This window comes from Strix uralensis, chromosome 19, assembly GCF_047716275.1.
Source record: "Strix uralensis isolate ZFMK-TIS-50842 chromosome 19, bStrUra1, whole genome shotgun sequence".
NCBI lineage: Eukaryota > Metazoa > Chordata > Aves > Strigiformes > Strigidae > Strix > Strix uralensis.
Window position 1 is genome coordinate 7,913,925 of NC_133990.1, and position 70,511 is coordinate 7,984,435.

At 51.5% G+C, this 70,511-nt stretch overlaps 1 protein-coding gene across 1 annotated transcript; it reads right to left on the reverse strand.

Moving 5' to 3' along the window:
• Nucleotides 1–1,284: 1,284 nt before the first annotated feature.
• On the reverse strand, nucleotides 1,285–16,402 carry ELAC2 (elaC ribonuclease Z 2). Its single transcript, XM_074889070.1, has 24 exons — nucleotides 16,130–16,402; nucleotides 15,994–16,044; nucleotides 15,840–15,910; nucleotides 15,015–15,079; nucleotides 14,275–14,332; nucleotides 13,688–13,756; nucleotides 13,008–13,163; nucleotides 12,446–12,504; nucleotides 11,684–11,742; nucleotides 11,523–11,595; nucleotides 10,395–10,507; nucleotides 9,662–9,760; nucleotides 9,313–9,451; nucleotides 9,149–9,234; nucleotides 7,987–8,096; nucleotides 7,090–7,186; nucleotides 6,506–6,644; nucleotides 5,809–5,847; nucleotides 5,536–5,645; nucleotides 4,983–5,082; nucleotides 4,782–4,902; nucleotides 4,503–4,581; nucleotides 3,592–3,736; nucleotides 1,285–2,142 (listed from the first exon to the last, which is right to left on the reverse strand). The coding sequence occupies exons 1-24, from the start codon at nucleotides 16,387–16,389 to the stop codon at nucleotides 1,900–1,902; spliced, it is 2,541 nt and encodes an 846-aa protein (XP_074745171.1). The 5' UTR covers nucleotides 16,390–16,402; the 3' UTR covers nucleotides 1,285–1,899.
• Nucleotides 16,403–70,511: the final 54,109 nt, after the last annotated feature.

The window sequence follows — 70,511 nt, forward strand, 5'->3', positions numbered from 1 at the left end:
CCGACGGCTCCGGCTCCGCCATACGGCCGGCACCGGCGGGTGTTTGCGGGGAGGAGCCGCCGTTGCCCGGGGGACGCGGCCCCGGTGTCCTGCCGGGAAGCTGAGGGCGGGCCGCAGCTCGCCCGGGAGGCGCGGCCGCCCCGGGGGCGGGGGGGGGGTGTCGCCGGCTCCCCGCCTCGCAGCCCGGTTTTTCCTCACACCGGCACAGCTCGGGAGCCCCTGAAGCAGCTGCCCCCGGAGCGGGGGAGCTCAGGGGCACGGGCAGGGCCCTTCCACCGCCCCGATCGGGTTCCTCCACACCCGCACCTGCATCAGCCAGCGGGAGCTGGAGCTTTGAGCAACGCCCGCCTAACGCTGCTGTATTTGCATTTTACCAATACCTTTATGTGAGAAGAGGTTCATTATTTTGTAAATGAAAGACCCTTCTTTGATTCTATGAAAAGCAGCACGGGGAGCCCAGTTTGTCTGACCCCAGCGGTAACGGTGCCCTCCCCGGGCACCCCGACGTGATCCTACTTACACCAGCCTAAGAACAAGCATCGTTTAGTCTTTCCCCAGGCCCCTGCTATTCTTAAGAGCCCCGCAGACGTTTTTGTAGTACCCAGCTGTGTCAATTACGCAGTTTCTGCTTTAGACAAACATAATATTAAAGCACAGCTAATCACCGAGAGGTGCTTTGTTGCCAGTTTGTGTCTTAAATTTTCCATCACCTTAAAATGAAGTCTTAAATCTTTAATATGTGCTGGTATCATTTGCTGAACAGCGCTTGGGGGCCTGGTGCCTTTGAGCTGCCTCTGAAAATGAGCTCCTTAATTGAAACAGGGCAAAGCTCCCCCTCCTGCTTCCAAACACAGGCAGTTACAGCACTGGTCAGGGAAGAAACAAAGCTGACCCACAGAAAGCCTCGAAAACACTCCTCTTAACCCCAGACCTGCCCCACAGCCACCTGCTTGCCAGCTTTCTTCTCCCCTGCATCCAGAACTGGACTCTGCTCAAAGAAACTCTCAGTTGTCTGTTCTGGAGCCATCCAAAAGTCCACCCCCCAGTTGTTACCAGCTTGAACTGACAAATGAAGCTCCTGGCTGTAGTGCAGAGGCAGGTATGATTTTGCTGGCACAAACCAGAGCCAGAACAGGCATGATGTTCCCCCAATGGAGCAAGATCTTGGTCTTTACACCAATGCTGTAATGTAAAACAGCCAACCAAGGTCATTCTCTAGAGCAATTCAGGTATTTATTTTCTCTCACTAAGTCCTCATTAGCAATTTAGACAAAACAGAGCCTCTTGTATGATGATGAGTGGTTTATTCAGATTCTAAATAAAGGATTTGGAAATCTGATCTTACAAAAAAAAAAAAAATCAGCTGAGGAAACCAAAATAAAATGGGAACACAGCAGCACTTGCATCCCTAATGTAACCTAAAACTGAATTGGGTCCCATTTGATTGTGAAATTTCCTCCTATGATCTGGGTTCTGATATCTAGTTACACTCCTTATAACCCAGAGACTTGCCCACCTTATTCTGGAGAATCTATGGCCCCTTAAGGGCTTCTCAAACCTGATCTCTTGCAAAGGTCACAACTGCTGCTGTTACATTATCAATAGCTTGTAGCATAAAACCAAAGATTAAAACAGTTCAGAGAACTTTTGGCTAAAAGAAAAATGACAGATGGACTGGTGAGACCCAGGAACAGGAGCTGTATGGGCAGACACTGTTGCCACAAGGACTTGCACTGCTAACACATGCTTGGTAGCTTCAGCCCTCAGAGACCCACTGATGACCAAGCACATCCTGAGGCCAGCCCCCTTCCCCACGGTGCCCATGGCACTGTGTGCTCCTGAGGCCTGCAGAGAGCAAGGCACCTCTTACAGAGCAGAGCGTTCTCAACCTTTCTTCTTTCAGTTTATTGTTTTAAGCTTCTTGTTTGGTAGTTCCTGATGGTTCTTGGCTTGTTTCCGTTTCTGGCATGGCGCTTCCTTGTTCTCACCACCAGCCAGTTTGTCCAAGACTATAGCAGCCTCCTTCAGAAGCCGCATCTCCCGTTTTTCCTTCCGCTCCTCCATTTCTACTATGTCATCTGCAAACAAAGCCTTCAGAGGGGGGATCAGCTTTGGGATGGCTGGAAAGTCACCAAAACGTACCTGAAATACATCAAGCACAGGAGCACCTCTGTGAGAACTGCTTTTTGTTCTCCCTCCTCCCCAGCGTCTTTTGCCTGATCAGATGGCAGGGCACTGCCTCTTCCTCGGCACAGCACCCAGCACAGAGGAGCCCAAACCTCGCTGACGATTTTCAGCTGCACTGACACTAGTGGGCAGGTTGTAATTTTCAACCCCACAGCAGTCAGTCCACAGATTCCATATGCCAAGTTATTTACATCTTCTTCACAAGAAATGATGTGGACACTGTACAAGTTTTGATAGATTGGTGAGCTATTCTCGCTGCTACGACTGCTTTCAACCCAATGGCAGCAGCTTTTGGCTCCTGGATGTCTTCTGCAGAAAGCCATTAAAGCAGCACACCAATTGAGAAGCAAGTGGAAGCAAAATTATGTTTTCAGCTGGGAGTAGCACACAGAATAGAGGTGAAATGAGGCGAGTACCCAGTATGTTAAGGGTGGACTCCTGTTCTCAAAAGCCATCAGCACCTGTCTCACTCTGTGCCACCCTTTCCCCACGTTGGTTGCGCTGAACCTGATGTTACATCCCATCGCAATTTTAGTAACTGCTGTTACACTGTGCTTGTTGTTAATCACTGCTTTGTACGTTAGAGTGTGGAGGATGGCTAAAGAAGTTACACTAATGCAGAGATTTCCCTCTGTATATATTCCTTCGCGTACATAACATCGCTTTAAATCACAGTCAGCTAATACAGACTAACCAAACACAAAATTTCCCTCAAATTATAATTGGATTATGGTATAGGCATATGCTTTTAAAGGCATATGCCTTCATGCTTATAGGCATAAAGGCAAGAGGCAACCACACTGCCACTCTGTGGATGAGATAAATTGACTTTAGTCATGGAGTAGGCTGCGGTGGTGCAACCCGCCCCCCACCGCCACCCTTAGGCCCTGGGTACTTTGTGCCATTCCCCCGGGTCACGGGCCAACCCAGGATGAACAAGGAAAGGTCGTAGGCTCTGGTCCAGGCACTCCCTTAACACTCCTGATTCCTACCTCCCCTGTCACTTGGAAACAGACTGCGTGCCAATTCCAAATGGATGGGGACCAGAGAATTAAGGCACCCCCTCAACCCACTTGGTTTCTGCCCCACACCCACCCACCCCCTTATCACTTAAGAACAACAGGAACACTCGATACTTCCCAACAGCCTAGTACAGCCCTACTTAGGTTGTGGCCCAAAGGGGATGATACCAGAACTCCAAGATTAGCAAGTTCTGGGCTTGCACAATTGATAGAGAACACCAGAATATTCCCCAGCAGTAAAAGCAGCTGTTTCAGAGGACACTACTCTTCAGAAGGAGATGGTGTATCAATACATTAAAAGTGGAGAATTTAATTCATGAGCAGCCCCCCCAAAGTAACACTGAAACCTTTCCCACAGTCTGGCTCAGGCCTCCCAACTTACCCTCATATGATCGAATGCAATTCCAACCTTCTCACTGAAGTCTTCGCTGAACAGCGGGATCTTGGCGTATCTCTGACTGAAGTGATTGAGCATGATGAACTCTGCATTCATCTTCATCCCAGTCTGAATTGCCTGGGAGGTTGTGCTGCAAAGGGAACAGGAACACGTCACTGCGTGCCCTGGTCACGCACAGGTGGCTAGTACTGGCCCTCCCACGGAGCAGGGCAGGCTGCCATGCAGCTACAGTCACACCAACAGCCAACACCCTGCTGAGCACAAGGTGTCCTTGCTCTTCGCCGGCACACCCAGGCACCTCTTCCTCTGGCAACCTGCACCGGTGGCAAGACTCTGACTTTCAAACAACTCTGAGCCCAGGAAAGCAGCTGTAATTACTTGGAGCTCTGCATTTAAGAGCTCCACAGACTGGGGACCAGGGGCTTGTTCAAATAGTCGTCCCAGGGGTACCAGCAAGTCCAGCTCTCTTGCACTGGAATTCACACGTCATTCTGAGAAGCTGCTCTCAGGTCTCCCCACTTTTGCTGGGGGCAGCACTCGCTATCACTGGCTGCACCACTCAGTTTGAATTGCACGGTGAGCTGCAGGGGTAAGGCGACTCTTCTACCTCCTGAGCTTAGTGCTAAAATGCGAGGGCCTTTCCTTTGGACTAGTTTATTTGTAGAGTTACTCCTGTCTACTTAAAAGCTTTCCCCCTTCCCTCTGGGGATGTTCAGAGGAGCTGTGAGGGTTACAGAGCTGGTGCAATGAGCAACACACCACTGTTAGTGCTGAAGAGCTCTACGTACACCAGAACCACCTACAGGACTTGGGCCCTTCATCACCAGCTCCAAGGACAAACCCCAGCTCAGCATCTTTGCCTTCCTAACAGTGCCAGACAGCAGAGCACATCCCACCTGTGGGTCTTCTCTATAGCTTCTTTTTCCATTCCATCTTCCAACGTTGCTTCATGGATCAGCAGGTTAGCATTTTTACCTGGGTAAATAATCATAAACTCAATCTTCAGCTGAATATAGACTAGTTCAACTGCCTTACATGAACTCTCATTTCCACCCCTTGGCCCCTCGTTGTGTTGCAGGCACAGCACCAAGGCTTTGGGGTTGCCTGCTTTGGATACTAACAGTTGGAGACCTCTCTCCAAGAGGTTCTTCAAGCAGAGGGTTTTTGCCACCTACCCATTTGTACTAAGGCCATGCAGGGCATTGTGTCACCAGAATAGACTACTTTCCAGCCAGATTTGTGGACCATTGAACATGCAAAAGCATTTTTACAGTGCTGGACTTCACAAGTCTGAAACTGAACAAGGATACAAGTGTTAGACCTCAGGTCCCCTCTTGCCCCTCATTGCAACTGACCCTGCCAGCTCGTGAGCTTACCTCAGCCAGGTCGTAGCTCTCTAACAGAGAGCTGACAAACCATTTGGCTTTAGGTTTGGTGTTCTCACAGCCTTTCACAAGAGACTGGGAAGCAATCATTCTGTGAAGGAGGGGAGAAGAGAGAACTAAGGACAGGCACAAAGTAAAACCTGATCTTATCTTTAAGAAGCCTATTTCCCCTTCTCAGTTCAGCACCTTACAAACAAGATATTTTTGTGCACCCATCTGTTTTTCCCCTTGCTTTCACTATCCAGCACCCAGTAGCTCATCTAACCACTTCATCCCCACTGTCAGATACTCTTCCAGGAATCTTTTTTCACTTGTCCAACTTCCCTTTCCTAAGGAAAAGGAAAGCCTGCATGTAAGCCTCTATTAAATAGCACAACTGAGTAACAAACCCCATTCTCCCCTTTGCAAACTGCACAATCCCAGTTCTACACACAGTGGGAAGGAGTCACCTTCAACAACGGGATGGGGGTTATGGATGACAGTAGTTTGTCTTGAATAAGGACCCAGAAAGGACATTTTTCCCCATACCACACAGAACACTCACTTGATGTCTCCAAGAATCTCTTCACAGTGGTTGTGGTACTCATGTAACCAAGGCATGATCTGTTCAGGTGCTACCAGAAACAGAGGGCTGAAAGCCTGACCAAGGGCTGCCTGGAAAAGCAAAGGCAGGGGGAGATAAAATCAGTACTACGTATACACCAAACCAGAGAGAAAAAATACATAGGGAAATGATGGTGGTTTTCCACTGCTCAGAAGTTCCCCTCCCCTCACTCCAAGGCAAGTTCAGGAGCAGTGAAACAACAGTGCTACTTACAAAAGCTCTCCGCCTCTGCATCAGGATGTTCAACAACCCCTGCAAAGGGAATAAACAAGATGGCAAGTTGTAGTCAGGAATATTTGGGGTGTAAGTGGCAACAGTGCTACCACAGCCCAGCAAGCTGCAGTTTTTGGAAAACCCACAGTCAGAAATACATGATAACTGCTTTTCCAATAACTGCAACTTGCTGAGCTGCAGTCACACTGTGACTGCTTATGCCCCAAGCTGGTGGCCAGTAGCCCACAACACAAGCCCCTCAGCTCTTCCCAGTGCTGCTGTGTTTGCTCCCAGGAGGGTGAAGAGCAAAAAGTCTCTACCCAACACCTCAGACCCAGTATGGTTTCCAGACACAAGACAGCAGACCAGCAAACAGCCTGTCCTGATCAGGCCCAATCCAGAATAGACCAACTGTCCTTCTGCGACCATTTATTGTGAAGCACTGAAGGAAACTGGATTGGACACTGCTGAAAAATTACAACTCTGGATGATCGCAGCAAGTCTGCAGGGATCCCTAACAGGAAGGGAGAGTGGATTAGAAACACAGACAGATTCAGTCGTGCCTGGGGAATGCAGAGGGGAAGTGCAGCCCTAACAGCAGGGCAGCCTACATTCATCAGCTGCAGCTACATCTGAATCCCAAACAGCAGAGTGTGCCTGCACAGAACCCCTTCTCCTTCCAACACACTTAACCTACCGAATGATGATCAGTATGCATGTGAGACACAAACACAGCTACTATGTTACACAGCACTTGGTCAACTTGCTCTCCGTAGTGACGACAGAGCTGTCCAAACGTTCCTTCTCCACAGTCCAAGAGCAGGGATCGGGTAGAACTGGCAAGACAAGTGACAAAGACATTTAGCAGCCGCTGTATGAGTTCTGACTAGGGCCCATTCAGGGAGGGGGATCTTTTGGGTTGAAAGGCAGAAAGCTCTCAGTGCTCTACACCTGTAAATGCTACTCTAGTTCTACTAGCCAAGGCTTTAGAAAGATGGTTTTGTCTGCACAGCTCATTCTGGTCTCGTGTTGATGCTGAACAGACCCTTTGGGCAAATGGTAAAATGAAGGAAGACATTAAATGTATGGCTTTGGAGGTGGCTCTCACATCTTGCCCACCTACAGAGAGACAAGTGCCTGAACCTGATGTCCTACAGACCCCCACACAACAGGGGCACCCTCCCTGCATCACCAAACACACACCCTGATCAAAACAGCACTTGGGCAACACCCTCTTGAGACACTCAGCCCTTCCAAGCAGAATGCATGACAGGGATTTACCTGGTATTTACCAGTGTGGAACTGACATTTCGGATTTTCATTGGAATTGCAGATCCCGTTCCCAAGAACACAACTTCAGGATAAGCACACACATTTCCTGGAAAAAACAGACAACAAGGATTTGTGTTATCCACATACTGCCCCGTCAGACACTATTTAGTTCAACGGTCTAATAACTCCAGAGCCTACACATCCAGCACGTTAATTTTTGCCTCCTTCAGCCTCTGGTTCTCCTACAGCAGCAAGGTTTACATGGGACAACAGAAGACAAAACAAGCACCACTAACAAAACACATCACAACGCATAACGTAACTGCATATCCAACGCAGGCAAACAAGGACTCTGCTGATCACCCGTGACAGAGCTGGCAGTTCAAGAGGGACCTGACTCCTGTTCTACGGTGCCCTGGCTCTCCCTGCAATCAGGGTCCAGCCAGTGACCGAGCGGTGCTGTGTTGTACTGTGAAAGCCTCATTGCCAACAGGACCACCGAAATCCAGAGGAGAGTGCCCCACAGGGAGCTGGTTCTAGACTTCTCCCAGACACAGGAACTCACACTGTGACTGCTATGACAGCATTCAACATGACCAGAGCTCTGGTCAACTCAAGAGAATTATCACACGGGTGCTTTGTCTCTAACTGCCCCCAACAGTGCTCAATCCCCAAACCTAGCAGCTTTAGAAAACCAGAAGCACAAGACTGTGTAAATCCAACTGAAACGAGCTAACTCAGTTTGTGCTAAGCCTGTCCTCTGCACAGCTCCAGGAGGTCTGAAGAGCACCTCTCAGGGAGCAGAAAAACTGCACGTTCACAGCTTTGTCTGGGCTCTAAAGCAGTGGGTCACCAAGACCTCTTACTTCCCATCACACTGATCCAAGATAAGTTGCTGATCCTTACCTGGTACAACAGACAGGCTCTCTTTGCACTCCTTCACACGAGTCTGGAAGTCAGGGAGATCCAAGGCTTCACTAACAAATGCATCGTGATCACAGACAGTCACAGCATCTCTGAAAGAACAAACCATGTATCAGGATGGGGCAGGGCATGAACTGAAAAGAGCTTTTCAGAGCAAAGCGCCAAATTACTGTGCCAAAACAGCCTTACAACAAAACGTCAAATGCTCCTTCCAAGTTCCATTTTGAGGGGTGGTGGAAGATACATCCAAGAGTGGGGTGTGTGCCAAAAAGGCCTGGCTGGGCTAAGCCACACCACAGAAATAATCATTCCACCACACTGGAGGAGGTCCTGGAATAGCACTAAGCTCCCCTGCACTGCCCAGACCCAGAGAGCTGCCAGACACCAGAAGGCACTGAAAGGCAGCACGGAGGCTCCTGGAAGAGGACCGCCCACCCAAGAGGGCACCAGGCACCACTCAGAAGCATAAGGGACCTGTGTCCTGGTCCTGCATCAGAGCACGTGCAGTACCACAGGCCTTCAGACACCTAAAGCAGAGAAACTTAGACTCTTCTTGACATCTGGGTCCTCCTATTCTGCCCAACAGAGCCAGAAATTTGAGCCATGGCAGCTGGCATCCCCTCGCACCACACGGTCCCCTGTCCTTAAGATCCTCAATGAGCAGCTTCACCTACTTGCCCACAAAGCAAGCACCAGGGGAGAAGTCTGCAACTGCTTAACCACCTGGGGCTTTCAGCTCTGATACCATTTGAAGACCCAGGAAGCCTGATAAGACTTTCACCTGGTTCCCCACAAAGTCTTTCCCTGACACAGCCACAGCCAGGTGCACAGCATATGGGGTCCAAGCAAAGGCAGAGGAGCACTTGAGGCTACAAATCCGGGGGAAAGAAACAACACTCCAAACCACTGGCCAGGTGGTGTTTTCAGTGGCTCACTCATCCCTGTTCAACACCTTGTCTGAGACTTTCAGGGACAGGGACACACTCCTCAAGACACAGCTGATAGCTTGGCAGCTCAACCAGCACAGCCAGCAGTAAGAACCTGCAAGGGATGCTGAAACACCATCCTGCCTCAGCATAGACTCACACCGAAAAGCTGCTTCAAGCCAACACCAAAAACGGGTAAGTCAAAGATTCCCACTGACCTCTGCCACTCCTGTTGTGGTCTGAAGTGGTATTTCAGGAGGCACTCTCCTCGCACAATGGGCACGCTACTCACAGCCTCTTCTTCCTACAGGGAGAAAAGTGACATTAAACACATTCTTTGCTCAGGGTCATGAGGCATACAGGCAAGCAGGGCCTGGCCTACCTTGCTTTGGTAGGTGGTAAGCAGAGGGAAGATCTCTGGGTGGATGAGGTTCAGCTGAGTTTGGATCTTGTAGCTGCGTGGGTTGTGCACTGCAGAGGAGTTTTCATTGAGCACCAAGTGCTGAGTTCCAGGTCCAAATCTGTAAAAGGACAATAAAACACACAACAGCTTCAGCCCTACATTAGAGTTGGGCATATATGCACACCTGAGCCATTAGCTAAAATCTCATCTGAGCCAGCAGTCCTGCTGCCAGTCAACAGCTATTTCTACTCTGGGAAAAACATTTGCACCATAAGAACATGCTGCTGCCCAACAGTTACGGGAAACCAAGTAACAGAAGATCACATACCTTTCCAGCCACTGCTGGTAGCGGCTGTCTCGAAGCACTGACTCTGGAGTCATGTGAATAACCAAGGCCACCTGGTTCTCAGGAAGTCCCTCCTGGTACCTGGGGCACATTCAAATACAGAAAGAATACCTGCACTTCAATCCTCCATCACCTTGGCAGCCCCTCCCCTCTCCCATCTTGGTGCTACAGAGATGCCCCCGCGGAAGCAGGCAGAGCACAGCCCAGCAGCTCTAAGCTCCACATCGCAGCAGGCACAAGGCTCCCCAAGGCTCAAGCCCAACATTTGCTGACACCTTCACCCTCCCTGCCAGGGCAGTTACTCTTCTCCAAAAGCAACAACATCTGCAGAGCCTTCCAGAAGCCTAACACGCTTCTGCACAACCCTACAGAGACATTACACACAGCCCAGGCTTCCAGCACACAGGAAAGCAGCAGTCTCTACGTTGCTTCCCAGCAAGACACCAGTGCACATTTCCTTCTCTGAAGGCCTCTGAAGGAAGACAGGTCTGTGACAGTTACAGAACCCCACGGGTCCTGCACAGGCCTGCCTCTCCTAAAAGGCACAAAAGGCACCACCAGTCCTTTCCTGCATCTCTAGCTCCTTAACAGTTCCAAACAGCTCAGACATTAGCCCCAAGAACCAACACATCTAGAATAGAACAAGAACTTCTCTTTGGCAAAGCTCAGCACAGACATCTTCCCCCAAACACTCCAGGTCACCCAGTCCTGCTACCTTCGGAAAGTCTCATTTTCACAGACAGCATCCACAAAGCCCTCGTGAGGACACTCCAGCACAATGAACACCGGGCCAGGATCAGCGGGGGTGCACAGTTCTTCAGGAGAGAGCTGCAGACAGATACACAAAGATCACACCGCAGTCAAGCCATACACACAGCCCTTCTTGCCTCACAATGTCCGGCTCATCAGTCAGCCCCCAGCAGGCAGCCCCAGGCAGGCTCTCACACTGCTCAGCAAACCCCGGCAGTGCAGTTCTCATTCCCTTTCTGCTCTCATTACACAAGTTTGCATTTTGCTGTGTAACAACAAATCCCAACCCTGGACTCAGAGCAAACCACAACCTAATGTAAGGAAGGGAATTTTAGCAGCTTCTAGGTTTCCACAGCAGATTCAGATGGTACCAAAAGCATGCTTAAGAAAAAAAGGCTTTGTGAAATTCTTATGACATATAAGATAGGTCAGTCCTATCTCCCAGGTTAGGAACTTCACTTACAGATCATCTGGGACATGGCCAGAGCTGGGTCTGCCTCTCACTTCAGACTAGTGTTTGAGAGATTAAGACCCTACACATAGGAACCATTGAACTTCTTTTGGTCTAAGAAGTGCCAACAGAGTAAGGAAGGAGTGATAGCTATACAGACATTCAAACCCCAGATTGCATGGGATTAACTCCACTAGTTCACTCCTAGACCCCTATCAGCTTTGGGAAGATGAGGAAGCTCTGACAAACATACAGCCATACTCACTAATTAATTAATTTCAGAGTGTATTTCCCTAATCATACCCCTGCAACAGCCCCAGACATGCCCCCCGCAGGAGCCACAGTCAGCGACAACTTGGGGCTGGAATGGGGACCAGTCACTAACCAAAAGCAGCCACTCAAAGTTCAAAACCAGCAAAACCCATGCCAACCTCTTAGCAGGGATGAGAAGGAATAGGCAGAAAACGACCATCCACCCTTGTCTCAAGAATAGGTGTAAAAAAAAAAAAAAACCAACCAAAAACCAAACCATGTCCCAGTACCTATTGGCAAAACATTCTGCACAAGGTAATTGTCACCCTGGGAGCCCACTGAAGGAGGGAGGATGGCAAAGCCACAGCAGGAAGCACAGATACATCTTACCTCTTTGCCTTCAAAAGTGACACTCTCCCCATTTTTGAGAGCTGTAATGATGGGAAGAATGGCTGGAGTTCCCCTGAAAACAAGGCCATAGAAATATTTATCTTGCCAACATCAACATGCCTGGTGTTGCCCCATCCCCCAGGCTGGGATCTTGTACTCACACTGGCAGGCCCATCTCCTGTGCTTTAGCTGCTAGGAATTTTCCCTTCTTTGGGTGAATCTGAAAAAGAGTTAAATACAACAGAATTACCAATCAAATAAAGAGGGCCAGGAAACAAGATCCACATACTTCCAGTTTAAGTGTTTCCCCACAAGCTGAGGGATTTTTTCTTTTCTTTTCAGTTCCACAGTCATTAGTCTAATTTACCACCAAAAAGCTTCTACTAGACTTTCTAGTTTCCAAGACCACACTGCTTCTTCTTGCTCCCTTCCTTAGCCAAGTAAGCAGGACAGACTTCCTTACTGTAAGCATTAAGCAAGAATGGAACCTGTATACTCTTAATTGGCTGCTCTACAAAGAACGCTTCTAAAAAAATGTCTCTAGTTTTTACACATGCCTACCCATGCTACTTACTCTGACCTTTGAAAAGTAGAATCACAAAATAGCTTTAATCTCCTGCTTGAAAATGCTATCTCCAATTAAATCTATTTAGCAAGATCAAATGTCCTAATGACATTACGAAGCATTTCTTTACAGAGGGGGTGGTCAAACACTGGGACAGACTCCCTAGAGAGGTGGTTGATGCCCCAAGCCTGTCAGTGTTTAACAGGCATTTGGACAATGCCTAATGCTTTAACTTTTGGTCAGCTATGAAGTGGTCAGGCAGTTGGTCTGGATGACTGTTGTAGGTCCCTTTGAACTGAAATACTCTATTCTATATTCTGTTCTACACTGATTTAGAGATCTTTGTGTCCAAGCTTACTTTACAAAGGAAAGCCATCACCAGATTGGTATGTCTGCTTGCACACTTCCGTTCCTCACCTGTAAAAGCAAACAGAACTACTCAGAATCATCACTGACTACCATTTTTTTTAAAGCCAAAACACATCAAAGTTTGCTAAAGAATTAACAGGAACAACATCAGCCAGCCAACTCGGAGCCCTGCAGCAAAATGTTACAAGCACCTAAAGCCAGAGAGCTCACCGATTCAGCTACAAGAAACCAAATAAAGCTCAAGACTAAAAAATAATCAACCCCAACATCCACTCGTAATTAAATTACAAAGGCTGAAGTACCCACTCCAGCCAAGGGCAAACAACTACAGGGACTATCACACCCCAAGTAGGGATCACAATCAATTTCTAGGCCTTATTAGTTCTGCGTCAACTTGTAAAGTACCAAAACTCATTATGCTTCATATAATCCTTCACCTGAGCTTCTCTTCAGACCTCACCTCCAGAGAGCAAATGGCTCAGAGGATAAATTCATATCCTTAATTTCACGTTACTTCATTAAGGTTAAAAAGATCATTCCATTTTTTTCACCTGTTTTCTTCGGGCTTTCCTTTTTCTTGCCTCCCTCCAAGTTTTGCTGTGCAGCTCCTGGGGATCCTGGCCCTGTGTCCCCTTTAGGGCTATTTCCACCTTGGGTTGATGCTCCAGGACTCTGAGGCAATATACTTTCAGTAGCTAGTGGTTCTCCTGTCCCAAATCCAATAAAACCAGACAAGATCACTCAAACAAAAGGGACAGATAAGAAAAACATGAGTAGCATTCCCTCTTCCATGACAGTCATGTTTAAACTGCTTCAGAACAGAACTCTTCCCCCTAGTCTGACTTGTGCTTGCACACTCTGGTCATCTATTTCAGAAGCCATCTGTCATCCAAGTCCTTCAGATTCTCTCAAAACTGCTAAACTCTGTCAAGCCTGTGCCTGTACTCTAAGTATCACAGTTTCCAGCAGTAAGAAAACTCAGCTGGCTAAGAAAGCCAAATCCAGTGATGTTTCACATGTCATTCTATACACCCACACCTAAAGGAACAAACCAAGGCCCTGACTCAGCAGGTCTCATTTCTTTGAAAGAGATCCTTCTTGTGAGAAAAACATGCAAATTAATAAGTCTCTCCTTGCTCAGGCTTGCAAACAGAAGCTGCTCCTTTAATCACCTTAAGCATGGTTACTGAGCAAGTGCTTCCCCTCTCTGACTACAGCGCCACGTGCTCACCTGTAAGAGGTATTTGGTAGACTGTCATCGTCTCGTCCTTATACTCAGGCTCTGTGTGCAATTGCACAGCTGGAAAGACATCAGAAACTGGCATTAACAAGTTCATAAGGGGAGATTCACACTCTACAAGAATTTAAGTCAGGAAAATAACTATTTTCATTCTGAAACAAAATCTGCTGAATGTCTCCCTTGCCCTTCTCTACCCAACTGAAAGATCAATGAATAAGTTCTTAAAAGCCCATCATCCACAAAAAGTAGTCCAGGATACACAGTAAGCAAGTTCACTGACAGACTCTGGAAGCAAACTGCCTTTACAGTGCTTTAAAATCAAATGCTGTCTGCCAGTCAGTCAGACTGGCAGCGGCCAACCAGAAACAGAGCTGGAAACACAGGTTATCTTCCAACCAGTTCTTGTGATGGATTTGGACAGTGTATCAGATCAAAACAAATGTTTAAAGCTTTCCTTGAGTGGATCTAATCCAGACATATTTACTCTGAAGTTCTTACTGTTCAATGCAGCCTTGGCTACAGCTGAAACAAATAGAAGTTACAAGTTCATATTCGCTCCACATCACTGACCTACTTACCTAAATCCATCCTTTTTAGGGGCCCAGGAAAGAGTCGAATCGCTTTCAAGTAATTTTGCTGTAAAAGAAATCGTGTATCAGGAGGCCAAGCCCAAGCAGTGCCAATTACAAGTACCACTTTCAGGAGTTACAGTTGCTTTCAGTGAAGTCAAAGACACAAGGCCCAGTCAGGCAAAAACTGAGCAGCACACAGCCAGCCAAGAAAGACTGACTGGGCAGGTGTCCCACCTTCAGTGGGCATTACTCATTTAGAAAGAGAAAGGAAAGGAAAGAACCACTCTCCCCATCCCTTCCATCAATATAATTAGTCAGCAGATATTGCAAGGAAATAAAATAATGCTGAGGATTGGAAGTTTTCAGCCTAGACATGGCATTAGGCTGGCAAAGATCACATTAAGCATCAAAGGACAAAGATCAGAGACCAAGTTTCTATTAAAAGACAACGGGGGGGACCAAACAGGAGAACAAAGGACACCCTTTTTCTGAAACACAATTTAACAGAATATTAGCTGACAAGACAGTTTTAAGGCACAGCATCAGACTTCTGTCCTGTGTGTAACTGAAGAGATTTGCTTTTTAACGCCACCCCTTCTGGCAGAACCTTCAAGCTGGCACTAATTCAGACCAGCATTTTACACCTGTACCATGATTCACTCCTTTGATGCCAGCTCTCCCAATTCCAAGGTAAGCTTTAACGTTTGAAGGGTTCACTCTCCCTTCTGAAAGCTTTCCCTACTTACCAGCTTTGGTGGCCCTAGGAAGAAACATCTTTGAAGCCCCATAGCCTTTAACGTGAGAATCATACCTGAAAGAAAGCAGAGAAATAGCTTTATTACAGCTCCACTAACCGCTGGTAGATGACACAAGAAAGATCCCTCTCAGCGCCCAGGAGTGCTGGGCCTCTCCACGAAGGCCAGAACACAACTCGGATCCAAATTCAGTTTTACCTCAGCTTTGTGGCAGTTTCAACAAGTCACTCATCTACGCAGATATGGAAAATATCTACAAATCTTGAGTGTCACCATTAGGGGCAAGTTACCTGAACATATTGCTAAACTCCTCCTTTCTTGAAGATTTCCAGAATTTTAATGGAGAAGATCCTAAGCAATCTGTTCTAATCTCACCCTGCTTTGAGGACAAAAGTGGGCCTGAAGCCTTTGTAGGTCCCTTTGAACTCAAATTAGTCTGACTCATGAACAGCTCCCTGCTGGCAATGCAACACTGGTAATGCCTTCTACTCTACCTAGATTTGGGGAAGACAGCGCCACGCGTGCTGGGCAGGCAGTGCCTCTTCCACCACGTGTCTGCACGCACTGTCACAGAGACCACACTGCAGCTGGAAGCACCTCAGAGCCCCACGTGCAACCCAGCTGCTTTGACAGCGCTTCTCCGCTCTTTAGCGCTTTTCCTCTCTCTACCACTATGTAAAAGATCCCACGCAGCACCCATCAGGCAGCTTGCAAAGCAACCACCTGTGGTCTAGACAGCGGCTGGACCACGCGAGAGGCACCAGTGTGTCAGGCTGCCACTGGGGCACCCAGCCACCCCCCCCCCGCCCCGCTCACCTGGCAGCCCACCGACGTTGGCCCAGGCCACCCGGCTGAGGAAGATGCTGTCCAGGTGGGAGATCTTCAGCCTGAGGGGCGAGACGGGGGCGGGGTGAGGGTGAGCAAGGACCGATGCAGCCCCGGCGCAGCCGCCCGGATTGCCCCCACTTACTTGTGCTCCTGCATGGCCCGCTGCGTGCCCTCGCCGCAGTTGAAGAGATACCTGAGGGGAAGGGGCGTCAGGGCAGGCCTGGACGGGGCGCCCCGGCCCCAGCCCAGGCGGGGCGTCCCCGCGGCCTCACACTCACCGGTTGAACTCGGAGAAGACGTAGACGGCGGCGCCCGCGTCGCGGCTCCCGGCCGCCACCACCTGCACGTAGACGGTGTTGGGCCCCGCCAGGGCCGTGCCCGCGCTCCGCCGCCGCTCGCGGGCCCACACGTGCCGCGGCACGTCCTTGGGCCGCCGCGCCGGCCGCGCCGCCGAGGAGCCCTCGGCCATGGCCCTGCCCGCCAGCAGCCGCCGTGCGAGGCCGGGACCCGGCGGCAGCGCCCGCACCAAGGCCCACATCCACGCGCGACCTCCCCCACCCCCGCCGCCAATCGGCGTGCAGCGGCCTCAGCGGCTGCCCTCGCCACGTGATGCGGGCGAGCCAATGAGAAGCGAGAGTTTCCGCAGCCGACCCGCCCCTGAGGCGCCTCCGTCAGGCCCGGCTCGGCCACCGTCCGCCTTCACGTGACGGGGTTTACCCAATCGGAACTTCCCTGCCTGCAGGCACGCTGAGGGGCGGTGCCCAGCGGCGCCGCGCGGGTGCCCGGCGACCGCCGTGCCTGGCAACCGCTGTCCCTAGCAACCGCCATGCCCAGCAACCTCCGTGCCCGGCAACCTGCCCTTCTCCCCGGCCTCGCCCGGGCCCTCCCGCGGTGCCACTGCAGCCCCAGGCCCGTGTCGGGCCTGCAGGGCAGTGCCACAGCCCGGCCTGAACCCGCTGCAGCTCCTACCGCAGCGATCTGCCGTGCCGGGGCCCTGCCAGGGCTGCCGGGATGCAGCCAGGGCCTGCGGGGTTGTGCCAGGCCCGGGCCAGGCCGAGCAAGGCCGTGAGGGAGCGGGCCTAGTGAGGCCTGGTGGGTCTGCAGTACGTGTGAAGAGGAGGCCATCGAGAACCGGAGCAGGGCTCTTCACAGTGTGTCAGGAGGTACCAGCCAGGTGGGAGAAAGCTTCATCCCCGTGAGGACGGAGAGGGGCTGGGTCAGGTGCCCGGCAGGACTGCGCAGTCCTTCTCCTCGGAGGTTGTCAAGAGCAGGCTGGATGAAGCTCTGAGCACCCTGGTTTCACCTCGGAGCTGAGCCAGCTTTGAGCAGGAGGTTGGACCTCCCAAAGTCCCTCTGAACCCAGATCACCCTGTGATTCTCCAGGCTCTTCTTCACCATTTCTCCATTGCTCACAAGCTCCTCTTCCATGTGAGCCTTGTTCAGGGCCGGTTTACAAATACTAGACCATCCAGGCCACAGCTCTGTTTATTTCTGAGCTCTCTAAATCCACTCTGAGTTCTCTCGGGCTTTCTGTTTGCTTCAAAAAGAACCACTAAATTTTACTGTAACCAGAGTACCTCAACATAAACAATCCTAACCATCAATATTCCTTTTCTTCTCTACTTCCAAAGGGAAACCTTATCTTACTCAGTGCTTTGCTTTCCAAACACTGTCTCCCTTTATTCTTAGTGCCAATGCTCTTCCCTTTCTTTTCCAGCGATCCAAGCAAGCACTCTGAGTGGGGACCTGTCCAAACCTCCAGATCTTGCCATGGCTGTTTACATCTGTTCTGTCCGTCCTTCTTCAAATCTATAAATCACTTACCATTTCTCCTTCTTCTGACTCCCATCTCTTCACACAAGAGCTCAAATGAGCATGGTATTTTTTTCTGCTTTTCCCCACTCTGGATGAAATAAAAGGTTTGTTCCTCTGAATGACAAACTCTTTGTTCATGCATGTTTTACACATTACAGTCCTGCAGCCTAAAGCTCACTCGCAGCACTTTGCTCTGCTCCCTGTAGCCACATAGGAAGCGAAACATTAAGTTAGATCTTAAATTGCTTCCTAATAAAAGTTGAAGTTTCCTAAAGCTCTGTCTGTGCATTCCTGCCTCACTGCTTCATCATTTCCTCCCTGTATCAATGATTTTCTGCTCAGGTGAATAACTGGGAAATATGAAAATACCTTATTTTGTGCTTATTGGATTTTTTTTACACCTTTGGGAGCACAAAAGCTTTTTTAGGGCTCTGACCAGCTGGCATGGGGTTTCCAGCCAATATTTCTTTAGTTGGTAAAACAACTAAGATGGTGTGTGGTATTTTTCATCAAATGAATACTGGCAATTTTGTCCAACCTTGCTGGCTTGGTTTTGTGTGCACAGGCCAGTATTCAGAACTGTGACTTCACTAAAATTCTGTAAAGTGACAAAACTGTCTGTAATATCTCAACAGTCTTATGAAGATTTCACAGGAAGTAAATAAAAAGCTCTGAATCTGATCTGAGGTTCATGCTAACAAAAGCACATGACTGTGTTGCCGTTCAGCTGCAATGTCTGGGCAGCTCATCCTGGGGAGGAATTTCAAAGGTTGGTTCATGGCTCAGGAGGAAATGTCTTTTATTTCACAGTTTTGTCCTTGTTCTGTGTGAGAGCGGTCCTAGTGTAACATTTGTTATCGGAGAAGTAGGAACATCCCAGAGTTTAGTCCCTGTAGTTCTTATAAAGTGAATGACTCATGCATTTCGCCAGCTTAATTCATATTCCCTTGGAAAACTATATTTTGTCTTATAGGTAGGGTGCTTGGTTAAGCTGGGAAAGATCTTGGTTTCAGTTTTTCAGCATGACCTTGTAAAAGTTTAAACTAGTTTTCTCTCAGAAATTCTGGATGTTAAAGCCATCCTTTGCTTCTCAGAGTCATCTGGAGTAACAGTTGTGGTCTATTGGTGCACGTTTTGGGTGCACAGCGACAGTGAGCTTTGCCTGGGTTGCGATGAGGACCAGGAATCACTCAGAGACATTAATGCTGCAGACAACATCTCTGTATTTCTCAAAATCACTTACGTAGCACTACAGGAACTGACTGAAAATGGCTCATGCCCTTCGCATGCAGGAGGTCCCGTTCGGAAATGGGGCTCGGGCCCATGCCAGGCAGGCCATCTGACTGTGCCCTGTGCGGTGGCCGTGGAGGGTGTCAGGAGCACACCCCACAGCACGCTGCTCTTCAACACCGTTGTAGCAACAAGCAGCATCTGCCAGAGGTGCCTGGTAACAGGCCAAGCACCTGCTCTCTGGTCTAACTGTGGCTACAGAGATCAAAACCTGCCTCCTGACCAGGGAAAGCCCAAGCTGGTTTGCAGCTCCTATCCGTGTCTTCTTTCGGCGCTCCTCGTGCCCATGTGCTCTGTACGAGGCACGTGGCCTGTCCTGGTGTCGGCCTTTGCCCTCTCCTGCTGTGTGCGGTGCCAGTGCTGACACGGGCTGCCTGGAAGCGGCTGTCAGTGGGCTGGGAAGCCACAGTCAGTCTGAACTCCTGCCAGGCCAGGGAGGGGTGTGAAGCAGAGTACTGCTCTGGGAGCGAGCAGGTCTCCTGGAACAGGTCTCCCGACCCTTTGATAATAAATGCTGAATTACAGTCTAATTTCCCCTGAATGCCTCATCTTTCCAGCTTGTGAAGATCACATGCAATGATCAGCCCCAGCTCGGAGAGTCATTATAAAATCAGCACTGCCTCAGGGTTGCAAGGAAATGCACCCCATCTGGCCCATTAATACTTCAATAACATACAGTAATGCAGAGTTTGGTTAACTAATTCAGCTGAAGTGATAACATCAGTCATGCCACAAGAGAGATTTAAAAGTAATATCCCAACAGATACCATGAACAGACAAGGGAGGAAGTTTATCTCCGAGACTTTCCCAAGATGATACTGATGCTTCAATTTGCTTGCTGACAGAGACTGTATATTGTACTGATTATCCATTATCCCCTATAGTCTGGTGTTTTATTAGAAGAGCAGGTTTACATGTAGATTAAAGACGGATGGGACAATATGAAGAGTTTAGGTGGGTCAGTGGCCCACTCAGGGTTCTTGTGAAATTTGTTGCTCGTAAAGATAACCAGTCTGGCCAAGATAAGAAGCAAAATTAGTGGGAAATAGACCTTGAGGGCAAAGCAATAACCACAGTATGCTGGTCTCAGGCAAAGGGATTCTCCCAGAGACACCAGGGAGAAGGAGAGGGCACTCTGAGGGACAGGTCTGTCCTGCATCATGAAGCTGTGACACTGCAAGAGACCGTACATGGCTGCCCGGAGATGGAGATGTCACCCTGCGACAGGAGGCACTGGGAGAGGAGAGGTGCTCTTGGGCATGCAGCTGGAAGAGTTCGTAGACAGGCCTCAGTGCATAAGCCCTCTGCATGAACTGTACAGTGTTGCAGAGCATGTTCAGGTCCCAGACTTTGCCCTTAAGGTGCTTCAAGGCCAGGCCCAGCACAGGAGAGACTCTGCCACCCAGAAGTATCACGTCAGCAGTTGGATGGGCTTTACTGTAGGGCACAGCATGACCCTGGGGCATTGGTACTCCAGGACGAGGCTGTCCCAGACCCCCTTTCCCACTGCCCTTTGGGCCAGGCACAGTCCTGCCCACTCTGCCAGCACCTCAGAGTCAAGGCCAGCTCATGTACACTGCACAAAATCGAATCCCAAATGGACGAGTGTCTGGAACATCCTGCCCACACTGAAAGCACAGCAGGGGTGATCTGCTCCACAGCTGAGGGGGGGTCTGACACAGTGAAGAGCTGGTGTAGACTGGGGTAGAGTGTCCTTGGCAGGATGTGGTCAGGGCCAAGAACTGAGGCCATTCGGGGTCGCAGATGGAGACTTTTTCACTAGCGGTGCTCCAGTGAATTTATCCTGTGTGCTTCCTGCCACGATCAGTGCAGAAGTCAGCATGGGTCTGACACTCCTGAGGTGGCGGTGGGCCAAGCAGGGAGTTTGCTCTAAATGTTGCATTTCTTCTTCTGCACTGGATGTCAGAGTAATGTTAATGAGAGCCTGGGGATAGGTTGGCATTTTGCAGCACCAGATTACAAAGAATCGTTTTCTTCTTTCTCTGTGGAGTCAGGTTCGGATGAGCAGGAGACTCAGCAAAAGGCATCCAGATCTTGTTCTGCTCTTGCTGCTCCTTGACTGCCCCACAGCAGCATGCACCATCCCTTTTAGCCATGAACGCATGGCCATGGCTGAACTCAGCCCTAATGAGCAGTGGAGGAGATGATGTGCAGAAAAGCAGTGTCATCAGTGAGCTCTGGATACACCTGTGCAGGCAGGGGTGCACACAGGTGTTGGTTTGGCTGGCCAGTACTCCAAGCCCTCTTGGATATGGTGTTACTTCATCCCATTCCCTTCCCTCCTCCATCACGACACAAACTGTCCAGCCATCAGCACCCACACCAGTGCATTCAGCCTGCCGTTCCACTGTGGAGCTCGCAGCTGTTCAGAAACTTGTGGTTTCACAACAGCTCAGCACGTCCTTGAAACAGGTAGGGCATCATAATGTCCTACAAAAAAGGCACAATTTCCTAGTCTAGCGGAGCTGAGCAAGGGAGTCCATAGAGGTATCCTCCTTCATGCCAGTTTGGATCATCTACTTACTATCTCTTCTTTAAAAGGGTGTGATTTTCCCCTAGAATAGCCTTAGCCAGCCCAAGGTGAGCCCGTGCTTTTACCTCCTATTTGTCCTCACACATTAGTTACCTGCAGGTAAAGGAGTTCTCCTTTTTCAGCAATGAAAGCCAGGCCATAGCAGCCTGTAACATATAAGGACGAGGAGTTTGCCAGCTGCCTGTCAAGGCTGTGGTGATGCTGGCCAATAAAACAGAGTGCTTAAGCCAGAAACTGCAGAAGGCCGTGGCTCAACATCAGTGAGCAAGCCAGGGCGTAGGGCTGCGGTGAGCGTGGTGCATGCCCAACACCTGGAGGGTCAACTGTGCCAAGGGCAGGGACGCTTCCCTGCCACGCCAGGGCTGGGACCACATCTTGCCTGGTGTCATGAGCATTGATGGGTGGATGATGCTGATGGGAGAGCAATGGAGAAAATTGGAAATGCTCTGGGAATCCATGTGAATGTCCCTCAGCCTTTCCTGCCTTCCATGCTTGTATTTGATGAGACAATTAATGATCTGGTCAGAGGATGCTTGTTTGGTGTCTTATGTCTCAGGGTCTGTCCTCCAGAAAGGTGATCCAGTACCCAATCTCCTCTCTACTAGCTGGTGTCCATCCTCCAGTCCCTAATGTGCACCTCGGAGGGGTGTTCAAAGCACTAAGATCATTCTCCTGGGCTGTTCCATGCTCACGCTGCTGAGAGCAGAAGTGTGGATACAAGGTTCCTTATCCTCTGTGCTTTTTCCATGCCCCTGCCCTCACCGTCACGGGCAGGACCTTGCCTGCAGGGCAGCTGCAAAGCAAAAGCATCCTTGGTGCTTCTTGGTTTGTGCTACTCATCTGTGTGCTCTGTTCACATCTTGCATAGACAGAGACAGAGCAGGAAGGCCAGTGTGCATCATACGGGTCTTACCAAAATGAAGGTCAAGAAGCAACTTGATTATTCATATTTGCATCTTCAAAGAGAGAAAAACCCAAGCGCTAATGAGCCTTCGCATTAGCCATGACCCAGCAGAGAGCAGGAGCATCTGGCTACCTCTATCCTAATGATTATAAATAAAACCTGGAGCAAGGGCATGCAGGGAAACAAGCCATCGTATGGAGGCCTCTGGGCACTAGCTGTGCTCTCTGCCTGAGCCAACACCGGGATACATGGAGTCTGAGCTTGATGCAGCTCTTCCCCCAGTCTCTCTGGGAGAGAAGAAGCACTGCACTGCAGGATATTAGCTTGCTGAAGTTATGGTGATGCTCAGCAGGGCTCTTCAGCCAACAGCAAACTCTGCCTGGGCTATAACCGGGGGACTACAGAAGTATTTGCAAAAAGGAAATAAATCCACAGAGAAAAGACACAGACCAAGACACATACTCTTGCTGTAGTTTACAACACATGGAGTTAACCTGAGTGGTAGCAGCATCCTGCCATGTCTCCCACTTTCATTGGGGAAGCCCACCCTGGTTATCCCCGGTACCATGCAATAAGGACAAGGCCGGAGCCTCCCCACAGAAACGCTCTTCTCTGCCTACGTCCTGAGAAAGAGCCAATGCGCTGGGAAGAGAAGAGACTTTCCATGTGACAGTGAACAAAAGAGGGATGACACTAGAGCCACAGTGTCACAAGCACCATCCTCGGAGCAAGCTGTCTACCCACACAATTTTATATATCTCCCTGGAGGGGCTGATATTATTCAATTATCCCTAAATCTTCTCCTCTAACATCCCTTGACAGGGATTACATGTGAGCAAAGGTTCCTGAGTGAACCTTGCTCCCCATAAGACTTCTCAGACTCCCTTCCAAATAACAAGTGTAAAAATCCCAAAATCACCAGGTGCATTGTGGTGAGTCTGTAAAGTCATCTGCAGAGGGCATGGGACAGCAGGGTCTCACAGAGGGTCCCCTCTTGTTCCTCATTGCAACATGCAGGATCAAAAGCTCAAAGGATTTCTCTTAAATCCTGCTGAATTCAGCTCTACAGAACCATGGTGGTGGAATTTGCCAGCAAACCTGTTGTTTCTGAGTGATATAGTCACTGCAGTTATCAATGACATGAAGTAACCAAGAACAGACATCCAAGGAATCCAGGAAGATAAATCAATTTGACAATGTTGATTTTGCCATAAATACAGGATTTGAATGGAGGTAATTGATAGGATTACCCCAGGAGGTGAACTTTCATGTGGCTTATCCCTCAGATTAGTGGCATTTTGCTGAAAAAGCCTTGTTTCTCACCAACAAATAATGACAATACTTGACAGAGGAGTGGGGAAATTCTTACAAAGAGGCACAGGACATCACAGGGACTGCCTTGGTCAGTAAAACCTTCAAAGAAACAGAAAATAAATAGGCAAAAATACAGGCAGATAATGAGGAAAGAAAAAGAAATTCCTTGGGCCACAGAAATACTTGAATTTAGAATGATTTCAGAGAGCAAACAACAAGGTGTAACCCGGGGAGCTTCATTAAAAAAGAGTTTACATTTCTTATCTGTAATCTCACACAGCCCCCCTGGTCCCGTTTCTGCCAGAAGAGCAGATGTATGGACATGTCCGACCCCCTGCAGAGGCAAATCTCTCTCCCAGTTACCCCGGTCGGGGGGATATTGCTTTCTGCTCTTTCAATAAAAGGAAGGCAAACACTCTGCACCCAGCTGCAGGAGCTCTTGATTATTTTCAATTCTGGCTGTCAAAGTATAAATTAAATCAGTTCCCTTTGTTTCGAGAAGGAATAGGGTCCTTATCCCTGCAATTTACTTTGTTCTGTGTTCATGGCACACGAAAACCCAGACAGCATCATGTAGCTGAATTTGTCACTGGGTTTAAGTGAGTTAAGTGAGCAGGAATACAAACAGCTTCCCCTTCCACAGGGCAGTTGAAATGTATAAATTGAGGCTTTTCCCACCTGCCATGAACTGCAAACTGCGTTGCCTTAGACCTGGGAGAGGGGGACAGCATGTAGCATTGGGAAAACAACCGTGGAGGCGTGTTGCATATCACGGTCATGTCCGTTAATCCAAGGATGTGCTCTGGAAATGCCCTGTGCTTTCTGGTTTTCCAGGTCAAAACTTCATTAAACTGGGACTGAAGTGAACACTGTACACTACAGTGTAGAGTAAAAGCCTTCAGAGGGGCAGGTAGTAGAAATCAGGTTGAGACCAGGAAGTTTGCTGTAGAAACTATGCTAAAGGAAATCCAAATACCTGGAAATACAACAGCACAGGCAGGGCATGCAGGCAGCCTCAGCTTTAGCCTCACCAGACCCTCCTCCTCCTCCAGCCCCTTGCTGTCCAGTTCATCACTCCTGGGCTGCCCTTCGGCTCCATGAGCCCGGGTCCAGCCCTTCCTTCATTAGCTTTTCCCTTGACAGCTACAGGATGTGGCAAATTGCAAGCATACAGAAAACAGCCTGTGTCTCTGATTTAGGAGGATTTATTGCTGTGCTCTGCTTTTCTCAAGACACCTCTGTAGTTATTACTGTACAAGCCAGGAGGTTGGTGTTGTCCTACCAGAGGATTGATCTGGGTCTGATCACACTGTGCAGAGCCAACACTGTGCCTACGTGACTGGCTTCCATCCCCAAACTGAAGCCACTCTGAGGAGCGCTTCAGGGTCAGACAGCAGGTAAGGCTCAGTCTGCTTCTGAGACCAAAGGAGGGCTAGAGGCAGCATGGAGAAACCTCCCACCCACATGGGCAGGGAGGCTGCCTGATCCACTCAAGGACATGAGCTTCAACAAGGCCAAGTGCCAGGTCCTGCACTTGGGCCACAACAACCCCCTGCATGGCTACAGGCTTGGGGAGGGGTGGCTGTAGAGCTGTGTGGAAGAGAAGGATCTGGGTGTTCTCATTGACAAGCAGCTGAACATGAGCCAGCAGTGTTCCCCGGGTGACCAAGAAAGCCAACGGCATCCTGCCTTGTGTTAGAAATAGCGTGACCAGCAGAAGCAGGGAGGTGATAGTCCCCCTGTGCTCTGCACTGGTGAGGCCACACCTGGAGTGTTGTGTCCAGTTTTGGGCACCTCAATACGAGAGAGATCTTGAGGGGCTGGAGCGAGTGCAGAGGAGGGCAACGAGGCTGGGGAAGGGCCTGGAGAATAAATCCTGTGAGGAGCGATGGAAGGAGCTGGGACTGTTCAGTGTGAGGAGGAGAAGGCTGAGGGGAGACCTCATCACTCTCTACAGCTCCCTGAAAGGACATTGTGGAGAGGTTGGTGCTGGTCTCTCCTCACAGGGAATTAGCAATAGAACAAGAGGGAATGGCTTTAAACTGCAACAGGGGAGGTTCAGACTGGACATCAGAAAAAAAATGTTTCCCAGAAAGAGTGGTCAGAGAGTAGAATAGGCTGCCCAGGGAGGGGGTGGAGTCACCATCCCTGGGTGTGTTTAAGGGTCGTTTGGATGAGATGTTGGGGATGTGGTGTAGGGGAGAACTTTGTAGAGTAGGGCTGATGGTTGGACTCGATGATTCCAAGGGCCTTTTCCAACCTGAATGATTCTGTGATTCTATGACAGGCAGGAGGCTTCACAGCACGGCAAGGTCTCACAGACCAGGCTGATGTCCAGCACTGCCATCATCACCTGCGTGCTTCTGGGAAGCAGACTACAAGCAGCTTTGGGAGACTGACTTAAGACCTGATGTGTGTGCCCTTAGCTTAAATGCCAAGAGTCAAGAAAGCCCCAGCCGTGCCCCCAGAGCTTTCTCCAAAATCGGGACAAACTCTGAACACTAGGGACCTCTCCACCTGCTGCCCCATCACCCAGCGGGGACTGTGGGGATGCGCGGTGAGGAGGTGGCCACCAACGCCTCCTACAAACCATCCCCGAGCCGGCTTTCCGCCCCTTCCTTGGCGGTGCGTGGCGGGGGAGCCTGACGGGGCGGGCCAGAGCTGCCCGTGCTGCGGGGGGGGGGGGGGGCTGGAGGAGCGTCACCTCCCGCAGCCCCCGGCCGGGGAGAGCCCTCGGCCGCTCCGCCGGCTGCTCGCCCCCACCCGGGGAGCGCGGGGGTGCCGGTCCTCGCCGAGCTCTGCCGTCCAGCGCGAAGGGCGAGGATCGATGCGGCGGGCGGGGCGGTGCCACGGCCCCCGCCCGCTCCCGCCCCGCCGCCGGTGCCCGGGCCCCGGGGCCGCACCGGCCCGTGCCCCGCGGCGGCAGCCCCGGCCGGGCCCTGCAGCAGCCCGGGCTCGGCCCTAGGTGGCACCGCGCTCCCGCAGGCACCGCCGAGCCGCCGCCTCCCGCCGGGGCGGAGGCGGGAAGGTACCCGGCAGCGGCGGGGGGGGGGGGGAGGACGGGGCAGCCCCTGCGAGTCCCCGCGGCCGCCCGAGCCCCCACGCGTCCCCTCCACCCATCCCGTGCTGCCCCGCTGCTCTCCACGCTGCTCAGTGGCACCTCACGCTGCCCTGCTGCCCCCGCCCCGTGCTGCCAGGCTGCCCCGTGTGCGGCTCCGCTCTCCCCGGGCTGCCCCGCTGCCCCCCCCCGGGCTGCCCCGTGCTCCCTGTTCCCCCGGGCTACCCCAGTGCTCCCCGTGCTGCCCCGCTTCCCTCCTCGCTGCCCCCCTCCTCGCTGCCCTGCTCCCCCCGGGCTGCCCCATGACCCTGCCCGGTGTTTGCTGCTGCTACCGGCTCAGCCCCATCCGGAGCCCCCGGACGCTCCCTCCCAGCCCACAGCACTGTGCTCCCACCCTCTGGCTGCCCCGTCACCCTCCCTCTCCTGCGCTGCTGCCCTCGGTGCCACTCGGGCACCCCTAGAGCAGATCCTCACGCAGGGCCAGGCTGCCAGAGGGCCCCTGCCCGGGGTCCAGAGCCCCCTCCAGCAGCTGCGCAGGCGGGACCTCAGCCCCATGGGGTGCCTCATCCCCTTCCCCGGAGCAGGCCCCCTCCATTGCGGCCCTTGCACTGCAATCCAGAGATCCGGGACATAGGCGCTGCCTTGCCGAGGTTGGCACAACACCCAGGACCAGCTCCACCTCCCACCCCCACCCCTGGGCCAGCTCCGCTCCAGCCACAGCTGGGACACCCCAGGACCCCGAGTTGCCACTGGGTTTTTGCCAGCTCGCCCATCCCAGGACCTGCTATGGGGCTTGAAGCTGGGCAGTCCCTGAGCAGTTAAAGCAGGCCGTGGAGCATCCATGAAAAGCATCCTCCTTTTCCTCCCCCGAGGGACTGATCCCCCCAGGAGGAGCCTCCACTCTGAGTCTGCCTCGCTCCAGCCCCCACTCCTCATCCCACCCGCTCGCATGGCTTGTGTGCTGCAGGAGCAGATCCCCCCAGCAGCCAATGCCCAGGACCTGTAGGGACGACCCACCATCATCCCTATCACCTCCTCTAAACGATCAGACTTTGGTATTTACGCTGGGATTTCACTAGCAGCTGAGAGCTGTGCAGAGAGAGTGGGACAGGCCAGAGCAGGTCTGTCCTGACCACGCTTTTCTCCAGCCAGTGCAGCAGAACCAGCCCCCCTTTGCTCCCAGATGGGGTTGGTGCTGCTGGACCCCTGTGTGAAGGGGGATGCTGGGATCCCACCTCTGCTCGGAGCGGTCCCTATGTACCAAACCTCTTCCCCTCACTCCCTGTCGTCCCATGAAATGTGCTGGGGAGAAGACACACTTCAGCAGGCGGTTGATGGTTCACTGCTTGACACAGAGCTTGTTTAACTCCATCCCCCTCCTCGTTTATTTATGGGCCTTCATCGCCAGCATGTCTTCACCCTGATGGACGGCGTTTGCACACGTCCTTCTTATCCAGAACATGGGGCTTTGCAGCCACTTCTCTATTTACTGTAATTTTTAGCTCAGACACAACCAGAACTCCCACCCTGTCTGGGCGTCTCAGTGCAGAAAACAAGACTAAACTATTTTGGGATGTTTTTCCCTTTTCCTCATACTTGGGTGCTTTCCCATGTGGCTAAGTCTTTGTAGCCTTGGGGAGGGTGAACCTGTTTCGCACACCCCCCAAGAGCTGCCTCTGGACCTCTCCGCACACTTTAACCCTCCTCTGACCATGGGCAGCTCCCCTGTGAGGCAGCTTTGTGCTCCACTTGGTTTTCTGAGCTAGAAAACGTATCCAGTGTCAGGAGATGAGCTAAGAGCCCAGCGGATGGGAACAAGCCTCCCAGGCTCCATCCACTCCGCCCTCCTTGTCACCTTGTCTGGTCACACCTCCCCAGGGTGCCCAGAAACCTGCATGCTGCTGCCCCAAGGCAGGGTGGGGACGTGGGTTTGGCCCGGTTTGTCTGGCACACCTGAAAAAGAGCCTGCAAAATACCCCTTTGCCTCCATCGCTCCTGTTTTAGTCCTTATTGTGTGGCACCCGCTGGGGAAAGGCTGGCACAGAGCTGAAGCAACGTGTAAACCTTCCCCCCTCCTGCCTCTGTCACAGCCAAGTGTCTCTCCATTGAAGTTTACTTAAAGGTCTAACAAAATTTCCAAACTGGAAAAATCTTTATGCGGACGGTTCTCTTGTTTAAAGGAAGAGGAACATAAAGATAAAGCCTTGCCTGCCCGCTGCTCCCCTCCCGCTACCAGGGCGAGGGGCCGTGGCACAGCCCTTCCCACCCAGCCCGGCTGTGGACGGAGGAAGAGCTTGTTTTCCTAACGAGAAGTTTGAAGATTAAAAGGGGAAAAAAACAGCCATTTGGAATCCTCTACTGACGCTGCAAATACCCTCGTTAATAGATATGTCTCGTTTTGTTACCTCATTTTAATTAATCATTAAACAAAGACAGCTGCCAAATTTTGGCTCTGGCTCTGAGCCTACAACTGACTTGGAGCCCTTGAAAAATAGACTATTTATGGTGCCTGGGTTTAAAGCTTAAATTTCTTGTATAAACTTTACCCTTCCTAAGAATAGCGTGGGGAGTGCATTGTCGGCTGCATCCGCAGTGCCCCACGTGCCCGCCCCGAGCCCTGCACTCTCTGCAGTGAGGCTGGGAGGGAGCGGGGTCCCTCCAGCTGCCAACAGCCCCATCCCGTCACAGAGGAGTGGTGGCACCAGTTCTAGGGTGTCCCTCGGACAAGTGCTGCCCCAGCCTGCTGTCTGTGCACGGGCAGGTGCCATCAGCATGGGAGGTGCCTGATTCCCATTGCCGAGTGAGAGAGCCTCTGGGCAGAGCATCCTGACGCAGGAGAGCACCCCTGTGACCCCCAGGGCTGGCCAGGTGTTTAAGGGAAGTGTTTGTAACCTCCAGAAAAGGCAGGGTGGTAGGGTGAAGAACCTACTACATGTGTTAAGGCATGACTGGTGCACCCAGCCCTGCCACTGCCCGCCCAGGACTGGGGGGTTCCCATCTCAGCATCATATACACACACGATACCAGAGCCCTTGGATTTTGCATCATGGTGGCTGGAGCTTCTGAGGCTGCCCACAGATGGTGGATGGTGGCTTGGGGCTCCACAGACACTGAAAGGTCATTTTTATTGCTTTATATGTTTTTATTTTCTTTTTTTTCCTCTTGTTTAGAGTATACTGGGGACAGTCTCCAGCCTGTCCTTCCCCATCCACTCAGGCAGGGAAGGGGCTTTCTTGGGGGGCTGGAGCTTGGTGCAGCTCAGCAGGAGGACACGGCAGCACAGGAGAAGCAGCCCCAGCACAGACTTTTGTCTGGCAGACTCATCCAGCCCCCTGTGCCAGGTGATGCTGGGGGGTATACAGTTTGAAGCACGGACTGCGGTTTTTGGTGGCGTGTGCCCTGGGGAGCTGCTGGCAGGCCATCCTGCTGCAGAGCTCCCGCTGCCCTGTGCTCCCAGCCTCATGCAAGTGCCTACACCCAAACCGCCCCACCCGTGCACACAGGTACACCCGGCCTGTGCACATCAATCCACCGCCTTGTGTGGTGTCACACAGGCAGCGTCACCCCGAGACCTCCCTCCTTGCACACAAGCACGGCTCAAATAAGCGTGCAGGAACCCAGGGCTGTCTGCTCTGAAGCAGACCCACGCTGTACCGCGCTCGAAGCCTCCCAGCAGTTATCTGGCCGCCCTGCACTAGCTCCAGCACCCTGATTTTGGGTAATTCCCCTGCAGCAGTGCCAGCAGGCCCTGTGCTTTGTCGGTGGGGCCGTACCACAGTCCACGAGCTCTTTGTGGGATCTTGACCACTGCAATCTCCCTGGCTGCTGGGCTGGGTGGTGGATGTGAATGTGATCAGGACAATGTGCCAAGATGATCAATAAACAGGGGTGAGTGCGATGTGCATCTGCCTGTGCACAGGGCACAGAATCAGGAGGCTGGATGCTGGATAAAGGGCATTTAACTCTTCCAGCACCTCAGGAGCAACTGAGATGTAAGGGCTGTGAGGAAAAATCACCCTGCACAGTTGCTGGCAGCATCCCAGAGCCAGGCTGAGACCACGCACCCCGCGAGGGTGGTGTTTCCCACACAGCTGCCCCCGCGCTGAGCGTGGCCAAGGCTGAGCCCCACGGCCACGGGGCTGTCCTGGCTGGCCGAGGTCCGGCTGGCCCTGCTCGGGGCGGCGTGGCTACACACAGCCGGCACTGGGATCCACACCGGCTCTTGCTGACCTGCCCCTCCTGCCCTGGCGAGGGAACAGGGCCAGGCTGCAGGATGAACTCCTCCAGCTGCAGCCGGGAATCCGCAGCTCATATTTCATCCCGCTTGCAGCTCTCCCACTCGGGTGACACCGAACGCGTGTCACACACACTGGAGGCAGGGGCTGATGGCCCCCCGCCCGCCCACACAGCCTCAGCCCCTGCTCCTCCAGCCTCTGTCCTCCGCCTCCCCGCCTCAACAGCTAAAGTAAACTGTCTGATACACAGCCGGCGTGGTGCTGGGAGGCTGAAGCTGGATGGAAACCCAGCGAGGCACGTGCAGTTGCAGACAACCCAGGCTGCATCCCGAGCACCTGCCTGAATCCAGGCTGCTGCCAGACTCAACCTCTGCATCCTGCTTCTCCCTGGCAACCCCCTGAGACAACCCTGGTCTCCCCATCCCGAGCAAAGTCTGCGCACCCGTGAGTGTGCACAGCAGCACAGCCACGGCACCGCCACGCTGCCGCAGCCTGTGGGGGATGGCAGCACCCACGGGCAGATGGGAAGGGCAGCTGAGTGGCACGGGCAGCAAATGACCCCACGCACCCATGCTGGCTGCTCACATACTCCCGTGGGATTGCCAACGGAGGCAACCCAAGCTGTCTGCAGGCAGCACGGCCACACCATCTCCGTGCCACCCATTGATAGCCCCACGCCATCAACCCGCTTGTTGCCCTGGGCTGCACAGCCCAGAGGATGGAGCTGAGCCCCTCTGCTGTGGAGTACTGTCAGCTCACGGCACTGATGGGATAAACTCACCACATGTGGAGCTTGCGGGGAGGAGATTCATCCCCTGGCCCACGGTGTTGTCCAGTGGCCTGCTGCGCGGCTGGCCCCACCACACAGCCAGTACACAGGTCTCCTTCTGAAAGCTGCCTGTGAAATGAATCCACGTCCCTCTCCCTGCTCCCCCTGGCCTGGCTGCTGACACTGGACCACAGCTCTGGTCTCACCGCAGAGTGGTCCTGCCCCACCTGAGCTCTTGTGGCAGAACTGTCATAAAGACCTTCCAGTGTGAAGACCTTCCAATGAAAACTCAAATGTCCCCTGTCAACAGTGGCAGTGTGGACAGCAGATGGCTTGGAAGAAAGCTCAGGGAAGGGTGAGCTGTTTCACTGCCTGCTGTGGACTGTTAACTCTGAACTCTTCATGATGATAGCCTAAATAACAATACAGGTACCGTACAGCCCATTAGTAGAGAAAATTCACCTTTTCACTTCAGAAGTGTTGCTGTTTCTCTTTGTGTCCTTGTCCTAAAAACCTCCTACTCCTAAAGAACACTTTCTGGACAACAGCTCTGCCTTGTGCAAACATACTACAAACAGACCTCTCCTGGGCAGAGCGTCTAGATGTGGTATTAAAGTAACTTCCACAGGGACCATCATGCCTGTTAGATTATTGGTGCAGGCTCTACTGGGTCTCTGGCTTAGGTCTCTCCTAGATCAGGAGCTGCTTTGCCAAAAGGGCTCTGCTTTTAAGTTGCCGTGTAAACAAACCTGGTGGGAGCTGAGGATTTATGGAAGTGCTGGGGAAGGGCTGGGGGAGATCCCCCCACTACACATGTCTGCCCGGACAGTGACTTCTGCACAGACCAAAGAGACGTGTTTGTTAGTATGAACAGCAGGTTCGCAGGCGGGTGAGTTTACAGTGAGATGGATATAAATAAATAGAAGAAAAAGGACTTTCTCTGCATAGGGGAGCTGCGCACTGCCTGCCAAGGGAAGGCTGCCCTTGGGCAGAGGTTTTCTTCAAGGAAGCTACCTGCCGGTGTCAGAAAAACCTACAGTAATTTTTTTTTTTTTTTGGAAGGGTGAAAGTTTGGGGCAGGGGGGGAGGGAAACTGCCACCAGCACTGTCCCCAGCACACAGCACAGCAGTGGCACCCGTGGGGCACAGGTGGGTGGATGTCATTCTGCTCTTTATCATTTAGGAGAGAGAGAGGATGTGTAGGGCAGAGGCAGAAGATGTGTGGGGAGCACAGGCAGGGAGCTTTTGGGGCTTGGTGTTAACAGAGAAAAGAGGTACAGCCCGAGCAGCGACACTGCCTCTTGGGCTGCTCCTGTGTCCAGAAAACACTATTTAGCCCACATGATGACACCTGCAAACACCCTCTCTCCATCCAGGTTCCCTTCCCAACAGCAAGAGCCTGCAAACCTCCAGGCTTCAGCCAGGCACTGAGATCAAAAGGGAAACAGTTGATTTAAGGGATGATAAAGTATTATAGGCTGCACTGGCACAGCTCACCCCAGCTGAGCAGGATGGCCTAGGCTAGCCTAAGCCCCAAAAAGGGGTTTTATAGGTGGGAAAGTGATATTTTTAGGGCTTTGATGCATAGGTAAAGTCAAAGGGCATTCAGCAGCCGTTCATTCCTCACTCCCAAAGGTCAAGTCTGGAGAAATCAAGTCCTTTGGGACCTGCTGATGCAGCAAACATGATTAGGAGCAGCTCTATTCCTGAGGTGAGGCTGTGTCCTGAACAGGGTCTGCAAGCACCTCCTTCCCCTTCCCTGTCTCTTTCCCCTCTCCCAGCCAGTGGTGCTCCCCAAAACTGCCTTTGGTACCCCTTGATCATAACCTGGCAATTCTGCACGCTTGAGGGTCTGTAGGGTGGGGCTGTCGCGTGTGTACAGGCACGCGTCTCATACCTGCTGGGGCAACAATGAAAGTGCCCCAAAAGAAAGTAGAGAGGGACTGATCTCGGGGTGTTCAGTGCACGGGACCTGCCTGTCAAGACAGCTCTTGGTGCACAGTTATGACTCTCCACCACCCGTGTCCCAGGTTTCACAGCCGGTACGTGCCCCACCGGCTCAGTTACCAGCCTGTGAGCAGAAACCGCTCTGCTCAAGGTGACAGCACCACTGGAAACGCCCGGCTGAGCGCAGTAAAACCCTCTAGTGCTCAGTTACCTGGGGGTGGGACCTCGGGGTGTCCCGGCCAGCCCAGGCGCTGTGACTTAGGACATGAGCTGCAGCAAGTCCCAGTTCATCAAAACCCGGGCAGTTTGCAGTGCCAGGGAGACCTGTTTCGCTCCTCATCCAGACTGGCCTCCCTGGGCAAACGGGGGTGCCCCGAGGACGGGGGTACAAGGCACCGAGTCTGGCAGGGACTGACATGTCACTCGCCTATCTCCGGGTTAGGATCCCTGCCCAGCTCCTCGCTGCTGGGGTAGGGCTGTTCCACTGCCCCTGCTCCCCACTGCCAATACCGAGACACTTCAAGAGGCACCGAAATAAGAAAGGGGGGGGGCTGTGATTCGTGCAAGAGCTGGCAAAAGCCCGGTGCAAGAGGGGGGCAGCGTCCAGCCCTGCAGCGGGGCCGCGGACTCCCGGCGTTTTCGCAGCGGAGGGGGCGCCGGGGCCGCCGCTCCCCCCTCCCCGCCCGGCGCTCTGGGCAGGGATGGCCGCGGCGCTGAGCGGCTCCGGGGGGCGTGGGCAGGTGGAGGCAGCGCAGACACACGCACCGGGGGATGGCTGCCGCCACCGCGGCTCCCCGAGCCCGGCCGGGGGAGGCTCCGCCTCTTCCTTAACTCTTGCGGGGGCCGGCGCGGAGCCCGCGGTCCCGGGCGGCAGCTGGGGGCGCCCAGCGAGCCCCGTGCCGGGCGGCGGGGAGGGGGGTGTCCGGGGGCCGCTTAGCGCCGGGCAACCCCTTCCCCCCCCCCCCCCTCCCCCGCGCGGCCGCTGCCCGCAGGGCACAGGGCGGGGACCGCCCGCCGCCCGCTCCCCGCCCGCGGGGATGCGCTCCCCCCCCCGGGGCCGCAGCCGCGCAAGGTGAGAGCCCCCGCCAGCCCCCCCCTGCCGCCCCCCCCTGCCACCCCCCCGCACCCCCCGCCGCCCCGCACGCCGGCCCGGCCAGCCCCCGGCCTCCTCTGCTCCGCGGGCTGCAAGAAGTTAATTTATTTTTGGAAAAGCAGCTCTCAGAGTTTGTCTAATTCCACCCGCACCAGCTCCTTTCACTCTATTTTAAACCAGTTCTTACTGTGCTTCAAGTTTACAAAAACAATCACTGCTCCCTGATAAAAGCCGCCCTAATCTGCGGAGAAAGCAAGGAGTCACAAAAGCAGCATCTCTTTCAGGACACTCTAGCTCAGCCGAAAAGTTCGCAGGTAATTTACGTTTCCTACTTCATGTCTTTCTGTTCTTCTAGCTGCTTTCTCACGGGCGTGTTTGGTTACGTTTACACACGGCAGGTACGTGATGCGGCATCTCTAGGGAGAGGAGCGCACTCCGGCATCGCTGCTACCTGCTGCTTCTCCTGGGTGGGCCCTCGGTGGCCGCTTGCACCTGGCAGGTCTCAGATTTTGTGCAGAGCGACCCGGAGTGTGGCACTTGTTGGGGAGCAGGCACAAGGTGTATTTAGCAAATCAGAAGCTGGCCTGTCTGCAGAGGCTGGCAGGGAAATGAGGAGAGGATGCAGTGGCTGGTTTTGCACAGGGAGGGTGATGGTGAGGGGCCATGGGAGGTTCCCAAAGGCTGTTGCTTTGCTGCAGCCGTTTGGAGGCTGCTCTGATGGTACTCTTATCCCTCCGGGTATCCCTCCAGCGGGTCAGGCTGTGCCATGGCACCCTGCTTTTATTGCTCTTGCTCCTGCTTTGTCAGGAGGACTGTGTCATGGCTCCATTAACTGTGGAGGGTCATTCTGGTTGCACCAAACGTTCAGTTGTTTAATGCAACTTCTCCATGACTCACCAATGCAACCCACGAAAATTGTTTAGAAAAAGCTCCCAGCATCGCTCACGCTCAGAAATCCAGGGCATTTATGGACCGCTTTGTTTCTTTTAAATGAATACATTGCAAAATTATGCCAGTCATAGACTACTGATGTCATTTGTGGAGCACTGAAGCGCTCGGGGGAGGTTTTGTCAGCCTCATGCAGGGCTTTCTGGTGTTTCAGGGTTAATGCTTTCGAAAGCACCGCCCTGGCAGCCACGAAATGGTTATATTTCCAGCCCATATTTCCAGCCCAGTTTGACTGTGCGGGAGCGGGAAGGGAGGCAGCACGCTGCCAGGACAGGGCTGTGCTGCTTCCCTCTCATTCTCACAGACTGCGTGACCCAGTGCTGCCCATGGGTGACTCTGTCCTTATCAGAGCGGCCCTCAGGGCATGTACATGTTGTTTTTCTTTTTGGAAAAGCGATGAGGGTTCAGGTTTTAGAGCTATGTATTACAACTGCTGCTTTGCTGAGATCCATCTGGGTCCTGGTTGACTTTTCCCTGTTGTCTATTGGTAAAACACACATCACTTCAGCTCTGAGCGGAAAAAAAAAACCAAAAGGCGGAAAAAGTAAAGTATTTTTTTAGGATTGCATGACCCAATCTCTCCTAGAAATGTCATTTGTCAGGTGGCCTGAAGGACAGCAGAACTCAGTGGCCGCATGTCCCCCTCTCAGATGCTGCTCTCTCTGGTGTGTCCGTGTGTTTTGATGGTCCAGCATGCAGGGGAAGGGAAATGTGGTTGTTGTGTGGAGTGTACAGGCTAAAAATAATTTCCCTCTCGTGCTCCATCTGAATGGGCAGCCACATATGACTGTACATGGATTTGTCTGATAGTCCCGTTTCAGTGTAAGAGACAAAATATCTTAGTTATGGCTTTGTTCTTCAGCTAACAATGGGTAGCTAAAAATATCCGACTTTGTTCCACTCAATAAAGTTCTCTCAAGGGGAGACACTAGCGTTGCATTTTTGCCAAATCTGTGAAAAACACAGCCAAAGAAAATGCACATTTTTGCCAACAACTTTTCATAAAACATGTAACTAGCAGAAAACTTCATACTGTTCTACAAGCGGGGCTGTGCTGTCTGCTGCGTGCAGCATCCTGGGGATCCTAGCTGCCCTGCTCCCCGGGAGCATCTGCGGAAGGTGAGGCCCATGGCCTCCTCCCCATCCTCATCCTCCTCTGTGCATGCTCCAGCTGCACCATGGGCTGCCAGCACATTTGGGCTTGGTGGGCAGAGGGTGATGCGCTGCTGCCTGCTCGTGCCTGGCAGGGGGAGATTGCCCCATCGCTGCCAGTGGCAGCTGGTTGGTGGTCGCTGTGGTCTCACTCCAATTTCCTTATTTCCTGTTTTATGGCAGCCAGGGCTGGAGGCCAGCCAAGCCGGCCGGGTCCTGCTGTGCAAGCAGCATGTGTTAAAAGCCTGGCACAGCTGCTGCAACGTGCTCGCAGCCTGACAGCCAAGAGGAAACCGGCAGAGACCTCACTGGTCTGGCACAGTCCCCCTGGAGAGGAGGGAGATGGGCCCTCCTGCGCTCACCCCCACCTCCAAATAAAATCGCTGCCTCCCCAATGCTGCCACCCTGGTCCCCAGGGCCTGCCTTCCAGCGGCAGCACTGTGTGGATGGTTACTGCTCCCAGAAAGGGTCAGGAGGCAGGAGAACCAGTTCCATGCTCCTTGGGTGACACTCCCTCCTGCGCTCCCTTGCCTTGCAGCCATGGGCAGACCAGACCTGCATGACCCCAGCTGAGCAAACCCCTCTTTCCGTGTCAAAGCTGGTTTGGATGAGTACACAGTCACACGGTTTGCAACAGGCACTTTGCTTTCTCATTTACAAGTGCCCAGGCTCAGGTGGAGCTCATTTTGGTTTGGGCTGGAGAGCTGCCCACCAGGTGCTTGCTGAGTGGGCCCAAGTCTTGGTTTAGCTTTGCCCAGCATCAGGAAAACAGGTTGGGCTTCTTCTACCTTCTGTAGTACTGCAATTTTCCGGGCTGCAAATCATTCTTGTAGCTCTTCTCTGAACCTGTTCCCATTTTCCAGCATCCCTCCTGTTGTGTAGGCACAATGACCAGTAATGATCTCCCTAATTCTGGATGTCTCTCTGTGCTATATTTGCTCTCCACGCCACAGTGCCATGTCCAGAGCTCCTACTCAATCAGTTTTCGCTGTGACCCTTCCTGCAACCTTGTTATGCTGCTGCTTTTCTCCAGGGTCACTCGATTTTGCATGTGGCCATGTTAAACTCCATTGGCATTCAGGTAGGGTCATTTCAGAAGGATAGAGAAGGATTGAGGGTTGTGGCAGGAGCAGTCCCCTGTGCCAAGAGCTGCGGAGCTGGTTTGAGGCTGGTGAGCAGCTGAGGTTACTGGGGGAGGAGGGATACAGGCCAGGGGACACGGGGTGGCTCTTCCACATGTCACGGCTGAAGAAAAGCCTCTCTTTGCCTGACGGTTATCCTGCTCCTTCACCACCTGGTGTGGAGGACTTGTCTCCTGCTTGAAAGGCTGAGTTCCAAAGGTGGGCTGCCCACCCTGGGTGGACAAGCATGTCTTCTGGGAAGAAGACGCTGCCTGACATGATTCATGCAGTGTTTGCTGCCACAGTATTCCTGGAATGTACCTACTTTATTTCTTGGTCTTCTTGCCTGTTATTGGAGAGGAGCTAAGATAATGTACTGTGTATTAGATGGCAAAGAGATCCAGCCCCTGCTCTTGTGTTCAGGGTATGCATGTACCCCGTGAGTTAGGGGTAGCTTGGACCAGGGGTGCAAACACAGGACAGAGCTCCCCGAGGGGGGACCCAGCAGGGTGTTGCTCTGCCAGATGTGACATATTTGTGACAGGGTTGTAAGTCACCTCCCCACCTGCCTTTGAGCTCCCGGCAGGCTGGTTGTGCGTGTCCTCCAGAACAGGCTGGCTGTCGGGTGCAGATAGTTTGCAGATGGTCCCCTGTTCCTGGGGAAGCTCAGTGATGTCCTACAGTGCACAGTTGGGGACATTGCTCGTGGTGCCAGCTTGAGGCTTCCCTCCCCTGTGGGCCCATCAGCACAGCTCTGCTGGAGGATGGTTCAGAGATACAGCACAGACCCTTGCACCCAGTGGAGCAGAATTAAGAGGAACCAGTGCTGAGCAACTGACTCTTCTGTCTGCCTCTTCCCCTTGCTCCTCCACGAAACTGCCCGGCCTCCTCCAGCCCCAGCTGCATGCCCCAGAGCAGTCAGCCTTGTGTTTCCCTGTACTTGCCTGGCTCCCAGACGGTAGACACTGCATAGACAAGATTGTTTTTTAGAATTGTCTGTTGATTGACAGCTGGATAAACATGAGCCAGCAGTGTGCCCAGGTGGCCAAGAAGGCCAGTGGCATCCTGGCTTGTATCAGCCATAGCGCAGCCAGCAGGGACAGGGAAGGGATCTTGCCCCTGTGCTCGGCACTGGTGAGGCCGCCCCTCGATGAATGGGTTCAGTTTTGGGCCCCTCACTCCAAAAAGGCCATTGAATGACTCGAGCGTGTCCAGAGAAGGGCAATGGAGCTGGTGCAGGGTCTGGAGCACAGGTCTGATGGGGAGCGGCTGAGGGAACTGGGGGGGTTTAGTGTGGAGAAGAGGAGGCTGAGGGGAGACCTCATGGCCCTCTACAACTCCCTGAAAGGAGGGTGCAGAGAGGGGGGATGAGTCTCTTGAGCCAAGGAACAAGCAATAGGACAAGAGGGAATGGGCTCAAGTTGCGTCAGGGAAGGTTCAGACTTGATATTAGGAAGCATTTCTTTCCAGAACAGGTAGTCAGGCGTTGGAATGGGCTGCCCAGGGAGGTGGTGGAGTCCCCATCCCTGGAGGTGTTCAAGAGTCGGGTTGACCCAGCGCTGAGGGATCTGGTGGAGTTGGGAACTGTCAATATTAGGCCGATGGTTGGACTGGATGATCTTCAAGGTCTTTTCCAACCTAGACAATTCTGTGATTCTGTGAAACTCCCCCAAAGCCCACCTCTCCTGACAGCCTCCTTCCCAGGCTCTCGGGGACCCGTGCCCACTCCTGGGACTGGAAGTCAGCAGGTGCCTTGGATTCAGGCATCAGATATAGAGACTGTGTCCAACTTTGAGCCCCTGTGTGGGAAGTCTGGAGCAGAGCAGTGAGCTGATAGCTGGAAAACAGGAAAAAGAACACACTGGGTCATGGTGTTCACCTCCTTGCTGTTTGGGAGACTTGCAATAGCACTGTTGTGGTGAGTTACAGGCAGGACCTATCTGGAAGGGGACAGAAGGCAAGTTCATAATTTTTTTGGTTGAGGTGATCCAAGGACAGCAGTTTTCGCTGCTCACTCTGCAGAACCTGAGCCTTCACCCATACTCTGTGTCTCCTGTAGAAGCACCTCTGTTTGGTGATTGTCCAAACCCCACATGAGCTCCAAAGGTGGTATAGGTGCTGCTGTTCAGGAGTGGGATCCTAAGTACTCCTCCCAAGTCATTGTGGCTCCAGGTGCCTGTTGACAGCCCTGCAGTCTGGAGGCAGGACTGTTGCCAATCTCGGTGATGGCCTATGTTTCTTTCTCTCGGCCATCGGTGATAGTGGCTCTCAACCTATATCTCCTACTTCCCAGGTGAGTTATTTCATCTGACACTTGTCTTGAAGCAGGGACAGACATTCAGCAGCCAGGAGTGCTAGTTTCCTAGGACAGGCAGGGAGAGGGACTCTCTGTACTTGTCCTTCCTTCTGAGCTGGCCCTCGCTGGTTTTCAGTCCTAGAGACAATACTGCAAGGAATGCAATCAAGGGAGGCAAGGGGAAAGGTTCTGGCCATGTCCAAGCACTGCTACGTGGGTGGGAGAACAGTTTGGCAGTGCAGACCCTGCCTGCTCTACACTTACAACCAGCTGCCAGGACATGGGGGTTTCTGGCTTGCAGGGGTAGCTATGAACATTGGGCATCATACCAATGGTTCATCCAGCCATCAGAGGATATTCCTTTGGAACCTTCTAGATATGTGTTTGTGTCTGCATGGACCCAAGATGGATCTCATGGCTAAGGGTTTCTGCATGTGGCCTCTGTGACCTGCTGTGGTTATCTCCTGTCCTGCCAGCTGGTGCTACTCATCAGGTGCTTTAGTTTAAACTATGAGGTAATTTCTGAGAACCTCAGGTGGGATCATGCTGTCTGGATCTTCTAGGTTGTGCTCTGTGTGTGGCGCACATGGCTTCCTGGTCAGCACACTCTTCTTCTTGGGTTTGGAGAGCAGACGTGTAATCCTGCTCTCAGGACTGTCCCCTTGCACACGCTGGTGCCTGGCACGGGATCCTGAAGCCAGAATAGCCAGTGCAGTGACCTTCATGATTCTCTGGCTCCTGGGACCTGCCTGTGTCCACCATGCAATGTGTCGCAGGCACACAGCAGCCACTGGTGCTTTTGGCATTGTGCTGGAGAAGGCACCAGGGCAGGGGCTGTACATCCGCCTTTTCTGACTCATGTTGATTTATGTCCCAACCTCAAGCCAAAAATACACCCTGCTTGCATGGGCACTGTTGGAACAGATGCAGAGGGCTTATCAGCTGTCCTCGGGGACTTCCTGGCTCTGGACCTCATCATGAGGGTGTGACAGCCATGAGCACCCTTAGGAATGGGGCTGTGCCCTCTCTCCGAGCACTGGGGTGTGGGGTCTGCTGCCTCTCCTGCAGGGATGGCAGTGGGACTCTGCACCTGGAGCGTGGTTCATGTTGTGGGTAAAGTTCCTCCCCTACAGACAGAGCTCTGCCTAATGGGTAACAGTCACCCTCCCAGGCATCTTGTTTTTGCTAGGATGTTGGCCCATCTACCAGCACACAGTGTGATTCCTGGTGTCAACCAATGGGGCAGCCCCGGTGGGCTTGCAGGTGTGTGATGAAGGACCAGTAGATGCCTTGGCAGAGCTGGGAAGGAGTTAAATGAACTAAAATAAAACCCAGGCTAAAATGAGCAGGCTTTCCCACCCACCCCTCATGCTGGCGAGGAACTAGCCCAGCCTGGTGCACCCCATCCCCCACCAGCTCCTGCTCTTCTCTGGCTCTGTCCCAACACTGCAGAGTGCAGGCAGCAGGAGACCTTGGGGTGCTGAGAGCTGCTCTTTGGGAGCCACAAGGCAGATGTGGAACTTGTGATGTCTCTGCACTGACCCGATTTGGACACTCACCAGTGTTGTCGGTGCTGAGCATGTGCCCAGGGAGGTTCCTCATCACCTGTCCCCGAGAGCTCTGCTCAGGAGGGAGAGAGGACCTCATGCTGGCACTGTGTATCCCAGTGAGCATCACCCAGCCCACAGGCAGGCTCTGGCCTCTACTGGGGAAGTCTGCCCGTGTCTTTTTGCATGTTAGCAGCATGAATGGTATCCAGTCTGCCTGATATTCTCCATTCACGTAAATATTTGGGACACACCTGTGAGCTCACCATGCACCTATGAAGACAGGCTTCTGGTACCCTGCAGTGTTCCTTTTGTAACATCCCTCTTGCCCTCTTAGAGCTTGTGCAAAGCCATTGCTGTGCTCTCTGTTGGCATCAGCATGGGCTCAGGATCCCCTGTCTCCTCTGTGCCACTGACCAACCTCGTCCCAGCCCTGCATGCTATGGGTGCTGAGGGCTGTCTGCAGGAGAGGTTGTGTGGCTCTGCCCTGGGAAAGGCTGAGCAAAGGCAAGACCTGCAGAAACCTGCAGTGTTTCACTCTGGCTTGCTCTGGCTCAGTTCTCCCACCTTCCCCAGTGGTGTGCCTACAGTGCCAACCATGCTGCCCAGGGGTCTGTCCTGCAGCAAAGCTGTCCCTGAGCCCTCAAGCTGTCACCCAAGTGCAGCAGTTCACACCTAGCTTCTGTGTCTCCCTGGACCAGCCCCCAGGTCTTTCTTCTCTCCTTATAGTCCTCCAATCCTATTAACTGCAGAGCTGGTTTTATCCTTTACATTATTTTTTTAGGCCTCCCAAGGCCAATCCATCCCCACATGCTTCTGTAGCTAATGGAGGGGAAGAAAACAAAGTGGCTGTGGCCTACTGAGGATGACAGCCTGGCATGCTCTTATTTAGAAAGGCTTCTCTGCTCTTAGGATGAGTTTGTGAGCAACAGGGTGATGCTGTTCCCACAGTGCATTATAGTGTATTATTCCCAACCTGACTGAGTTTTACAACTTTCCTGCATTTCTGGAAGCTAAATTGCTGCTGAGGTAGGGCAAATGATCAGGAAATTGGGCTGAGCATCTCGCTGTAGGGGCCAGTTTCAAGGCATTCCTACAGGGACTTGCTGAAATGCAGAGGGACCTGGGGAGGAAAAAGCTGAAGAGAGCACATGGACCCAATTGGGTGGGGATCCAGATTCAGCACATGTCTGCGTGATGTTCCCTATCTGCGCTGCAGGCTAATGCAATATATCAAAGCGGATCACTAGGAGAAGGCCTGTCAGAGCAGGTCATTTCACAGGGCTTTGACATCGGCCAGCCAGCTGCTGGACTGGGCATATGGAGTTTGTTTAACTACCAGCAGCAGCACGTATTGCCTTGGGTCCAACAGCTCGTTTTGCAGTGTAAGTAACAATAACATGCATTTGCAGTTGTCGGAGGGTTGCAATGCCATGTGGGATTTGCTCTTAGCTCAGGAAATGTTCCTGGGAAAGTCTTTTCCCTCCCAGTGTTAGAAGAAGAGGCTTGACTCCTTTCTGAAGTGGGGCGATGAATAATAACTCCCCAGAGATGTGGCAAATGCTGCGAAACAGCCTCACATAGCTGCAAGCTCCAGCTCAAAGGACCCCGCTGTGTTCCGTCCCTGGAAAACTCGCGGGGTCTTATTTCTGCTCAACAAACAGCACGTAGGCATCTCCACCAGCAGCTGTCATCACCACTCCAAGGAGCCGTCCTGGCATGCTGTGCAGAGTCCCTGGGCTCAAGGCTGACAAACTGCTCCCTCCCTCGAGATTGCCTCTCTCTGCTGCATGAGCACGCATGTCCCTGCCCTGCACGGGCTTCCCCTCGCCTGGTGTTGCCGTGGTGGCCTGGCAAAGGGCAGGAGAGGTTGCAAATAGCTCGTGGAGTGCCGAGCTGCTGTCAGCACAGCTAGACCTGCTGCTCCCTCCAGCCTCACTGCTGAGTGTTCAAATGATAAAAATGTTCCTTTAGGTGGTATTTGAGCTTGGTAAATTCCTCACGATGTTGCTTACACATACTCTGTGCCATTGCTTCATGCTGTCTCTGTTCCTCCGGGGCTTTTCTGTAAGGTGTCTCCAGTTCTGTGTCCCACCTGGCTCCAATGTCCAGCCCTGCAGAGCAGCCAGGGCTCCTGTGGCTGTGTGCGGCTGTGTGCATCCCCATCCCGCTGTAGTTCTTTCCTGCAGGAATAGAGTCTCCTCCTCTTTTTAGCAGTGCAATCAAAACAGACATGAAGAACGTGCATGGGGGAAGAGAAGAGTTTCAGGGCCCTCCTGGCAGGGTCTCTCACATGTCCACATGGCACCCAGTGCTGTAGGGCTACCAGGGTCCTCCCAAGGCCCAAGAGGTTGGATAATGTTGCTGCCCAGGACTCTCCACATCATCTCAGAGCTCTGTCCTGCTGTCATGCTTCATCTTCAGGGATGTGCGATAGTGAAAGGTGGACACACGGCCTTCCAGAAGGATTCCTAAATGTACTCCTTAGTTCAGCTTGAACAAGAGGGATGCTAAAAAATATATATCTCAAGCAGCAGTTCCAGGATTGGTTTACTCCTGAGGAAACTCTGCTACTCCAGACCCCACTCCCAGTCTGCAGAGCCATGGAGAACAGCAGAGGCAGAGGGTTGAGGGGCAGCAGTGGCCCATGACTGCTGTCTGAAGATGTACCTAGTAACTACTGTGTCCTGTCTGAGACACCTCCCACCAGGCTTGACTTGGATGAGGCATCCATAGACTCCTGAGTCCAAGCCTCTGGCTCATGTGGGCTGAGCACAGGGAGCAGACAGGGTTGAAAGGTGGAGAGGTCCTGGGCACAGCATGATCAGGACAACTGGGAAAAGGGACAGGGTTGTCATTTGGGACCACAGCAGATGATTTCCTCTGTGGGGACGTACATTTGGCTCAGCCCTAGATGCAGGAGGAGCACTGCTGTTACTAGAGCATGAGGGACTCTTATTAAAGCCGGGACATAAAGAGTGCACTGAGGATTGGTGCTTACAGCGGTTAACCCGTAGCACACAGCCAGGCCTAGAGAAAGAGATAAGGGATGTCTAAGCCCAGAGTGGGAGGCAGCAGCTCTTTGGAAAAGAGTAGGATGTGCCAAGAGCCCTGGTTTTGTACTCTGTATCTGTACAGCAGTCTTGACAATAAGCCCATGCAGGCTCTTCCCTTGGGGATTTTCACCCGTACAGTGTACTTGGTGGTATCTGCTCCCCTGTACTGCTTTCTCCAGGGCCATCCAACTGCAGCACGCACACTCTGGCTGCCCAACTCCCCAGCCATTTGTCACTGAGAAATTTAACTTTCTGAAGTCTGCAAGCTTGCTAAGAATAAACTTAATAAATTAGTAAGCATATTTAAAGTGCACCACTGCTCGCTGATCTGGCATTTTAATCTACTCGTGAAGCTATCCAGAGTGTTTGCTCAGCGTGTGGCCAAGTTCTGAAATATTTGCATGCTGCTATTGTCAGTACATCTTCTGACCCTTTGCAAAAGGATGGCAGGAGGAGTGAATTTATAAGAATCTTCCACTGGCGAAGGTAGTGAAGTTGTTCCTGCTAACACACTCGGCAGAATTATCTCCCTCAGATCATCTTTGCCTGTTATTCTGATCTGGTGGATGAGATACTATTAAACAATGCAGCTGTGTTTTATGTTCTCTAGGGCTACATATCCTCTTCAGTGACACACATTCTTTGCAGGTCAGTTGTAAAACACGTTTGATGTTGGCACATAGGCAGACTGGGCAAACTGAAGCCACTCTTTCCACTTGGGAATGATGGCAATTGTAGCTCAGTTTAGACTGCCCTCTGCCTTGTCAAGGCAAGAAGTGTCCTTCCGGTCTCCTTTCTGCCTCTTCCCTGTGGCTGCAGGCAGGTGGGCAGTGGGAAAAGGGGACTTGTGCAAGCCAGACGAGGGCCGAACAGCTGTGTGCAGGGCTGCAGGAGCTGGTTCTCCTCCCCTCATCCTCTGCCTTGTTGCAACGGTGTGGATAACTGTCTCTCCACAGACTAGCTTTTCTGCAAGCCACCTTCTTCCAGCAGCTCATGAGAGTTCACAAAGCCCTGACGAAATGGAGCAAGAAGCCCTTGGCTGTCTGTAGCCATGGTTGTGCTTCTTTGTGTGACCATCTCCACTCTCTGGTCTGCACAAGGTGTAGGATCTTGCTTTGCAGTCCTTAACACACCTCCTGGAGCTGCCTTCACTGTAAGCAGGATGCAGAGATTTCCAGTTGCTGGGCAGAACAACAGTCCTGGCTCCAAGGCACTGAAAAGACTTCATAGTTTCTCAGGGCAGAGCTGTGCAGGAAACACAGGAGTCCCTGGCCACTGTTTCACTGCACAGAGTTGGCATTTTTAGATAGTGGATTGTCTGCCCTTATTTAGACATCTACTTAGTGCAAGATGAATTGCTTCCTAAACACCACTGACTATAAAGGCTATACCCAGGCGTGGAGAGTGGCAAAGCAGCCTGACCCCAGAACAGGATGTGTCCCATCCTTGTCAGTTTTGAGAGGTCAGAATTTCTGGAAAACAATTTTGTGAACAATTCCTGACATGTCATGAACTATGGATGACAGCAGCTCTTCCCATGCTTGGGGTCCCAGAAGAGCCTTCACAGCCTGGTTAGATGACAGGTCAGTCCTCTGTAGATGATCTAGGTAGGAGCAGCTGAAGACCCAAAGATGACATATGAGGTGGCAGTGCTGGAGGGAGGGGGAGAGGAAGCAGATGGGAGAGGATGTCAGATGGCAAGTTAATTGCTGGGTTTGGGCCACCATGAGTAAGGTATGTTCCTGCTTGGATACCTAAAGGGAATAAGACTTGTAGGTAACAAGACATGTAGGATTAGGGGAAGTTAGAGTTTAAGTAGGAGAACACAGGGCCAAGCTTTGTGAGGAAACAGTTTTCAGTTAATCTGGGATAAAAAAAAAAAAAAAGCCTAAGAATTTGAAAAGAAATCTTGTCAAGAATAAAAGCCTTATTTTTTGAGAAAATAATTAGTAAAAAGTTAATTTGGAGGAGGATGGAAAAGGGGAGTCATGAAAGAAGAAAACAGAGGGATTAGAGCTGTAAAGGGCAAGGTAAGGTGGAGGCCACGAATGCCCTGGTGTGACATAACAGAAGGGGAAGGAAGTCACTGGGACTGCCCAGTGCTCAGTAAAATGTGCACCTGGCCAGCTCTCCACCCTTTCCTGAAGTCATAGCATGTCACCTTTCAGACTGTTTGACCCTTCTAAAATTGACCATAATTGACCCTTCATGTGGGAGGCCTGTTCAGCAGCCTTGGGTCCAGCACAGTCCCACCGCAGGACCATGCATCTGCATCAGGTTCAAAACACTCGTGGCTCGCAGGCTGCCAGGGCAAGGAGATCCTAAGGAGCAGGTCTTGGAAGGAGTAGAAGGAACTTCTGCCATGCTCCATGATTTAACAAAGCTGCTGTGATAATTCACCTCTTCTGCTCTATAAGATCACCACGGGTCTAAGAAATGGACATAGCTTTTTTTGTAGCAACTTATCACCAGGAAAAATACCGATGTTGAAGCTTTTGGTCTCAATGAGGCCTGACTGGAAGGAAACAGTGCCTGTAACTACGAGCAGAGTCAGCAAGATTAGTGATGGTTTCATTTTCAGCGTTCCTTTCCATCATTGTTTGGACTCAGAGGCCTTCAGATACCTTTGTGACTATCTAGTCTACCAGGTATGATCTGAGACCAGATTTATTCCTTCTTGAATCAGAGCAAGCAACCAAGCATGATGTAACATTTGCTAATGATGGAGATTCCCCACTGCCTTAGTAAATTGTTCCAGTGGTTAATTACCCTTGCTGGTATGCCAGTAAGCATTATGCCACACTACTAGTTTCAGTTTGCCTAGCTTTGGCTTCCAGACATTGAATCATACTAAAACTCTTTCTGCGAGGTTGGAGAGTCTACTGTGGGGAAAGACGTGGTCTAGATACCCCAGCACCTGGTTTTTGTCAAGCAGAATAGATTGAGCTCTGGAGGTCTCTCACTGCAAGACTGGTTCTCTTTGGTCATCTTTACAGCTTTTCCCCCAATCTCTCAACATCCTGGTGCATGATGAGAACCAGAACCAGGTGCTGGGTGGACACAGGCACCCAAAAGCAGGGTAGTGTGATTTCTCTGCTGTCCCTGGAGGCTGCTGCCTGGCGAATAAGCTGGTCTTTCAGTCACCTTCACGTGCGAGGAGGGTACAGCCAGCTCAAGCTCTGTGAGACTCCCTAGGGTCTCATAGTCACCACTTCCCAGGACAGAGCACCCTGACTTGTGTATGTGGCTGACAATCTGCTGCCTTGTTCCTAGATGTATGACTATATTTGGCTATATTAAATATCTATTTGTGCCCAGTTTAACCAGCAACCCAGGCCATTCTGCAGCAGTGATCTGGCTTCTTCTCTATTTGCTGGTCTCACAATCTCAGTGTCATCAACAAACTTTACCACAGATGATTTAATATTTTTTTCAGATCATTGATAAAAATGTTGACCAGCATAGGGCCAAGAACCAACCCCTGGGGAACTCCACTAAATCCACCCCTGCTGGGTGAGGAGTTCCCATTTACAATTACATCTGAGACACGTCACCCAGCCAGCTTTTAATCTATTTAATATGTGCCATGTTGATTGTGTATTGTTCTAGTTTCTTAATCAAAATGTCATACAGTACCAAGTCAATTGCCTTGCAGAAGTCTAAGTATATTACACCACCAATATTATTTTTATCAATCAAACTTGTAATTTCAGGAAAAAGATGAATCTTAGTTTGACATGTCCTGTTTTCCCTAAGTCTGTGTGAATTAGCATTAATCGTATTTCTTTTACCAAAATCTCTATCAGTTGCGTGCTGTAGCAGCCTTTGGAGGTGACTGGTAGAGCTGATCCCAGGCTGACAGCCCTACCAGTATCTGGTCCAGCCAAATACTTCTGTAAACATTGGCAAATGTGAGCTTGCTTCTATTGCTGTTGATTGCTCTAGCGCATCCTTCCAGAGATAGGATAATAAACCCAAGAACTTCAGAAGAGCTATATTTATTCTTTTTATATTGAGAGAAATTGCTTCTCATTAGCTTCAGGTTTGCAGCCCCTACATTGTCCTCAGCCCTTGCCTTTCCTTATCAGTTTTCTACAGTTTCTCACTTCTCATTCATTATTATCAGTTTCCACTTTCTTAAGTTATATATGGTTTTCTTATTTTTCACAGTTGTCTTCACCTCCCTCACAAGCCAGAGTCATCTTTTTTTTTAACCAATGTTGCCTTCTTTCTCAATTGTGGGATTGTGGTTTTGGGGCAACGCGTAAAATGTTTTTCAACAATTCCCACTTAACATTCACATTTTTCTGATTAAATTCCTTCTCCCAATTGATTTGGTTCATAATTGTTTTCAGCTCTGTGAAACTGAATCTTTTTACCATTAAGTAGATATATTTTCAGAACAGAGCTTCACTTTAAATATTCATTTTATTGTCATTTTTCTTTTCAGTTAAATAAAATAAAACACTGACTGTTAGAGACATTTGGCATGCATTTTAGGGTCACAGAACTGGGAAATGGAAATTGTTCCTGAGAAAAGTTGTTTTCATTAAATGGTTTTTGTCAAAATATATATTTAATTTGAATAAAATGAGGCTTGTCTAAAATCCAGCAGCATGAAGATGGCATTGTCCCTCTTTTGGGAACTGAAGATTGAGACATTTAGTCCGAACCTTTTTTGATTCTCCAAATTTCCCCAACATTCTGAGTTTGGCAGCTAAAATGAGAAACTCTGTAATCACTTTGGGGTTGTTCAGATTTTGCTGGAAACCCAATTTCCTTTTTTTTTTTTTTTTTTTTTTTTGGTAGGAAATGTACATTTTCTTTTGAAATTGTGAATTTGATGTCCAAAATACCACATTTCATTGACAAAACATTTGAGCAAGCAGTTCTGACTCATTCTGCAGAGGATGCCTACAGTTGGAATGTCTCTCGTGAGCTGCCCAGCTCATGGCAGGACTCCTCTGTCCCAGAAACAGGTCCCACTGTTCACTCTCAACCCAGAGTAATGGTGCAGTAGGTGACTGGCTCTTTTATCCGCAGAAGAGACAGGGAAATACTGTTGGGCAGCATGTGCTGGTCCAGCAGCCAAACCACCCTGTGTGTGGTGGAGAGCTTATGCATTCCTGTGGGAAGTGAGTGATGATCAGCTGGGGAGAAGATACCAGACCTCCCTCTGCACCTTCCTGATGTTGCTGCCAGCTTTGCATGTGAGGCTGGTTGCTGTGTGACCAGGCTGCTTCATGAGGAGAAGGCAGGTGACCATGGATACAGTGACTGCAGGCACTTCCCTGCCTGAAACCCACAGAAAGCCATGGGGAGCAGGAGAGTGGACTGGTCCCTTGAGCCATGGGGTTGTATCTCTGCTGACCCACAGGAGATTCCCAGATGACCAGGTGAGGAGATGTCATCACAATCCCTGTCTGTGCACCCTCCTGATCAGAAGACTTTGGTTGTATGGTGCCTTCATGAACACTCACCCCTCCTCTGGCTTAGACCCCAGGTAGGCTGAGCTCTGATTTACAGCCTCCACTCTCCCCAGACATGTCACGCTGCCTCTGGAGTTAAGATTACAGGAGTTAATGTGTCTTATTCTCATGAGCCACTTTTTCATTCACACATTAAGTATCTGCAGAACCATTTACTGGCTTTCAAGGACAGAAGGAATCATCTGCTCTGACCTCTGCATAGCAGGCCAGGCACTCTCATCTGCTGATTCTTGCATCCTGTCTGCAATGTCTGGTCAAGAAAAGACACTTCTTTTACAATGAGGTACCCAGTCTTGAATTAAAGCCTTCTTGCTGAAAGCAGATCTGCTGCATCCCCAGCCAAGTTGGTCCATTGGGCCAATAGTACTCAGTGTTAAAAGTGCATTGCATATTTCTGCGTAGATCCTGGGTTTTGCCTGCCAGATTAAAGAGCGCTCTGCCAGAGAGGTCTCCCTCCCACACTGGTGTTGCTGGATAAGTGGAGACGCTCCTGCTGGCCTGCAGAAAAGAAAGCCCATTACTTCTGGGAGAGCTCCTGGTTTTCTCCGGACCTTTCAAGCTCCATTAACACTGCCAGAGCCCAAGGCAGCCCAGGTAGGCTTCTCTCCCAGATCCCATCCTTCTCTTCTTCTGCTTCCTACCCCGAGGAGACCTACAGGAGTTACACATGCTTCTAAGGGCAGTATTTCTTTGATGGGATGTTTCCTCATGGCTTCCCTTCCCCATGTCCCTATCTGGGAGATTTTATTGACCTGTCTATAATGGACATTCCTTCCTCAGCTGCGTTACCAAGTGTTGTTGCACCCCACTGTTGGCCCTGGGCTCAGCAGCAGTGGGGCTCTCAGTCCTGGTGAGGGACAGACTTGAGGGACCCTGTCACATGGCTGACCTCCTCCATGCCACCAGGACTCCCCAGATCCCAAACGCCAGCTGTGCTGAAGCACCCTGATCACACTGTGGGATGTCAACTCCCTTGGGGCAGTAAAAGCAAAAGCAGAGCTGGAGTGACATGGTCACTCTTAACTCCCTTGTACCCCAAACCCAGGAGCCTCTTGGCTGACCCTAAGAAAGGGCCAGTGCACGTGAAACATGCTCCCAGGAGATCCCCCATCATGACATCCAGGTCTGCTCATGCTCTCCCCCTCTCCCCGCAGCCCTGGGTCACGTAACTTGTGCTCAGAGCAGGCCAGACAGACTCTCTGGCAGACTCTCTGGCATCGTTTTTTCAAGCCTGATTAATGGGGCCAACTCTCCTCCAGATTGAACTCAAGAAAATACCATTATCTCCTGTGCAATGACTCAGATATTGTATTGCAACATCTTGTTGGTAATGTCAGATTGCAGGCAGCGATATTAAAAATGAGCATTTTACCCTGGACAGGGTATTAACTATGAAATTAAATCTGTATTTATTGCCTTTAGCCACGAGCATTTAGACTCTTCCAGAATAAATGTTTTTAGTTCCATACGGGAAGATTCTGGCATTTATAGGCCAGACGTTTCTAAGGGGAATATATACCCCATGTGCACACCCCGCGCGATACCCTGGGCTGTGGGTTACCATGCTGTGTGATGTCATGGCAGATACGATGAGCTCATACCTTGTTATGCCAAGTTGAGATGAAATACCTACCGTGCCCCACAGCCGCCCGTTTCTGACTGAGTGCATGTTGTAAATACCAGCCACATGAATTTGCTTTAGCGTCTTTGGCCAGTGCCTGGGGAGAGCAGGTCCCTGCAGCATAAGGATGGAGTGGGCTGTCTGTGGGATGGGCTCCATCCCCAACAACAGGGCACCAGCCCTGGCACCACCGTGGGACAGGGCAGATCTGGGGCTGGTGTGACAGCACTTATCAGTAGTAGAAAAGCCACATGTGTTTCATACATGACAGTGTCCTGGTGTCCCTGGCACAGGAGCGTGTGGCATCCTCTGGGGCAGGAGTGAGCACGGTTTCCCTGGCAGTGGGGAAGCCCTGCTGTCAGCCTCTCAGCCTTCCTCCCTGCTCAGCTCAGATGGAAGTGTGGCAGCAAAATGGTCCACAGATTTCATTTGCTCTGGGCGAGTGAGATGACCCTGAGCTCGGCATATGCCCGGGGAGAGATGCCTGCCAGCCCCCACGACTTCATGTCAGCAGTTTACATGGTGCCAGGACTCAGCCCTCACCCAGGGCTGCAGCAGCACCGTGTCCGCTCTCTGCAGAGCCCTGGAAGGACACAGCGTGGCTGTGCCAGGGGGCCACAGCCCAGCACTGGCTGGGTTGGACAAAGCGGTGGGCAGGAGGATGTAAGTTCTGCAAAAGGCAGGTGCCACATATACCCCTGGGGCAGCTGGGACACCAGCCATGGGATCCTCTCTTCCTGGGCTGCAGGGTTTAGTCCTCAGCCTCCTCCTTCTCCCTCTGCTTCTCAGGCCAGGAGCTTTTCTGCTGAACAAGAAGTCTTCACTGGATGTTTTGCACAGAAAAAAGGTCTGTTCTCAGGGGGGAAAAAATTAAAAATCAGTTTAGTGAATGAAAGTATCAGAACCAAAACCAGGTGTCTTTGAATGCAAGTGGTTTATCAGTGGCATTCTTCAGTTGAAAACCAACAGAGAGGGACCTTTAAAAAGACAATGAGAAATGATGATGTTCCGTTTGATTCAGCTTGAAGCTCCCTATGTGTAATTTTTTTTTTTTCCTTTTTTTTGGACAAATATTTGCAATCTTAGATTGGGTTGAGCTTTTGTTCTGGATGAGTTTCTGGTGGTGCTTGGCTCTCTTGCCGGTGTTCTCTGGGGTGTGTTTCCTGGAAGGTGGGAACCATGTGCAGCTGTACAAGGTGTTGCCAAATACACCTGCAATTTCCAGACTGGCAGTTCATGATGAACTCCTGCCCCATCAGCTTTCCGGTGATGTTTCCGGTACCATGGAGTGTCTTGAAGTACAACGAACATGGCCAGCTCCTCACTCAAAGGATCTTAACTCTGTGGTCATTATGGAAGGGGAAAGAAAATGAAACACTCCAAACTTTCTTTAGGAGTCAGCATGATGTAGTTTGCACTCCCTAATCATGGCAACATGGCTGGAGGTAGCAGCACCCTGGGAATGTGGCCAAGCCCATGCTGCTTGCTTTAGGACACTTCCCAGGGTGGCTGCAGTGAGGGAGCCCCAGGTCAGTGCGAGGAGCCCAATCCATGTGCACGCCACAGAGTTTCACTGCTCCCCAGGTGCCCTCTCATGACACACAGCTGCCTGCCTGTTCCCATGCAGTGCTCTTGGTGTGAGTGGTGGCAGCGTGCCAGGCTGCACGTGGCCCCACTGTGACATCCCTGAGACCCTTCGCTGCATCCTGACCTGAGTGAGGATACCCAAGGTCTGCCTTGGCTGATTCCAGGGCTTGCTGTACTGCAGCACCAACATGCACCTCTCGTTCTCTCAGCCCTCTCTGCCTTTCTTCCCATCAGCAAGCTGAAGCCACAGCTCTTGGCTTTCATTCCTACCCTTCTTCTTCTCCTGCAGCTTGGGGTGTCTGCTCTCCCTTGGGATGTAGGCAGCTTGCCCCAGAACATCCCCCCCAGGCAGAAGCAGAGCACAGGCAGATTGTCACTTACACCCCTTGGGAGGGTGGGATGGGACTGATGGATTTAAGGGCTTTTCCAAAAGGCATCGAGTCTAGAGAGCACATACTTGTTGTTAAATGCAAGAATACTTCATTGTTGTCAAGTGTAAAAATCACTTTCTGTTGTCTTGTGCAAGCAAACTGTGCTGGCCTCACACAGAGACTGCTGGCAAGGAGTAAGCCTGAAAGACAGTCCACATTTAACAGCACTGCAGGGGCTGCCTGACCCCTTGGGAGACGAAAAACAAGCAAGATACACATGTGGGCCAGCCCTTTCGACTGGGGCCAACACACATTGCTCAATGCACAGAGCTAGAAAGCATGCTTCCCAGGCCACCCTTGCTTCCTGGGGACAGCTCAAATTAGGTGCAGACCCCTCACAGGAGGCTGCGACGGCCACCCTTGCTTCCTAGGGCCATCTGGAAACCCTCAGACTTGATGCTCCACCAAGGGCTTCTGGAGGCTGGGGCCAATCGCCCGGGGGCAGCCAGGGACATGACCCATGAGTCACTCTCTAGCTGTTAAAATCACCTGGGAAGAGGAGGCTGACACCGTGGTGTCACCATGCATATACAGGGCCACCAGCCTGCTCCAAGCGTAAGTCCTGGGCTGTGTCTTGGCCAGCTCAACCCCAGCACTCACCAAAATGTGCTCATTGTCCAAGTTTGTGGGGGCATGTGGACAGGGCATCCCACCCTGAGGAGACAAACTCGAAGGGGAAAGCAGCCCATAAAGAGACCCCTACAACCCTGCTGCTGGTCTCCTTCATTCCTGATCTGCCACTGAAGTGTGGGCACCTCAGGCTAGGATGACCTGAGGGTCTTTTGGGATGCCCAGATCCATTGCCTACAGCTGCTGTGGTCTCCTGGACATCCCAGTCCTGTTATTAGTGGCCACTGTGGAGCCATTTAGCAGATTGTCCTGTGGCTGTCTTCAACCTGCTCAGAAGAGATCCATGGGTGCACACAGCCATAACCCCAGGAGATGTGCTCAAGGTGGGGCTACTTGTGCTCCTTCAGCATGAACAGGAGGTGTCCTGGTCCTTTCCCTCCTTAGGCTTGTGGGGATGTTTGAGAAGAACAGGGACCCCTTGAGCAAAGCCACTGGCTCTTGACCTCTGAGATATCCTTGGGGCCCAGGTGATGTCACCCATCCTCTTGCCAGCAGCTGGGAGTCGACAGGGGTGAGCTGCCTGCTGCTGTCAGTGTCTGAGGATGTGACTGTGCAAGGCCACCGACTGCTTGATCCTCCCCATTTTCATCTTCCCTGCAGGGAGGGGGGACCACCCTCCGGGTCGGAGGCTGGAGCAGGTCTGTCCAGAGGTCCCTTCCCACCAACACTCTGATGCTCTGGTCACGTGAGAACAAAATCTGAATCCTAAAGAATAAGGTACAGAAAGATGCCATTAGTCCTTTGAATGCTTCCTCTGCAAGGTGTCTGTGGATGCTAACCCACTTCAGCAATTTTTAGGAGTGCTTTAAGGTAGCATCGGGTATGTTAACTGTGTGTATCCGTAGCACTGGATGGGTCTCTTAGGAGTTTAATCAGGAATCCCCTTTGCTCAAATGGCTGGCTGGGGACTTAGTACTTACATCCTGTAACGTAGTTTACTCTGTATTTTTGGGATGTACTTTCAGTACTGCAGCACAGCATGGTTTTTGTCTGATCCTTTTACTACTTGTAAAAAAAACCTCCTTGGAACATTAAACAAGAAATATGAAGGGAACGTTCCTCCATCAAGGACATCTCCATAAGCTGTTCTAACTTTCCGGAGCTATGAGTACCAAGCTTACACTTAGAAAAAAAGAGTGAATGTGCAAATTTCTTTGTTCTCCTTGGCTTAGGGTCAGAACAGAGCAGCTCTCACATAGCTGACCAGGTCAGGCTTGTGGTACTGTAGTTTGCTCTGCCATAGCCAGAAGAGATGCATCTCCTGAACCTGTGGTGTGTTCTTATGAATGTGTATAGTGTACAGTTGTCTGTCTTGTCTCCTGCTGCTCTGTCCCTTCTATTATATAACTTTTATTCAATAGGTAGTATCTTTAAAGACTTCTAGGATTAATGGTCACTTTTGCTGTGACTTTTCATAATGACATGAGCTAAGAGCACTGAAGTATCAGTGCCATGAAGATGTGCTCTGGCGTTTGTTGGGCAGGGAGAAAATGCTAGTTCCTAAGAGAGGACATTTTGGGAAGAGCAGTGACTTGGGAAAGGCTGGAGATTTTGAGCACAATGACTTTCCCCTGTGATCTGATGCTCTCACATGCACTGAAAACCAGGATTTTGTACACAATTGATGGTAAACAAACAAGACTGTATAAAAGAAATATCTGAGTCAATTGCTAATGTTTGTGTCTGGAAACCTATAGAACCTCAGGACTTGACTATGTGTGCACACACACTCTGTGAGTTGATATTCTTGGTGAACTAAAATGAGATAGATGATGGGGATATTTGCAAAAAATACCCCAGGAATGGAGAGGAGCTGTAGGAGAAGTGGACACCTAACCGGCAAGTGTGAAATATCACTTTGGAAGTTTTCACAGAAGACCTGTGGAAAAGATGCTGGGGCATAAAGTCCATTTGCAAGGAAGACTCTCAGGAGGTGGAGATGGGCAGGACCTGGCATTTGCAGTAGACTGTCTCCTGCTGGTACAGGACGTGGAGGGCTGTTCTCTTCACATGGGGGCAAAGACAATTGCCTGGAGTGAAGTATCCCCAGGAGGTGCCTCTGGATTGGTTTAGTGTCCTGGTGCAATGAATCGCTGGGAAGACCAGCCGAGGGGAGAAGTTTTAGCAATCAGCTTGAGTGGACCAATTGCTGCCAAACTTATCCCCATAAAAAAGAGACTCAGTGATCCAGATCTGATACCAGCTCTTGATGTGTGGCTTAGAGCCAGGCATCTCTCCGAGCTGGCCCGAGCAGAGCTAAGAGCTGGGGGGAAAGGGAGAAGTAAGAAACCCCACCTGAACTGGCAGAGGGTCTGCAGAGACTCAAGTGACGAACGTGGCTGAGTATCGATGACGGCTTCCAGGATAAACTTGCACCGAGCAAGCAAATAGTCACTGTTGGGTTTGGAGATCAGCAGAGGAGGCCAAAGGCACTTGCAGAGCTTTGGAGTTTGCCACAGATCCCAAATCTTTTCTGGCAGAGACACACCTGAAGGGGAGGGAGCTGTGAGCAAGGGAGATGGATGCTGGTTGAGATATGGCTCCGTGTCTGTTATTAATGGCGGAAACCCGTACACGGGTCCTGGCCAGAGAGTCCCTGAGCAATTAGAAAAAGTGATATGCCCTGTCTGTAAAACAAGACGACTGGCAAGAAGGCAAAAATTAAGAGGAGCAGTTGAGTTAGATGCTGGCACCTTCAGAACTCACCATTTAAAGACCCTTTCTTGTTTGCAGGGCTGGTCCAAAGGACTGACTGAGCTGTCTGAGAAAGGGCTGGCCCCATCAAGGCTGGGAAGTGACTGCTGCTTGCTTCCTGGCTCCTGTCATGGGCCCAGGACCATCAGAGCTGTCTCCAGTCCAAGCACTGCCGATGACAGGGCTGCTTTTAGTGATGTGAAGAAAATATAAACCTGATATAGTATCCACACCCCAAAAGCAAATCCTGCAGGTCATAGCATAGCACGGGGGTCCCAAACAGCAGCCTTGTGGACTCTAACGCTCTTCTGCCTCCACAGCCCAGAAAGCATCACACTGGTGTTTCTGGGTGGTTATAGACCCTATGGTGGAGGACAATTGCTGCCTGGACACATCCGGCTCCCCACACGAGGTACGTCCTTGATTCCTGAGCGAGGGGATGAGGGTCTCACTGCAGAGTTTGCAGTGCTTCCTTGAGGATACCAAGTTTCCAGCTGCTCCCCAACCTCACATTGCTCATCCTGGGCAGTTTTCCATCACCATGCTGCATCTGCTCTGCTTTCTTGTCAGGGTTTTTTTGCCCTCTCCTCTCTCATGACCAGCACTGTAGAGGTGGAAGGGGAAGGAAAGCGTGATGGCTGAGCCGAGGAGCAGGAGGGAAGGCAGGATCAGACATACTGTGAGGTGTAGGAGTTTGTCTGCTTTCTCCTCTCTTTGCCTCTCAGTTCCTGAAGAGCATAAGCAGAACTCCTCCTGTATCACCAGCAGCATTTTGCTTTTGCCCAAGGGACGGGGCTGTGGGAAAATTGCCTGTTACAAAGGGTCAGGCTGAAACAGGGAATGGAATCAGGGACTTGCTGGCTGCCCCTCAGCTGCTGTACATTTGCCACCTTTGGGTAGTGCAGACCATCAGGAAGGCTTGCAGTCTTGTTTACCCTGGGATTCCCTTTGCTCCTAAATGTTGTGTTGGGAATAATCTGCACCCTGCCAGGAACCATTTGCCTTGTTTCTTGGAGGTTGAGTTGTTACTTCCTGCTCTAGGATGAATTGACTTTGGCCCCAGAGGCCTGTCTGATTCTGGCATCATGGCTCTTGTCCTTCAGCCCAGCAGCCCTTAACTCCAGTGGGAATTGTGAGGTGCCACAGGATGTGGTAGCAAGTCTGAGTCCACTGAATCATCCATTAATCCAGGTCTTTGTCATAGTCCAGCCTTTTCCGCTGATTCATATGGCTTCAATAATGAGGCCTGGAGTTGCCATCTCAGACATTAGTCAAAGTGAGTCACACCTATATGATGGTCTCTTATCTCCTCTTCACTTATTTGGTATCCCATGTCCACCAAGTGGTGATTTAGTGTCTCCCCTAGCTACGTAGTGCATTGTGCACAAGCTACATTTAAGAATAGCTTTCAAGCTGTCAAGATAATCTTGCATTCAGCTGAAATGGATCTGCATCAGCTTGAGCCAGGAACCACAAGGGACCTCCTGCGATTCCAATGGGGTTTCAGCTTTCTCTGTTCCTCCCTCATGCTGGCCCAGAACAGGATGTGTTGGATAGATAAAATGGCTTTTAATGGGGTCCTCTAGAAGGTGATGCAGAAGCTACGTAAGCCTCTCTGAAATGCATTTTTCATCCTACCTTCCTCAAAGCCCACAGCCAGTACTTCCTGGCATCTGGCAGAGCATCAGTGCTCTGTCTGCAGTGTGTCCTGGGACATTGTACAGCACCCATTTGCTGAGCTGTGATCCAGATCACTGTTGCTGCATCTCCTTCCTCGACCATCCCAGGTTGTAGCTAATATTTTCAGAGCACCTTTTGCCTCTGCTCTCCGGACAGGCTGCAGCACCCATCTGCCTGGAGGTGGCAGAGTAAAAGTTGCTCCAGCTGCAGCCCAGACTTTGCACTCGGCCTCTCCCATCTCTGTCCCATGCTGCAAACCCCACTGGACCTCAGCAGTTAGTCCTGTTGCACTTGTTTGACACATACAGTCGTGATCTCAGTGGAGATCCCTGATGTTTCTGTACTGACTGCCTGGTGCAGTGTTTTCCTGAGCTATGTGGAAATACACTTTCCCTTCATTAATTATCAATGTTCTGTGACGACAACTTTGCTCATGGCTGGGGATTGCTGTGGTCTGGATGACCTCCCCTTTACCTGGGAAAGATTTTGCTATATCATTTTTAGGGTAAACCATGCCCTCCAGGGAATGTGCCTCACAGCCCGGGGGTCCCTGCGACATTTCCAAAGGTGGTTCACCCCTCTCCATGTTTTTTCCCAGCTTGTGCTAGACTCCTTCCTCCAAGGATTCAGCTGAGGCAGGTGGTCCAGAGCCAGCGCTGAATTAGGGCCACAGCAGTCACAGCAGTCGCAGTATGGCAAAAAAGCCTGGCAGCTCTACCCACAGCAAAACTGAGGCACAATCCTGCAGGTGTGTATGCAAAGCATCCTAAATCCCACAGCAGCAGCCAGCAGTCAGGGAACTTTTCATTCACTAGCAATGAGCTCAGGTACATGGATGGTTTTCAAGCTTCTCCCCCTAGCACTTGCAATATAAACACTGTGTTTTCTGGGGGGATGTGCTGCATGTGGCCAGGATGAGGATCCACAGGGAAGCCCACCTGCCTGTGCTCAGGGGTGCCTCTCCCCAGAGCTGAAGGCAGCGAGAAGCACACTCACCTGGCTCACCAGCCACTGACTCTGCTGCCAGCACAGTTGCTGCCAGAGCTGATTTTCTCCTGTTCTGCACTGAAGGGAGCAGCTGGCTGCTACCTCCTTAGTGATAAGGAGGAACTAAAAATAAAAGCCAAGCCAGCGTGGTGCAGTCCCCAGGAGGCTGGGCTGGCTGGGAGCACTGGGCTTGGTTCTGCCACCCAGTCTGGCGCTGAGCTCTGCAGACATCCACTGAGTTGATTCCTTCAGAGCACCCGGTATCTGGAAGAAGGGGTTTGAACTGCAGCATGCTGTGTGTTTTTGACGTACTGTGTATGCTTGCACCAAGCCACTCACTTGCAGACAGCTGCACAGGCATCCCGTTAGCTGCAGGATGCCGGGGAAAGGCTGGAGGTGACTGACCAAAGCAGCAACAGATGGATGCTGCACTGCCCAGCTCTCCTCCCTTGCTGGGGTGTTGTCATCCTAAGGCCAGGAGAGCACAGACGTTCAGCACAGCTGCTCATGGTCTATGCTCAGGGCACAGATCGTGCAGGAACGTCAGCACAGCTCTTCCTCAGTGTGAAAGCAGCAGCCTAGCAGGAGCAAAGATGATGTAACCTGCAGAAACTGCTCCACTAATCCTCCCTCATCAGGAACCACAGGGAGACATGGTCCCAATCCTGCCTGGAGCTTCAGGATGGAGGGAAGCCAAACATGCGAGAGCTGCAGTGCGCATGGGCAGCGGAGCTCCCACGTTCCCTCTAGAGGTTTGCAAGTATGATGACTCCAAGCTGCTAGTGATGATTTCCAGGATGAGAGATGTGAGTGCTACTGAACAGCATGAGGAGTGCCGCAGGCACAATCCTTCCACCAAACACCCACGTTGGGCTGCACTTTCTGCAGAGAGTCTGAGTCTTCAGAGAGATGTTTGGTTCTCTCAATAGGATCCTTCCCCTCCTAACTGGAAGGGGGGAATCAAGCTGAGACTATCAGTGAGAACAGGAGTCTCATCCATCTTTGGCAGATCCCCAACACCAGAACTAAAAGATCTAGGTAGCTCCCTCCCTCCTGTAGGCCAGACCCAGAGAGATCATGGGGTCAGACAACAAAGCTGAGATGTGCAAGCTGAAGGACATACTTTTGTCTGGTCCTGAAGTTCCTGAATGTCAGGTGTGTAGGAAGAAGCTGTGAGAGGGGTATCTTTCTTCCCATGCACTTTTGTTCCAGCCTCAGACTGAGGTCTCTTGCCATTCATGTGGCACCATGACTGTGTCCTGCAGCTGCTGAGGTGGGCCAGTATGGTGGAGTAGCTGGTAGCAGTGGGGTGTTCCTGGAGCACAGGGGTGGAAGGAGACCATCTGTGGGAAGATTAAGGGGAGCTGCCTCCCCAGGGTAAGCGAATCTAAACCTGTAAGGCTACTGAATTTTCAGGCCCTGCCATGTGGTCAGGGTATGCTGTCAGCCAAGCCAGGCCACATCCACAAGGACTTTGCCACCTGCCCTCAAGACTCCCATTGAACTGCCCATTATTAGACTGCTGTGGGCTTTCAGAGTTTTCCTTGTTCTCCGAAAGATGTTGTGTTGTACAAATTAGTGGGAACACTTGGAATCGGCACCCTTTGCAAGTCCTGCCACTTGTGCCAGTGCACATTTCTCAGCTTGATTTAAGGAAAGGGGTATTCTAAATAAAACCCGCATCTCCCCTCCCTGGAGCAGCTAAAAGGCACTGATGCAAAGTTGCATAACCCAGTGCTGCTTGTGTACATGTTTGAGAAGAAACAGCCACGGAAAAATCCTGTAACATTCTTCGGCTGGTCCGTCTCCTGGTATCAAAGCATTTCCTGCTGTGCTTCACCTTTGAATTTTAATCCAACGGCTTTGTAGGAGTTGAGAAAGGGGGTGGATGAGGGCTCTGGGGAGTAAAAGCCCCCTCTGAGGAGAGGGTAGGTAAAAGTTAAGTCACGTTGTCTCTCATGGAGGAGTGAGAGATCTCTGATTTAGTGTCCCTGACTGTAGGAACTCTGTCACCTGGGGAGTGGCAAGCTGTGGGCCAGGTCTTGGTTTGCAGAGTCAGAGCAGATGTTGCTGCTAACCCGGCCTTGGTCCCCTGGGGAGGACACACAGCTCTGACTCCCTGTGTTCCCCATAATCCTCCTCTCATTTAGCAGCCAAAGGCAGTTCACTGGCATCTCTAGAAATGCAGCTCTTGAAAGCTGCTTTTAGATCAGAAGAGCTCATTTCAGTCCTCACCTATTCATTAATAAACTACTCCTGCCTCTGTGTGCCCCCAAACCCATGTATAAGTGGCTGGATCAGTTTGTAGTTAGAAGCAAGTCAGTTTATTTTCTCATGTCCTCCTCTGTAGTTTGACTAATGGCAAGGTTTTACAGGGACGTAACAATACACAGAGACAAAGAGCAGGTTTTTTTCCTTCCTGGCCTGGGCTCGTAGGATCCAAACTGGCAGCTCTTGGGGCAGGTGGTGCAGTGTCCTCTCCCCATGATGGGCACCTTTTCCCCACCAGTGCCTCCCAGGACAGCCTGTTTTCTGGGAAGAGCTGGGCAGGGAAGCTTGAGCAGAGCAGAGCTGAAATTTCTTGTACCAGAAAGAATGACTGTCCCTTGCAGAGGTGTCTGTGCCTTTTTCTGTTGGTGTCCAGGAGGGGAAGGAGAACAGAAAGGATCTTCACATGGTGGGTATGAGGGTGGAGGACACTTAGTATCACCTCTGCATCTCCCCCAGGGCAGCAATCAACCACCAGCAGTAAACTCTTTCTGCTACCCCCAGGGCAGCTCAGTACCCTCCTCACAGCCTGCTCCCTGCTGAGGTGCATTGGGAGGTCTGGCTGGCCAGGTGAGAAGGGAGGACTGTCCCTATCACTGTCCCCTGGCATGGTGATCTGAGTTTTTGGAGGGGTGGCTAGTGTGCAGCACCAAGCCTCCTCTGCTCTGGGAAGCTGTGCTGTCTCTCTTGATCCTGAGCCTTGCAAAGACAACCATGGGCTTGTCCAAAGGCTTGCCCATGACATGGGTTTGATGTCTGCCTGCCCGTGGGGAGCACAACTTAGTTAGATTAGTGCTTTGCTCTTACTCCTCTGCCTGGTACGAGAATTTCTGGGACTCATCTAAAGGAACACCATGTGCTGTGGTGACACTTCCCCTGAAGCAGCAGGCATGCCATGCAGCCCTGCTCTGCCTGTGGTCGGGTATGGACCCTGCATGGTAGCAAAGGATGGGTGCAGGGAGCCTCAGGGTCATAAAGCACTGTAATGCTTTGGGACCCTCTTCCTCCTCACCCTCAGATGTCTCAGCAGCCTTTTCAGGACAAGAAAAGGTGGAGTGTGGCTGCTGCCCACAAGAAGGTTAGGTTCCGATAGACACAGGCCATCCATGACAACACTCCAGAGCCAATGTGTCCCTGTCCCTGCCAAAAAAGGTGAACAAATATTGGACACACTTGCCACCAAGGGTGGCTCTGAACCATGAGTCTGAAGCAATCTGGGAAGGAATGAGGCTTTATTTCCTGCTTTCTTACATTTATGCCACATGTTTGCAGTGTGTGCAAGTGTTGCCCTCCCATGCAAGTAGTGCAGACCTGTGTCCTGGTGCCTTCCAGCCCCCGAGCTAATCTGCTGAATGTTTGACAATGAACATGGGGATCACATGTATCCTTCAGATGGAAACTCTTCTCAGTCCTCACTGAGAGAGCATCAGCCATCAACCCACAGCAGCTCCCACACCTGCCTGCACATCCGTGTGTGTAGCAAAATCTGCATCAGATCAATAATATTCACATCTCTGCTGAATTAAGTAGGTGTGAGGAAAGCTTGCTTATACGAGCTGGTCCATGCCTAGCTCTCCAACAGCCTCACACAAATGTCTCTGTAGTGACCCCAATGGCTTCTTCTGCCACTTCAACTAAAGCAGACTCTGCTTGCTTGGAGAGCAGAGATGCCTGTTTATTGCCGTGTACCTTGAGTGTGACATGTAGACTTTGCCAGTCCTCACCAAGGCACAGCACATTGGCTCAATTGTATAGATTCTCTTTATGACTCACTCTGCAACTTGAAGCATGATGTCCAGATAAAAGACACTTTATCCCTACGATAAAAGCGGACAAAAATGATGTCAAAATAAAAGAATGTTTTCTCATCCAAATGAAAGTTGAAGCTGCTGTTCTCGGGGTTATTTTGCTTGAAAACCTCCAGAGAAAGCAAGACTTGGAGTTTTTACCATTTATAGTTGGTTTTAGAAAATTCAGTATATGAAGTTTGCTATCTGCCTTCCTCCGCTCATTTGGAGAGGAGTGTCTCTGTGCTGGTTGCCTGGGACCATGCTCTTACTGTTGGGGATGCAGGGGGGTACATGACCCAGAATGGATTCGAACCTGTGGAACACTCCTTGGGTAGAGAGGGAGTAACTCTGTGCTGGGTACTCACAGTCTACTGCCAAGGCAGCTGTCCCACGTGTTGTGGAAGAGCTGGCACCTGGAGGACGTGCAATCATAGTCTTTGAGTTCACCCAGCTAATGAAGGACTGTACTGGCCCATGCCACCACCATCAGCCTGGCCATTCCTGCAGCACGATCACAGCCACGTATGAGGGCAGCCAGTCTGATGGAGAGCCCAAGCCCTGGGGGAGCTGTGTCTTCCTGGCTGTGTTTCATTGAGCAGGAGGAGTTTATTTTTAGCAAACAATGCCAATTAGAGAGGGATTGTTCAATGGCTGCATCTCAATGGAGAGCAACAGCTGCTGTCACAGCTCCGAAGGACCCCATCTGTGGAGGGATCTTCTTGGGACAGGGGAGGGGGCAGCTGAGCTCTGCTCTGCTGCTGGTTCAGCTTTTAGTTTTTCTACTGCTCTGAAGTTTCCAGGTCACGATTCCTGTTCCTTGAGCAGTAGAGACAGGGCTCACTGAGTGTGACCAGGGTCTGCTGGGTGACCTTCAAGTGTCCTCTTGGGGCACAGAATCTAGATGCCATAGTTGCCTTCACTCATTGGTCTCAAAAGAGCCAGAGCTGCTGAAGGATAGACAGATCTGAACTAGCTGAGCTGGACTGCAGCAGAAGGTCTGGGAAAGTGCAGGAGAATTAAGCACAAGTAGGAATCAGGTACATGACTATCCTGCGTCTATTCTCAGCTCAGAGGTAAATTGTTCACATTGCTTCAGTTAAACCCTTCTTACTAATATGATTAAACATTTTCTGGAGAAGGATCATGGATCACCTGCATCCTCAGTGTATGCATCCATTACTCTGTGTCAAGGGAAACTGCTCCCTGAGGATGCCTCAGGGTGAAAGTACCAATCTTGGGGTACCCAAAACTTGTTGCTTTTGGTATTTCTCTGACTGTGGAGACCAAGTTCAAGTCTGTGACCAGAATAAGTAAGCTTTTGACCTTCAGTCTGAATCTGTCCCTCAGAGAGAGCCCTGGAGACAATGGGGAGATAAAGGTGGTAGGACTGATGTTACTGATGCGCTCTCAGAGGAGATGAAGTTTTCTGAATACATCAAAACACTAAGCCCATACAGGTTGCAAAAGCGATGTCCTCCTTAGGAAAACAAGAAAGGTACTATTTCTGGCAAAAGGAATTTATATCCCCAGTGCAAGGCTGTTTGCACGGTGAACAGAATGCCCAGACCTCAGTTAATTTGCCAATGAAACAACTTGTAAAAAAGGTGAAGAGAGACCACAAGAGGGAAAGGAGAAGAATCTCAGAGATTTCGATCTGCCTCATTTTGGAAATTAAAGACCCTGCTGGCAATGGCAGAGCTTCACATGCTGAGTTGGAATCAAAACCCAGGGAAAAAGGGAGTGAATTAAACAGAACAAGAACTGAGGGACTCTAAATGCTGTCTTCAACATTTCAGTAGAGGCCTCATAAATCTAGACAATTAGGAGATGCACTTAAAGAAGCCCAATGCTATTATGTTGGGGCAGGAGGCTGCCTGGAAACAAAGCTCTCTGCAGCTCTAGCATGGGAACATACAGGAGCAATGTGACCTGTGTGACTCTAGTACCTGGAAGGGAAAGGCTGGATGAATGAAGTAGGCTGGAAACACCACGTCCATTAAGTCATGCAACACAGGGCAAGACAAATGTTCCTTGGCTTCAGCATCTTTCCTTTTTCGATGCTTATCTGAATCCTGAGTAGCCAGTCCTGGAGTCATCTCTGGGTGCCAAGGTAACTTGTGAGAGGAGACTCTCAGTTGAGCTCCTCCAGCCAGCTGAGGTCATGTGATTGTTGCTGATTGATTCTCCACCAAATACTCTGATACGAGACTCAGCCTCTATGGGCTGTACGGGAGAGAGAGCGATTGGGTTGTGCAGAAGACTTTAAAAAAAAAAAAGGTAGAAGAAATACATATTAACACCATCTTTTTCATGTTTTTCCTTCCAGACTGTAGTAAAAAGAACTCTTTTAGTTTGTCGGAACACTGGTGTTCTGCATGTGTCTGTGGAGAGGAGTCAGCCAGGAAGAGCTAGGTGAAATGAAGCAGTGTAAATTTTCCTGGGCACGGTGGCTCTGGGGGTGTGTTTTGGGTGAGGGACAGTCTGCTGCACATGGGGCATCAGAGGCTGTGCTGGTTGCAGCGCTTATGGTACCTGATCCTAGGTCTGGGTACTGGGGAGGGGAGCACAGTTCCAGTGCAGGTGCAGGGCTTCCTCTGCGCCGGGGGTGGTGTGGTTTGTGCCTATGGCCCCACAGAGCTTACTCCAGTGGACAGGCAGCACTGCCCATGGTGTCTGCGAGGTGGCAGTTTGGCACCTTCCTTGGTGTGGTCTCCCAAAGTTACATCTTTTAGCAGCTCAACAGCATCACTGTTGCAGAAACACGGGAAGGGGAGGGAAGGCTGTGCTGAGGAGGGAAGCACTGGACACTGGGGCCACCATCATGGAAAGCTCTGTTTTGGGGGATTATAGTGCAGTGGGCAGTCACTGGATAGCCACCACTGCTCCCAGTGACCAGCAGAAGTGGGGTGTGTTGCACCCTTTGCCAGCTCCTGCAGTGGCAGTGCGCAGGGAGGGACAGAGCAGGTGACATGGGCAGGGAAGCCCACCAAGACCCCCAGCTGAGGGCTGGCAGAACAAGGCTGGTTGTGTGGGAGCAGGGGGTTGCATGTCCCCAGGCTTCACACAGAGCCCAAGCCCTGGCCCGGCTTCTCAACTCTAAACCCACCCACAGGACACACACAGCACAGACACGTCACTTGTGAATCCAGGATGGGTTGTGAATCCAGGATGGATGGCCCCTGACACAGCCTCCTCCCTCTGCAGAGCTGCAAGTTCGGTGTGTCTTGGCATCTCCTTTGCCGAGCACCTCTCCAGTGAGAGCCGGAGACACCTGCACGGCTGCCCAGTTCAGCTCCGGGCTGCCTTTGACGTGCATGGCTGCCCAGAGCTTCCCTGGAACCCATTCGCAGGCTGGACATGTGGTCGAAAGGGATGAAGCAAGAGTTCCCTGGGCACTTGCTTGGAAGAGAGTATTTCCCTGTTTCCCTTATGTGGGAAGGTGAATGAGCCAGCCACAGCAGAGATCATTCATAAAGTGCATGGGGGCCTGGGGGATCTCAGCAGAGGTCACGGTGCCCTGCCTCGCTCCATCAGCCCACGCTGGGCATGGTGGCAGGCACAGCCCCTTGCCAGGGACCTGCTGGGGAAGGATGGGCTGTGTCTTTGCACACGTCTTGCTCACACCCCTGCTCAAAGAGCAAATCCAGAGGTATTTTATCCTCTGTACGTTTGTTTAAGGAAGTTTAAAAGCAAATTTGGCCCCTGACTTTGAATCCTTGCTCCTATAAATTCAAACACCTTGGACAGAGCATGTCTGTGCAGTCTTACATGTGACATTTAGCTAAAACCACTTACAAACAACTTGCATTACAAGTTTATTCATTCCCTGCAGAATGTTGGCTCCGCTGAGCATCTCACGAGCCATCTGCTGCGGGCAAGCTGCTTATCTTTGCTATCAGACCCCTCTTCTAAATATTATGACCAAACAGAATTCCAAGAACAACATCCATCCCGCTGCACTGCAAATGCGCAAAACTGATAAACTGTTTATACATTATCAGCTAAATAAATTTGGTTTATCTGGAAGGGTTTGCAAAAGAAAGCCTCTTGGGGTGCTCGGAAAGAATGCTTTTTGCAGGCAATTCTGAGTGGGATGGGGATCTCTCTGGGGCTCCACCCGACGTGCCACCTTTGGCTGAGCCAGCCCCAGGATGCCCATCATATAGGTGGGGTGGAGGGCTCATGAAGGTCAGCAGTTCCTATCCGGGAGTGGACCCAGGAGCCTGATGAGTTGTGATGCAGCAGTGGTTGATCATCAGCTTCTTGAGTTGTGTTCATCTGGCACCTGGGGCTGGGCTGAACCACTTGCCCCATCCCCAGCAATGGGGGAAGAGCTCTCAGACCTTCTGCTGCTCTGGGTATCAGCGTCTGCCCGCAGCTTCTTGCTTCTCTTCTGCTCCACCCATGACTTTTTGCAGCTTCATGTTACCTTTTGACTGTCATGTTAGATCGTCCTTCAAGGCAGACTTGGTGTCTGAACTGGCAAACCGAGGAGCTGTCTAACCTCCACGCCTGGGACAGCGGCGGGAGCTGGCTAACCCTGGCGCCTGGGACAGTGCCCAGAGCTGCTAACCCCAGTGCCCCAATATAAATTATCTAAAGGCTTGTGAAATCCACCCAAAGTGTCTCTTCCCTTCCCAGTGTCCAACAGACCAAATTGGGTATCACGGACTGTGTTTATTCTTCCACATTGGGTTTTCTTGATTGCCTTTTGGTGTTAAGAAGCCTTGGGACAAGGCCATGAGCAGAGGTCACTGTGGGTCAGCGCAGCGGACCCCAGCCGTGCCAGCAAATGGAGAGCATTTATTCTCCCTAGGGGACTTCAGATCTAAGGACGTTTTGTCCGCTGACTGCCAGCAAGCACATCTGACAAGTCAAGTGGGTTTCTGATGGCCCTGGCCACCCTCTCCAGGACCATTTTAACACAGCCTGCGTGTCGTAGTTCAGGCAGCCATGGGGCACCGAGTGCCAGGCTGACAGCAGCTCCTGTGGTGGCCCTGCGTGGCTGAGAGAAGCCCGTGAGTGAGAGACTGTAGCATTGAACACCAGCAGGTCTACCCAGCCCTGGCTACTGTGTGCTGTTTTAGGACCTTGCTTCCATGTCTGGGGAAGGGGATGGAGTGACTGACTGTGCCTGGGGTGGGGGACTGTTGGGCTCAATAAGCCCTGGGGCAGAGGCATCTCAATCTGGGCTGGAGGAAGAAGAGGAGCGGGGTATTTTGATTTTCTCAGTGACCCTGAAGCAGAGCAGAGCGCCCTGGTGCAGAGTGGATGTGGACTTGTCTGCACAGCTCACTACTCAGCTGGGATGGCAGCGCTTCTTCATTGACCCAGTAGTAGAGGAGTATGTCTCCTGATAACACTTGCAGAGGACCAGAGCTCCTGGAGAGGTACAGAGAGGGAAACTGTGGAGAGCTGAGCTGGGTTATGTGACAGATGGAGCTCATCCAGAGAAGATTCATCGTCCAGCAGCTGAAAACTGTCCTCCAGGTGGGTTCAGGGATGCATGCTGTGCCAGCCAGAGGGGATCAGGGACTTTGGTGAGGAGGTGAAGTCAGTGCAAGTGGGCTTGCTACAGAGAAAGGGCTGATGCCTAGACGGGGATCAGAGCACTGAGGAGAAGCCAAGCTTTCTGCACAGTGTTGCAGGAATGCCCCTGTAGAGGGAATGTCATTCGCTGACCTGAGCCAGTGCTTCTCAGAGTGTGTGCAATCGGGGGAAAAGTCACATATTGACTTCAAAACTGAAGAAACTGCCTCATGGAGTTGGGTGGAGTTGGGTGATCCAGGGGAGCCTTGAGATGTGTCTGCATTATGGGTTAGCACCTTCTAAACAGGCCTGTGCACAACCCGCCCCAGCAACTGGACACTGCAGGTGGAGAAGTGGAGACGTGAAGTCAGGTGCACACATTTCCAGGGATGAGCAGTGCAAGGCAGCGAGAGACCATGGAGGGGCCATGGCTGCAGCAGTGATGGGTTCTCCTCTGCCTTGGCGTGGTCTGATGGAGACTCGGTGCCTCTTTAGGAAGCAGGTACTCTGTATAATATTCCAGTTCCATAGGTCTGCGTGGCAGTAAGCAGTGTGATGTGGTACAGCAATGCTGATGGAGAGAACTCTTTAGTCACCTGACTCACCCTATTTATGGTTTACAAAACTCCCCACAGTTTTATCCAGTGATTTCAAACCATATTTAAGGCCAACAAGGGATCCAGCAATGACTGCATGGCTGTTTCACCAGTCACTGTTCATGGGCTGTTCAAGTGACAGGACTGTGGCTGGGAGCTGCTTCCAGCCGAGGTCCTCAGTCATGGCAGGGCTGATCCCCCACTGGGTTGTCAGTGGGTAGTGATGTGGTTCCTGGCATATCAGTCATATGGGGGTACT

What these genes read in the sequence shown, in the direction of transcription:
- ELAC2 (XM_074889070.1), bottom strand. Translation starts at nt 16,389, where the DNA reads ATGTGGGCCTTGGTGCGGGCGCTGCCGCCGGGTCCCGGCCTCGCACGG. An exon ending in CGGGCCATGCAGGAGCACAA is followed by an intron (nt 15,911 to 15,993) that starts GTAAGTGGGGGC and finishes CTCGCCCCTCAG; the next exon opens with GCTGAAGATCTCCCACCTGG. An exon ending in CTACCAAATACCTCTTACAG is followed by an intron (nt 13,164 to 13,687) that starts GTGAGCACGTGG and finishes GATTTGGGACAG; the next exon opens with GAGAACCACTAGCTACTGAA.